Source organism: Helianthus annuus, chromosome 14, assembly GCF_002127325.2.
Source record: "Helianthus annuus cultivar XRQ/B chromosome 14, HanXRQr2.0-SUNRISE, whole genome shotgun sequence".
Lineage (NCBI taxonomy): Eukaryota > Viridiplantae > Streptophyta > Magnoliopsida > Asterales > Asteraceae > Helianthus > Helianthus annuus.
Window position 1 is genome coordinate 140,661,625 of NC_035446.2, and position 72,089 is coordinate 140,733,713.

The 72,089-nt window shown below is 34.4% G+C and overlaps 6 protein-coding genes and 1 long non-coding RNA gene across 7 annotated transcripts; 6 read left to right on the forward strand and 1 right to left on the reverse strand.

The window, feature by feature from the left end:
- Positions 1-16,412: 16,412 nt before the first annotated feature.
- LOC118486689 (ubiquitin-conjugating enzyme E2 2-like) lies at positions 16,413-20,578 on the forward strand. Its single transcript, XM_035983331.1, has 6 exons — positions 16,413-16,586; positions 16,825-16,967; positions 17,044-17,069; positions 19,801-19,890; positions 20,065-20,153; positions 20,255-20,578. Exons 2-6 carry the CDS (start codon positions 16,843-16,845, stop codon positions 20,381-20,383), a joined length of 459 nt encoding a protein of 152 aa, XP_035839224.1. The 5' UTR covers positions 16,413-16,586; positions 16,825-16,842; the 3' UTR covers positions 20,384-20,578.
- Positions 20,579-29,940: 9,362 nt separating this feature from the next.
- On the forward strand, positions 29,941-30,926 carry LOC118486566 (replication protein A 70 kDa DNA-binding subunit E-like). The gene is made up of 4 exons (XM_035983103.1): positions 29,941-30,093; positions 30,198-30,465; positions 30,579-30,678; positions 30,776-30,926. The coding sequence occupies exons 1-4, from the start codon at positions 29,941-29,943 to the stop codon at positions 30,924-30,926; spliced, it is 672 nt and encodes a 223-aa protein (XP_035838996.1).
- Positions 30,927-31,195: 269 nt separating this feature from the next.
- Positions 31,196-31,814, forward strand: LOC110933042. Its single transcript, XR_004879507.1, has 3 exons — positions 31,196-31,324; positions 31,392-31,600; positions 31,698-31,814. It is a non-coding gene; the product is annotated as an uncharacterized LOC110933042 (long non-coding RNA).
- Positions 31,815-32,049: 235 nt separating this feature from the next.
- Positions 32,050-35,523, forward strand: LOC110907484. Its single transcript, XM_035983104.1, has 4 exons — positions 32,050-32,109; positions 32,244-32,312; positions 32,406-32,611; positions 34,443-35,523. The coding sequence occupies exons 1-4, from the start codon at positions 32,050-32,052 to the stop codon at positions 35,521-35,523; spliced, it is 1,416 nt and encodes a 471-aa protein (XP_035838997.1).
- A 2,472-nt stretch (positions 35,524-37,995) lies between these two features.
- On the forward strand, positions 37,996-48,324 carry LOC110907483. Its single transcript, XM_022152462.2, has 12 exons — positions 37,996-38,046; positions 38,160-38,471; positions 38,568-38,975; positions 39,097-39,310; positions 43,081-43,320; positions 43,425-43,676; positions 43,775-43,867; positions 44,094-44,190; positions 44,297-45,237; positions 45,355-46,575; positions 46,661-46,839; positions 46,906-48,324. Exons 1-12 carry the CDS (start codon positions 37,996-37,998, stop codon positions 48,322-48,324), a joined length of 5,427 nt encoding a protein of 1,808 aa, XP_022008154.2.
- A 3,630-nt stretch (positions 48,325-51,954) lies between these two features.
- LOC110904023 (protein IQ-DOMAIN 31) lies at positions 51,955-56,099 on the forward strand. Its single transcript, XM_022149832.2, has 8 exons — positions 51,955-52,095; positions 52,183-52,224; positions 52,824-52,943; positions 53,174-53,446; positions 54,217-54,414; positions 54,502-54,576; positions 54,700-55,720; positions 55,795-56,099. The coding sequence occupies exons 3-8, from the start codon at positions 52,869-52,871 to the stop codon at positions 55,824-55,826; spliced, it is 1,674 nt and encodes a 557-aa protein (XP_022005524.1). The 5' UTR covers positions 51,955-52,095; positions 52,183-52,224; positions 52,824-52,868; the 3' UTR covers positions 55,827-56,099.
- A 3,057-nt stretch (positions 56,100-59,156) lies between these two features.
- LOC110904022 (vacuolar protein sorting-associated protein 29) lies at positions 59,157-62,253 on the reverse strand. Its single transcript, XM_022149831.2, has 4 exons — positions 62,051-62,253; positions 61,777-61,943; positions 60,408-60,545; positions 59,157-59,696 (listed from the first exon to the last, which is right to left on the reverse strand). Exons 2-4 carry the CDS (start codon positions 61,906-61,908, stop codon positions 59,400-59,402), a joined length of 567 nt encoding a protein of 188 aa, XP_022005523.1. The 5' UTR covers positions 61,909-61,943; positions 62,051-62,253; the 3' UTR covers positions 59,157-59,399.
- Between the last annotated feature and the right edge of the window lie 9,836 nt (positions 62,254-72,089).

Sequence of the window (72,089 nt, forward strand, 5' to 3'; positions counted from 1 at the left end):
GAACATGGCCAACTTGAATGCTCCTAAGATGATGAAGGTGGAGAACTATCTTACTTGGAAAAACAGATTCAAATCCTTCATTAAATCTCAGGATGCAAGGATGTGGACTTGTATGATAGATGGATATGTTGCTCCTACACGTCATGTTGAAGGAAGAGTGAAAGTGATCTTTTATGACAAGATGGATGAATCTGAGAAACTTATGGTTAATGCTGAGAAGAAAGCTTTAGCAGTGATCAAGATGTCCTTGCCTGAGGGAATTAAACATACCATCAAGCACTGTGGGACTTCTTATGAGTTGTGGAAAGCTTTAGAAAAACGTTATCAGAGTTCATCAAGACAGCGTGTAGAAGGTCATGCTATAGATGAAGAAGCAGATGCTGTGAAAGAAGAAGGCTCAAATGATAGTAGTGTTCATCTGGAAGATAATAAGAAGGCTACTCAGGCATTCATGGCAGAGATAGTGCATGAGGCTGAAACTACTGTGAGTGATGCTGAATCTCAAGTGGAGAATACTGAAGCAAAAGTGGATGCTGAAGTCGAGAAAGAGAGTGAAGCTGAACAGGTTGTTGCTGATGAAACTACACAAGTTAATGAGGAAGAGGTAAAATCTAATGCTGTATGTTTAAGATGTCATGAACTACAGGGTGAGGTTGACAGGTTGTCAACTCAAAATCAAAGTCTGGTGAGCGAGATGTCTAGCATAAAAGAGTCAAATTTTTTTGCTAAAAGAAATGAATCTCTATACTTGAAGAAGATAAAAGGTTATGAAAGTGAAATCGAAGCTTTAACATGCAAATTAAACGAAAAACTTCAAGTTATAGACTTAGCTCACGAAATGATGGTTGAGAAAACAAAAGAGATCTCTGAAAAATGCAAAGAGTTGTCAGATGCACAACTCAAAATTATTGAACTTGAACAGAAAGTAAGTCAATTCGGAGATTCGTCTTTTGTAATGAAACACATGATGGGTGGGTTAAAGAAAAGTAATGACAAGACCACTGTGGGCTTCCAGGGCTTTAATGAAGTCTCACCTCCTCTTAGTCACGACTATTCTTTCCTCCCTGATGAAGATGAGCTAGCAGCCTATATGTCAACTGCACCAAGTAGTTTCGGATCGATATCAAGTCAAGGTGAAGGGTCTGAGAGTGGTGATGCTAAGAAGAACAATAACAGGGAATCTTTGAAAACGAAAAATTCACCTCCTAAGAGCAAAAATCAAACTTTTGTTAAAAAGATTAATTTTGTTCAAGGTAGTGATATGAAAAATGAAACTGCTGTTATTGAAAAAGAATCAAATGTAGAGTTTGCTAAGAATAAAAACAAAGAAAAATCTGAATCAAAGCAAACTGAACAAAATTCTTCCAAGGCGTCATCACCATCTGATAAGGTATCTACCTCAGAGACTCCTGCTAAGAAGTCTTTGAAAAGGAGATCGTGCTTCAGGTGTCACACCAAGGGACATGTAGCTAGCTGCTGTCCTAACAAAAATAGTGAAGCACAAATGAGTGACAAACAGAGAGGGAAATCACCAGAGAAGAGTGGTGATAAGCAGGAGAGAGAGTCCAACTCTCCAAAGAAATCTGCTCCTAAGCAACCAGAGACAGTTGCTGTTGGTGTGGATAAGGCTGAAAAAGGAACTCCACAAGTTCCTCGTTTTCAAAGAAATCAACCTAGATTTCAGCCTAGATCTCCACCAGGCAGATTTGAGAGACCTAGAAGCAGTTCACCAAGAATGAACAATCAAAATTCAAATAATTTCAGAAGTCAAGGTCAATATCAAAATCGATACCAAAATAATGGTAGTCGGAATTTTTATAACAATGGCTTTAGAAATTACAACAATAATGCTTCTTGGAATCAAAATCAAAAATTTCAAAGGTCAAATAGTCCAAACACACATAGGAACCCTCAGGACCAAAGACTTAGTGGAAATCAAAATCAAATTCCAACAGGTCTAAGATCCAAGACTCCAGTTAGGAGTAATGGATATTGGATGGATGTTCCGGTGGTTGGTGAATTTGGACGACCCAAGACCATTAAGGCTTGGGTCCCCCAATCTAACTAATTTTGTGGTTGGTGTGTGCAGGAGCTACTAAGGAGGATTATCAACTTGTGGTATGTTGATAGTGGATGCTCCAGGCACATGACGGGGGATGCGAGGTTGTTGACTAAATTTTAAGATTATGATGGTGGACATGTGAATTTTGCGGGTGCGAAAGGTGGTAGAATTACAGGACGAGGAAAAGTGACCAATGGGAAGATCACACTGGACAAAGTGAACTATGTTGAGCAGCTTAAACACAATCTTATGAGCGTGTCACAACTCTGCGACAAGGGTCACTCGGTCCATTTTACCAAGAATGAGGCATTAGTGTTGAAACCAGGTTTGGAGATACCGGACGATTGGATAGTCATGCGAGCGCCAAGGAGAAATGACACTTATGTCATGGACATGGGTGCTAAGGATCCAACTGCTGTGGTGGCGTGTTTACTATCAAAAGCATCTGAAACTGAATCGATGTTGTGGCACAGACGCATGGCCCATATTCACTATCGCAAAATGAACTATCTTGTTAAAAATGAGCTAGTGAAAGGGGTTCCATTGCGGAGGTTTCAAGTGGAAGACAAATGTCTTCCATGTCAAAAGGGAAAACAACACAGGAAACCTCATAAATCAAAAACAGTAAATTCCATAGATGCCCCTTACGAATTACTACACATGGATTTATTCGGTCCAGTGAACGTGAGGAGCATAGGTGGAAAGTACTATTGTTTAGTTGTCACTGATGATTACTCACGTTATTCATGGGTTTTCTTTTTAGGTACAAAAGATGAGACAGCAGAGATGTTGATAGATCTTTTTACAAAATTGGAAAACGTCCATGATGCAAAGATCAAGAGGATAATGAGTGATAATGGCACGGAGTTCAAGAATCGTATTCTGGATCTCTATTGTCTTCGCAAGGGAATTGAACATCAATATTCTGCTCCTTATACGCCTCAACAGAATGGAGTCGCTGAAAGGAAAAACAGGACGTTGATTGAAGCCGCTAGGACGATGCTTTCAGATTCTAAGCTACCAGTTCTCTTCTGGGGAGAAGCTGTGAATACAACTTGCTACGTCCTAAACAAAGTTTTGAATGTTAAACGTTTTAACAAAACTTGTCATGAATTAATGTTTAACAAGAAACCAAACTTAGAAGGCTTTGAACCATTTGGATTACCCTGCACCATTGTGCGAAATAAAGATAAACAAAAATTCGGTGAGGTGGCTGACGAGGGCTACTTTCTAGGTTACGTACCTGGCGCACCGAATAAAAGGGTTTTTAATCTAAAAACTGGTAAAATTGAGGTTGTGTTTAATGTGGAAATTACTTCATACAAACCTCAACAATCAACGAGTGGACCTTCTATTTTATATGATTATGAAAGTGTTTTTAAATCATTTAATATTCCTGAGTTTTCCAATGCAGATGAGTCTCAGCTGATTCAAACAGTGATTGGTGATGATGAAGGCGAGTTCATGCCTAGATCGAATGTTGATATGACAGATGCTCCGGAAACTTCCCAAGATGCTGCTGATACTGATTCAAGTGACAGTGAACCCGAACCCAATCCTGGGGAGGATTTCATTAATCCTAATGCAGATCAGAACATTCAGGGGGAGGTTGGATCAAACCTGGGTGATAATTTAGAAGTCGATGTTGTTGCTACTACACGAGCAAATAGAGATCATCCAGTTGACATGATACTGGGAGATCCTACTGCAGATGTTCAGACGAGAAGAAGCATAGCAGCGAATACAGGGTAATTTTTTCGATTGAGAAGACTGGGATTGTGAACGAGTGCTTGTATAGTTGCTTTATTTCCCAAGAGGAGCCGAAGAACATTCATATGGCTCTTAAAGACAATTCATGGGTTGAAGCTATGCAAGAGGAATTGGCCCAGTTTGCTAAGTTGAAGGTTTGGGAGTTGGTTGATCTTCCTAAAGGTGAAAGAGAGATTGGCACTAAATGGGTATTTAGGTGCAAGAAGGATGAAAGAGGCATAGTCACGCGAAACAAAGCTCGATTGGTGGTCAAAGGTTTCAATCAGCAAGAAGGGATAGATTACAATGAAGTGTTTGCACCAGTGGCAAGGTTGGAGGCAATTCGTTTGTTTCTGGCTTTTGCTTCATTCAAGGACTTCAAAGTTTACCAACTAGACGTGAAGAGTGCGTTTCTTTACGGGAAAGTCCAAGAAGTGGTGTATGTCTTACAACCAGATGGGTTCGTTGATCCAGATTATCCAGATCGAGTGTACAAACTTGATAAGGCATTATATGGGTTACATCAAGCTCCCAGGGCGTGGTACGAGACACTGTCTACACATCTGATAAAGAATGGTTTTGAAAGAGGTCATATTGACAGTACACTATTCATCAAGAGGAAGAAGGAAGATTTTCTGCTGGTACAGGTGTACGTGGATGACATCATCTTTGGGTCATCAGATGAAAGCATGTGTAAAGAGTTTGAGCAGGTGATGAAGAGCAAGTTCGAAATGAGTGCTATGGGTGAGCTATCTTACTTTCTGGGATTACAAGTTGAACAGAAGGCTGATGGGATGTTTATTCATCAAACAAAGTATGTGTATGACATTTTGTGTCGGTTCAAAATGAATGATTGCACTACTTCCAACACACCCATATGTGAAAATCACAATCTTGGCCCAGATCATGAAAGTACTGAAGACGTTGATCTAACTCAATACAGGGCAATGATTGGTTCTCTAATGTATTTGACTGCTTCAAGACCCGACATCATGTTTGCCGTATGCTTGTGTGCCAGATATCAGGCGAATCCTAAAGAGTCACACATGAAAGCAGTGAATCGAATTCTTCGTTACTTGAAGGGGAAACCTAAACTTGGGTTGTGGTATCCAACTGATAGTGATTTGACATTTGTTGCTTACACTGACTCAGACTTTGGAGGATGCAAATCGAACAGAAAGTCTACAACAGGTGGTTGTCAGTTCTTAGGAGGCAGGATCGTGTCTTGGCAATGCAAGAAGCAATCCTGTGTGTCTACATCTACGTGTGAAGCTGAATATATTGCTGCTGGAAGCTGCTGCTCTCAGGTTCTCTGGATTCAACAGCAGATGCGCGATTACGGTTTGGATTTCACTCGTAATCCTATTATGATAGACAATAATGCCACTATTTCAATAACTAATAATCCCGTGAACCACAGTCGCACAAAACATATTGACATACGTCATCATTTTATACAGGATTGTGCTGAAAAGCGACTGATTGAATTACATCGAGTCGACACAGAAGATAACCTGGCAGATCTTTATACTAAAGCATTTGACAAAGCTCGCTTTGAACACTTAGTCGAACTCAATGGGATGAGGAATCCTGAATAACTGGTTTTTCATAAGAATTTTTGTAAATAGTTTACTGTTTTTCTTAAAAATATAAAAAAATATAGAAAAATCAAAACAAAACATAAAAAATGGAAAAATTAAAAATGAGGTATCACTGTGTGAAAAAGAAGAGATGATAGTACATCGGCAAGTTAGACTGTCACACTGAAGTTGAACCAAAATTGCTTAAGTGTGATAGCAGCTTCATCATATGATGTACCAGTAGGCAAAAGCATGAAATAATCAACTTACCAATGTGATATAAACTTAAATGAACTGAATATGAGTGGGGAACACATTAGTGGTGTATGGTTTAATGACCTTAATTCTTGCGTTGATAGATTGCCAAAATCTGGAGTTTTGGGTCTTTATACTGTTATTTCATCTAGGGATATCTTGGTTGTCTGTCTGTTAGAACTAAAATTTTACATGACCTCAGGAAAGAACGTCACTTGGAATTAGCTCATTTCTATTTGAATGTCTGTATGTTTTCCCGATACACACAATTTTGATCTGATTCTGAAATCTTCTCTGAAAAAAGTCGTGTACCTCCTCTGCTGCATCCAGATATATGCTGACCTGGAGGTGCTAGGCAACGACAGCTTCTGCTGCATCCAGATACATGCTGACCTAGCTGTACGTTGTCGCGCTATAGATCTATTACACCCGAAAGAGGCCCTTAAGTGCCCAAAAGAAACCCAAGAAACCTATATCCAACTGAGAAAATCTCATTTGATCTGTATATTATACCATCTCTGTTAAAGATCTATTCTGTTCTCTTCTCAACCTATTCCCAGTTAAGATTTCAGAACTCTGGATTGGACTTGTGAAATATGTGGTAGGGAAGATACTTGCATGATAGAGTGTGCTGTTTATATTTCCAGGATTTGATTAGTATTTATTTGGGTGTTCATTGTTAAGAAATCAAAACATGATAACACAGATTATATGCAGACCTAGACACCGTCGGGATATCTTAAAGTATGACTTCAGTATACTCACCTACTACGATGATTCTTTGTGCATACCTTGATCGTGGGGGTATATCTTGTTGTGGGACACACTAGTATATCAATATTAAAATTACCTTAACGTATCATATGGTAATGGTACTTGAAATGTTCATGCATTTTGTTTAAGTGGACAAACATACTGGTAATCGTCTTGAACTGCTTTTCACTAAAACATTAACTAAAGAATAATCTAATTGTGTGAAACAGTTTGATTGTGCTGATATGATCTCCTTACCAGTGATTCTCACAAAAATAGAGTGTTTATTGCTTTAGTATTTACTTGCTTTCAGAAAAATATAAAAATCCAAAAATATTGTCTTTTTCTGTTTAAAATTCTTAATGTACGGAAACCTGTTATTCTTGGAGGAATTGTTACTGATAGGGGGAGACGGTGTTAGAAAGTGAGTTCCAAAATTTTCAATCAGGCAGGTTCTTGTGTGTTGAATGAAAAGTTTTGCTTGTTGGTGATGAAATTGAAAAAGCTTAATCTGTTATACAGTTTAACTAATCTCTTGAAAAATAATAATTTATTTAACTTATGTTGAAAAATTCTTATGGTCTCTCGAGATGTTTGTTTTATAGTATACAGATTGAAGCAGTTTGTTGCTGAGAAGTTGTTGTGAAGTGTGAAGATGAGAGTTTGATTGGATGCATGGTAGAACCTCCTTTCTATATTGCAGACAAGATTGAAGAGTTTGAAGATTGCTGTGCAAATGCTAAACTGGAGTTTACTCAAGTGCTAACGTGTTGAAGATTTGGTGATTGGATGCATCAGCTTAGGGGGAGTCTGTTGCTGACAGTTTGTTGCTGACAGAAGCTATTGAAGCTGAAGCTATCCAAAGACCAAAGATAGTGCGAGACTACATGAAGATTGCAAGAAGACCGAAGACAAAGTTTTGACTCAAGACAAAGTTTTTATGAAGCTATTGTCAAGGGGAGTTTGTTGGTGCATATTTGTGACAACAGCTTAGATTTGGTCTTTGGATATCTTGTAATTAGTTAAACGATAAACAGTTAGCGGGTTTAGCTTTGTAATAGTTAGTTGTAATGTTTGGGCTAACTAAACCCAAAGGATTGGGTGATGGGGGGCGAATTGGGCCTGTCCAATTCGCAGCCCATAAGGTTTTGACCTAGCCCAGTTGTAAACCTTGTGTTATATAAACAAGGTTAGACATTAGGGTTTAGGTTAATCAGTGAATCAGCCAAAAACAGAGTTTGTGAGAATTTCGTGAGAGCATTACTAGCTTGGATGAAATTAGGGTTAGGGATCTTGATTGATTGTAATTCTTGTTTGATAGATAATCAATAAACATCCGGTTTGAAAGTGATTGCTGATTTCTGTTTCTACACGTTTTCTGCTAATTCTGATCAAGAGGATTCCGCACTCTTGATTGGAAAGACGATTCTATGAAGATCCATACACATCAAAGGGACTTACATACCCTATAAATCCCAGCCGTACACGCTACTGTTCACTGATGTGACAGTTCCATTTGACCAACTCGCTCCCAAGTCATTCTCAAGCACTTTTCTCTCGATTCAAGGCTATTTCGTAAGTATATCTCCCTAAATCTTGTACTTCCATCATCACTACACACTTCTCCATCATCTTCTCCATCAAAATCACTGGTTTTCTTCCCGAAATCACCTGATTTGGACTCCTTGAAGGTGATATCATCTTGGTTGCATATGCAAACTGTGGTGTGACGTCATCTCGTCAAGATTGGTTCAGATCTAAAGGATTTCTACACATTTTAACACAAATCTCAACAAGACTTCAACATTTTCAACTATTTTCTACTTTTCTTCAACTTTTCTTCACTCCTTACTCAAAACCGATGGAATCTAGACTCATTCAGGCTCTCTACTCATACTCTAGTTAAGAACCAGTCTGAGAATGGATTTCCACTGGCGAGACAGCCGATTTACGGGTTGAACATGAAACTCCATCAAGAACAGTTAGTCTGATCGAATGAGGTGATTCCCATCCGATCGACTGAGCTAGACCATGGTGTGTTTCCGCTCGAATGGCCATCCGTTCGAATGGTCATCCGCTCCGATGACCGTCCGATCGGATGGTTTACCCTCACTCGACCGGATCATCATTCGACTCCCAGCACATCCGACACTCTGTTACGCACTGCTCAACGCTTACGCTATTGTTCTATGCTCAGGCTAACTCCAACGTGCTCCCTTCAATCCAATTCAAGGCTGTGTTTATTTGTTAAACACATACAGTGAGTATACTCGAACCCATTTTCTTTTAAAGCATTTTGGGTGTTACATACGTTTTCTATATCAAAACACAACAACACACAACACAAACACTTTTAACGCTAACCGCTCTCACATGTTATACGTGACTTGATGAATGCTTGTATGTTATGTTTATACAGTGACTGTTTTGCCTGACACATTTGCAACGATAGTACTATAGTTTGGACTCAACATCTGTTTATTCAGGGGTTGTTAAGGGCCTTACTTCACATGTTCATAGTGGTGAAAATGTGTTGCGCATTCTACAACTCGCAGTCATGTCGGTTGCATGCGTTATTGTCGATAGCTTACTTGATTCACATTTCTACGTGTTACATGTTGGTTATGCGTAAACGTTTTCGCTATACTATATGCTACTCAAACTTGTGTACTCACCTTTACATTTTTATGTATTGACCCTATTTTAACGTATGTGACATGTTGTTAGGATGCTATGTTTGCTGTGACGAATCAAGTAGGAGGTCTAGAAACCCACCAAATAGGAAATCTGAGTTGTCGGAATAGTTTATTTATTTTTGAGACACGCTATCTATAACGATTGTTTTTACTTTATATGTTATTGGTATGGGACTTTAACATTAAATATATTGTCATCAATAGTTGTTATGGATTCTCTTGGACAATCTATTTCGCTCAGTGCCACGCCTTGATATTTCCACCATCGGTTGGGGTGTGACATGAATCCCAAGGTCAATGTATCATATTTGTTGATGAAATTGATGCGGTTAGGAGTCAAAGAGGGTGATGTGTGCCTTGCTGATGTGTCCTCACGATGTCCATTAACATCCACACAAACCCACGTTTACCATGCTATCCTAAATGTTTGCTTAATAATTTCATGTTTTCCTTTCTGTTTGTTTGTAAGTCCTATGTAAATGGTTTGTGTTTTAGTCTAGAGGATATGAACGAATGATATGAATTATGGGGTGGTTTTTTTGTGAAAAGTACTTTTGAACCTCTTATGTCTGCCCCACGCAGACCACACGCAAACGTATAAGTCCGCAGAGTGTTTGTTTTTTGGAAGTGATTTCATTAAAAAAGCTCTTCTACACCTCTTCTCCAAGAAGATGTGGACTTCCCTTTTCTCACCTCTTCTCGTCTCCCTTTTTCTTCTCTTTCAAAACCCTAGCCAGCACACCTTTCTCATCTCCGTCATTTCTCTTATAACCCTCTAATTTCTATCAAAACCCTAGCCACCGCACCTTTCTCTACCCTCACACCCACAAATATATTTGAAAAATCAGCAACAAATGAAACTGAACAGAAACAGTTTCTACCATTCATATCTCCACCATCAGATACCGTTGCAGTGAAAGAAATCGTTCCATCTCCCTGACTGAAAACGGACGATTGAAGATGGTGAAACAAGTTCAAGAACGCGGTCCGGTTTCAAGGACTAAACCCGGGGTGAAAGATGATTTGCAGGATGTATTGGCGGCTGCACAGGCGACTGCCGAAAGTGCTGAACGGGCAGCGACAGCTGCTCGGGTAGCTGCAAGCCTTGCCCAGATGAGAATTGGTGAACTTGATGTTAATAATAACCAAAGATGTTTGTACAACCTAATTATGTTGTGTATGGACAAAAACAATTATGTAAGTGGATAGAAAAACTTACCGGCACTTCAATTAAGATTGGTTGAATTTTTCGATTAGGTTCTTGTTTTTTGAGAGTTTTCTTATGACTGATTGAAAAATTGATCAGGTTAAACTGTGGGAATTGTTCAGAATTTTCAGCAGATCTTTGCTTTGTTAAGTTAAAAAACAAACAGTCTTCTTCTTGCAGACTGCAGAGGTTTGGTCCACCTCTTCAACTGCAGATGTCTACAGATGTGGTCTGCAGACTATAGATGTTTTACCTCTGAAAAAACAAACAACACCTTAGTCTCTTCCAAAAATCCCAAATTCTCTCTAGCTTCTATATTTTTTTATTGGACCTCTTGGACCATTTGAGAAACGATTAAGCTCCTATCAGAGGGACGAGTATTGGAGGAGGGAATCATGAAAGAGAACAAACGCTTAACCAGCTTTTGACTGAAATGGATGGGTTTGAAGGAAACACAGGTATTATTGTAGTTGTGGCGACCAACCGTGCAAACATTCGACTCTGCCTTATTGAGACCATGAAGATTTGATAGACAGGTACTGATAAACTGTATTTTTGTTACTAAACTTGAAAAAAGAATCTGGTATCAGGTATCGGTTGATATTCCAGATGTTAAGGGAAGAACAGAGATCTTAAAGGTACATGCTGGCAATAAGAAGTTTGACAAGGATGTGTCTCTGGAGGTGATTGCCATGAGAACACCTGGATTTAGTGGTGGTGCTGATCTGACGAATCTTTTAAACGAAGCAACTATAAAATGGTTTTTTTAATTACAATGGTAATTTGGTCATTTAACAAAAGTTAACAGAATAATTTTAACAGTGTTAAAAATTTGGACTCAAATGGTTAAGAAAAGTGGCTATAGGGACTCAGAGCGTTAAACATTTTGGTTTTAGACTCAAGTGGTTAAAACTCTAAAAGCACATGGACTCAAAAAATAACTTACCCTAAAATTTATTTCTCAACTGTGAAATCGGGGATAACACTACTTTAAACCATTAGCTCTACTCTAGGAAAACCCCCCAACATCATTTCTGGAACAAAAACAAACCTACTAAAAACCGATGATATGCCCTAATCATAAATATCTGCTAACAACCAATGTTAATAAAAACGAATGCCGCTTGTATTTGTTTCTTTCACAGCCTACAATTCAAGGCTTTGTCATATAAATGAGTTTCGTTCTTTGTCTTATTCATCTTTTAGTTTCTTTCACCAAGACTTGTTTTGGTTTCTATTGATTCCATAATAAATTCCATTTTGTGAGAAAAAATAACTAATCTAAAGAACTAAAAAGTTTTTTCGAGATCAGAAACTCTAGTTATATTGCCAAGACGCCAAATCTATCTGCAATATGCTCTTTCTCCGTTTGTTCCCTCCAAATTGAAGTTATTGGGCCATTGGGCTCTTTCTCCGTTTGTTTCCTACAAATTGAAGTTATTGGGCCATTGTGCTATTAAAGTTTTCTATATGGGCTACAATAACCCAATAATTTTATTCTGTTAGGTTTTAGACTAACCTGACCATGTTTCTTTTTCCTATCCAGTTAAGCATCTGTGTTTAGTTAAAAAAAAAATATGTATCTACTCTAGTATGTAGTATAGTAATTTTTTAAACGGCAAATTTAAATCAATAACGTACCACTGGAGTATCATCATGCAATTACTCTAAAGTGATTGTATAATCTATCTACTATAATAAAAGAAACCAAGTTTTGAACATGTGTCATTCATTGAATTCATCTATTTTTATAGATAACTAGTAATAAGACCCGCGCGCGTTGCGGCGCGGCAAGCATTATGTGATGTGTTAACCATATGAAAACGCGTATTTTGACGTATTCGATTGAACTCAATGTATCTTATAGTTTCACTGTGATTGAATCAAAACGTAACGTAAATCGAATTTATATCGTACTATCATAACGTATTATACGCTACCCGACTAACTCGAATTTATATCGTCAAGCCAAAAACTCTCGAGGGGGTCAAAGTGGCATTTGCAAAGTTCATAAAAAGTTAAGTGGTTAAAAATTGCATTTCCTAAACTTAAGGGCTAAGAAAGGGCAATGATAAAATTTGATAAAGTTTTGGGGTAAGAAGGAAACTATAACAAAGTTGGGGCTGAAAAGGAAACTACCATAAAGTTAGGGAGTTAAAAGCAAACTATTTGTAAAATAGAGTAGTAGTTTAGGAACTAAATTTGTCATTTTATGAAACTTTACAGGTACCAAAGTCAAAGTGTTAAAATTGTAACATGGTGAAAGTATGGGGGGGGGAGGCAAAGCCGGTGAGGTTTCCACCGACTTTTACTTTTAACAGTATTAGTAAAGTAATAGTAACAAGCGGGTTATGACGAACCTGTCAAACGGGAAGGAAAAAAACGCGTTGCGACGGACCTGTAAAACAGGAAAAAAATATACGAAAAAAACGTGGAATCCCACACGCACATTGCGGCATGTTAACTCACAAAATGTAGAACGAAACCTAAAACGAAAAAAATTGTGAAGATTAAAAGTTTGGGGACCAAAGTTGAAAAAAAAATTGATGGGTTAATTTTGAAAAGATGATAAAGTTTGGATTAAAAGTAAAAAAAAAAACTAAGGGGCTAACATGAAAAGGAAGAAAACCTTTGGGTTACATATGAAAAATTAACTTTTTTTTTTTTTTGAAAAACTCCCCATGCTGTCAAACGGAAGAAAAAAAACGCGTTGCGACGGACCTGTAAAACAGGAAAAAATATACGAAAAAACGTGAAATCCCACACGCACATTGCGGCATGTTAACTCACAAAATTTAGAACGAAACGTAAAACGAAAAAATTGTGAAGATTAAAAGTTTGGGGACCAAAGTTGAAAACAAATTGATGGGTTAATTTTGAAAAGATGATAAAGTTTGGATTAAAAGTAAAAAAAGCTAAGGGGCTAACATGAATAAGGAAGAAAACCTTTGGGTTACATATGAAAAATTAACTTTTTTTTTTGAAAAACTCCCCATGCATGAGGTATAACACCATAATGCTAAAACATGATACTAATTTATAGTTGGTAAATTAATATCAATTAAAAGATAATTATGCAATTAAATTTAATATAAATTTAAACAATTCATATAGAAGATAATATATATAATATTTTAAAATAGAGTAAATTACAAAATCTTCCTTTATGTATGTCACTTATTGCAAACTGTGTCCTTTGTCTTCAATAATTACAGAAAACGTACTCGATGTTTGCAAACCCTTACAAATTATGTCCTTTAGCCCTAACTCAATTAATTTAAATGATTTATTTATTTTATTAAACTAAAATAGTTAAGGGTAGAACCTATTTCAAAAATGTTTAAAAGGTGTTCATTGGTTCTATACTTGTATTTTCGTGTTCAATTCTCAACTCAAATACGGTAATCACTATGTTTACATGACATTTATAAGAACAATCACCGCAATCGCCCCATCCATCGTATATCGAGCATATTTGTTATTTTTTTAAGATACAAATTTTTATTAGATTCATTCAACCCGTGGAATAAACGATGTTTTTTTAAAGATATAACATTTTTATTTTTACTATATAAAATTACATTTATACAACTCGTGTAATACTCAGGGTTTTAAAAATATAACTTTTTTATTATGTAGTATATAAAATTAGATTTATTCAACACATATAATATATAAGATTTATAAAGATATAACTTTTTATTGTTTGGTATATAAAATTACATGTGTTCAACCCGTAACACAGCCTCCCGCTTTAGTCTCCCTAACAGTTGAACTTAGTCTCGCTCCTCAGCTCGACGAGGTTCTTAAAAATGTAACTTTTTATTATTTAATATATAAAATTAAATTTACTCAACCCGTACAATACACGGGGTTCTTCAAAATATAACTTTTTTTATTATTTAATATATAAAATTACATTTATTCAACCAATGTAATAAATGAGACTTTTAAATATATATTATTTTATTATTTGGTATATAAAATTGCATTTATTCAACCCGTGTAATAAACGAGATTTTTAAAGATATATTTTTTTTTATTATTTGGTATATAAAATTGCATTTATTTAACCCGTGTAATACATAGGTTATAACCTAGTTACTCTATATATGTATATTTATTTTAGATTTTGAAACAAAAATACAATTTTGACTAGATGAAGGAAAAGAACAATTTTTTTCTTTATTTCTTACGTTGAGTATGTTAATACCATTGTTGAATAATCTTATCATAATTTTAATAATTAAATCGCATAGGAAAACCAATATCTAAGAAGTACTTGAAACATCATAATTTTTTATAGAGTAAACTGCCAAAATGGTGTCTGAGATTTGATCATTTTTGTTATTTTAGGTCAAAACTTAAACATTTTGAATATGGGTTTCTGTGGTTTCAATTTTTTTCCATTTTAATCCAACAGCAAAATCTAGTCAGATTTTTCTGTTAATATCCAATTTTTTTGTCCTTTTCTTCTCTTTTAAAAAAATCTTAAAAGACCATTTTGTCATTCATTAAAAGGGAGAAAAAAAGACAGAAAAGCTGAATGTTAACTGAAAAATCTGACCAGATTTTAATTTGAATGAAAATAACAACAAGGAAAAATTACACTTTTCGTCCTTTATGTTCGTATCGAATTGCAATGGATGACCTTTAACTTCAACAATTACAGTCACAGTCCTTTATTTGGAAAACCTGTTACACTCTAGGTCCTTTAGCACAAACTAGGTTAAAATTTTCAGTTAATTATGACATGTGCTATGCACATGAGGGTATATTAGTAATTTTACTATTATATAAAACATATTTTTATTTCTTTCATTTTTACAATCACACACAAGCCAAACCCTTATCCCCTTAAAATTAGCTGCAAATGGTTATGAATTAACACAAATTAATGGTTATTCTTGATCTTTAATTCTTCATCATCAAGGGTTCTTGTTTATTTTTGTATAAATTTGCTACAAAAAGATGAAATTGACTCAGTTTCTGCACTTTCTTAATATTCAAACTCTTAAATCTTTTGCAGATTTATATGGAGTCTCCTCAATCTGTTGTGTCACCATTCAAGACCTCATCTCTGTTTCAATAACCCAAACCACAAAATCTTGTTCTTTTTGCAACAAACCCGAATTTCATAACAAAGAAACTCGCACGCGGACCTGAATCATTTCTTGGTGTTCAAATTTACAGATCCTGAACCCACCATACATATATTCCATGTATACATAAACCAAAACCCTAACAGATTCTACTTCCGTCGCTCCGATGTGCCTACATTAAGGAGGGAGATTCCTGGGTTAGGGGTTTCAGCCGCAACAATCGCACTTCACAGATTCTACTTTCGTCGCTTCAATACATTTATTCGGTAATTCCTTTTAAAATTACTAAAGTAATGTTCTTTAACATAATGAAATGGTTACCAGACGGAGGTTCCGGTGAGATGACACGAACGACAACGAAGAAGATAGAAGATGATGATGTTGACTGCCGTCTGGTAAGCGGAGATGTTGGTTTCATGGTGGCGGAGATGAGCGGACAACGACGGTGGTTCTGCCGGAATTTATAGTTACAGATCTGGGTTAGGGGTTTCATATGGGCAGGAGGGAGACAAAGAGGTGACTGGTTGGGTGATGAATGTTGACGGTGATGATGATGATGAAAAATGAAAATATATACTTAATATATAATTTAATTAAATAGATTGGGTAAAAAGACATAAATGCCCTCATGTGCAATGGACATGTTATAGTTAAGTGAAAATTTTAACAAGGTTATGGTTAAAGGATGTAGCGTGTAATGAGGTTTACAAATAAAGGACTGTGACTGTAATTATTGAAGTTAAAGGCTATCTATTGCAATCTAATACAAACATAAAGGACGAAAAGTGTAATTTACCCTTTATACCCTAACAACAAAATTGAAATCAAATGGATCAAATTCAAAATGTTTGAGTTTTAACCTAATGTTTCAAAAGTGAACAAATCTCATTGAACATTTTGGCTGTTTACTCTTTTTTGTACTTATTATTGTTATTATTTTTTTTTCTCAACGGCGAAGGAAATTTATTAACTTTTTTTTACTTTAATATTTGAGATATTTTCCATGAACAGATGATGAACATAAGAGACAAAACAAAGAAAGATCCACCAGCTTACATATGACGCGTTGTTGAAACCCCTCTTCATCTTCCCTTTGTGATCGAGACCACTTTTTGGGGACGAACCACGGAGGCCACGTCATCACCGGTCGATCCTCATCTTCAACCGTCTCTGAACCAACAAGTAATCTTTCTCACTCTATCCATCAAATTACATATCATTACGTCGATTATCAAACAAAACCCTAGCATAGGACCGGTTAACACGTTTATTATACTCAATTGTTTCGTTCCTTGTGATTATTGTTAATAACCTCTTGATATGTTTTCATTTCATAGATCTAGGGTTTGTTATTTTGAAATTAGTTGTTTGGCTGGTAGAATTTGAAACTAAATTGGTTCTTTATTGTTTGTGGAATTAGGGTAAGAGTTGACAAAAAATGTCAACGCCTTCAAGAAAGAGGTTGATGAGGGATTTTAAGAGGTTGCAGCAAGATCCTCCAGCTGGAATCAGTGGTGCCCCGTATGATAATAATATTATGCTCTGGAATGCGGTTATATTTGGGTATGCACTACTGTTTGTTGATCATGTTTTCGTTGGTGAAGATGAATGTTTACTGATCGCTGTGTTTGCGCTGCAGGCCAGACGACACTCCTTGGGATGGCGGTGAGTGAGACGCTTTGTGTGTTTTAGTGTCTCTGTATAAAATCAGTAGAGAATTGCGAGGGCTGACTAAATACTTATACATTTTGCTTTAACTCTAATGCATAAGGTGTGTGCATGGGTAGGTCTTGGGTTAAAATAGGGGTGTGCATGGGTCGGTCTTGGGTTAAAATCAAATCAAACCGAAAATTTTGGTTTTTGAAAACCGTTAGGCATCGGTTTTCAGTTTGGGTTCGCTTTGATTTTGGTTTTGCCATTTGAGCATAAAGTTTTTGGGCCGAAAAAAATTGGCCCAAAATAATGAATTTGGACCCAAATCTTTTTGTTAGTTAATGACTAATTCATTATCCATTTGGACTAAAGTATTTGGGTTACAGTGTTCTCTAAATTCTTATAAATGACTTAAAATTAAATATAAAAAAAAATAAAAATCTAGAAATTTGGTTCGGTTCTGTTTTTCAGTTTTTATTACATGCAAAGCCAAAACCGAACCGAAAGATTGGTTTTTACGAAAACATAAAACCAAACCGTCGTTTTCGTTTCGGTTCGGTTGTTTCAGTTTCGGATCGGGTTTTTCAATTTCATGCTCACCCATTGGAAGATAACAGAAGAGAGGATTAGAGCTAGGTTACTGTTACGAACTAGAAAATCAAAGGCTGGCTTTATTGAAAAACTACTAAGATAGTTGGCCCTATTCAAGAGGGGCTAAACTTCAATACAAGAACACTGATAACTGAAATAAACAAGACATGAAAACTAGAACTGAAAATAGAATATTTAAATGAAAAATAAAAGAGTTACTTCCTAAACTCCAGTCCCTAATTTCAACCTTTTGACTTTCCTCTTGACTTTGACTACCCTAACATTCGGCCCCTACTAACGCAACCCTAAACTTTTGCTCTGTGTTGATTGGGTTAAGGTAATAGACCTTTGACCTGTTGGACTCGGATGGGTCGACCCGCTGATAAGATGGAGTCGTATCAAACTATCAATCATAGTTGTTAAAAATCAACGCCACTTGCGCCTATGCCCAATATCCAGGTGAGGCGAGGCAAATGCGTTTTAATTCTCTAGGTGATGGTTCAGACGCAGATTCCGACGAGATTCATAGATTCCAGAGAGTTTCTGGCCAAATTGTCTAAATTCCAGCCAGATATCTACTTTTATCCAAGGAAAACTACTTTTCTATACCAATACACTAATAATTTAGAACTTTTGGTACTAAATAGATGATATTAAATGTTATATAATAGTTTTTTTATTGTATCTGAAGAATAATGCCCCGCTTGCGGTATGCGCATATAATGTATATGTGTGTGGGCCCTAGGGGGGAGTGAAAGTGCACTAATTTTAACGTTATTTTACTAATTTCTTGAAAATAACGTTAAAAAACGGGGGACGGTTAATCATGCATCATGTGGTGGCGTTGATAGCCGAAGGACAAGGGGGTACATGCACTAATCGGCCTTTGCTGAATGTCATGTGCCTATGTCCAACGCTTGATGCAAAACTACTATCAAGCCGGGGGTCTCATTGGAAGCAGCTTCTCTATTCATACGGAGTAGAGTTAAGGCTGTCTACATCTTACCATCCTCAGACCCTACCCTAGGTTAGCTATTGGTGGGATTTACCGAGTATGATGATGAATATTGTATCTGAAGAATATTATTATTTTTCTAATATATACTATATTTTCATCTTTTTTTTATTGTGCGCTTTTTTTCCTCAAACCCTCGCTTTTTTTGCGCCCAGGCCCAGGCGAGGCCAATGCGCCTTGAGTGCGCCTAGCGCCTCTAATAACTTGTCCTCAACTCGAAAAGAGATTTTTTGTGTGAATTTGCGCCGACTCATATCATAATCCCAACATTGGGCCACATGCTTGAGAGTTGTGTGAACTAGAAAATCAAAGGCTGGTTTTATTGAAAAACTGCTAAGATAGTTGGCCTGATTCGAGAGGGTCTAATCTTCAATACAAGAACACTGATAATTAAAATAAATAAGACAAGGAAAGCTAGAACTGGAAATGGAATACTCAAATGAAATATAACAGAGTTACTTCCTAAACTTCAGCCCCTAAATTCAACCTTTGACTTTCCTCTTGACTTTGACTCCCCTAACATTCAGCCCCCCACTAACGCAGCCCTATACTTTTGGTTTTTATTGACTGGGTTAAGGTAACTGAACTGAGACCTGTTGAACCCAGATGGGTTGACCCCACTGATAAGGTGGAGTCACATCAGTTATAGAGTGTGAACGGGATGAGTGGAGTAAAGACGCGAATACATGGTTGTACTTTTAATAATATAATACGCAGACCTAAAAGCTCTTTGTAATATTTTTCTCATAAATGGAGGGGTTGTGAACTTGTGATCGGAATTGATATAAAGTTAACCACCATGCTTTCATCAAGCATTCAACATGTAGGCTTCAAGTGAAAAACAAGTTATAGTTTAGTACTTCATTGTTACTAGTTTTCATTTTTTACGTTAGGGAGCTCTCCATACATACTAACTTGTTATTATTTAACATGCATTTCTATCCTGAATGTGATTGACTTACTCTTAGTGTTAACTGTTAACAGTGCTTTTGATTACCTGTGAGATGTTTTCTGGAGTTCGTTGGCGTTTTTCTGTTATTTAGCTGACAATTTAGGCATTAAGAATTTCTGTGTAATTTTATTACATTGATATGCTGCATTATTGTATTTGTGACAATGAATACCTGTCAATCTTAGGTACGTTCAAGCTGACTCTTCAGTTTTCAGAAGATTATCCAAATAAGCCACCAACAGTGCGTTTCATTTCTCGAATGTTCCATCCAAACAGTAAGTGATCGTGATCATCATCATCATCAGCTTAAGTAAATTCTTCGGTATTCTTTTATTCGAGATGGAGACTGTGACAACTCAGAGGCTTGTGTTTGTCTTTGAGATTTTGATATATCATGATTCTATTGTTTTTAAGGTTTAATTTTTCATGCACTTTTTGCCGTATGCCAGTTTATGCAGATGGAAGCATATGCTTGGACATTCTTCAAAATCAATGGAGTCCAATTTATGATGTTGCTGCTATTCTGACCTCAATTCAGGTGTGATATTAGCTGCTAATTTGTTTTCTTGAAATAGTTAAAACTTGATCAACAGTGTTTGGCTTTGATTATATTCTAAACTTCTAATGATTTGGTTTCAGTCATTGCTCTGTGATCCAAACCCAAACTCGCCAGCGAACTCAGAAGCAGCACGGTTATTTAGTGAGAATAAGCGCGAGTATAACAGAAAAGTGAGAGAAGTTGTTGAGCAGAGCTGGACTGCCGACTAGACTAAGATAACGGTGCTCGGGTTTATGTCTACTCTACTTGTGCATTATATTCGTGATCTGAGAACCGCTTATAACAGTAATAACGCGTGTTGTGGAAACTCTGTTGGTTTGAAAGTCCTAAGCTTCTATTACCTAATGACAGTTAATCTATTTCTGAATGAATATTTGTGATGAATACTTGGGTTGTTAACTTCATATGCACTGTCCCTGACCCCCTCTCTCTCACACGCGGCACACACATATGTTAGCTATATCAACATTTTTAAAAGTTTTTTTTAACCTTTTGTAAATATATATTATGTAAGTTGTATTTTTACGTGGAAGTGTTTATTTTATTTGACTGGGAAAAGGTATATAATGTCTTATTAAGAACAAGAATGGACACTGATAGTGACAAGCTAACCGACCTCTCAATACTTTTAGCTGTCTTTGTTCCATTCTTTAAATAATCATGTACCCACCACTTATGTTATATCTAGAGGTGTAGAAATTGTGTTTTTTTTTTTTTGGAAAAACGGTCCGGTTTTCAACTGAACCGGTTTTTTCATCTAAAACCAGTTTTTTTTATAACCGGTTTAGGTTACTAACCGGTTTTTCAAACCCAAAACAGTAACTGCTGTAACCGGTTTGGATCGGTTTTTAACCGGTTTTTGCCAAAAAAATTGGTTTTTCAGATAAGAGTAGTAACCGGTCACAAACCGTCTGTTCGGTTCGGTTCTAAAACCAGTTTTGGTTTTTTCCGGTTACGGTTCTAAAACCGATTTTTTGTACACCTCTTGTTATATCCCCACCACTCATGTTATATCTTATAAAATCTATAAAAATCTAATATTAATATATTAATATTAATTAATAAAAGACTCTAATTAATCTCACATGATATTTTCTCTTTCAACTTAATAGTTTTACTTCTATTTTATTTAAAGAAAAATTATACTTATTCTTATTTTATTTACCATTTAATTTTGATTTATCATTTAACCTGATGTGATTTATATATATTTCTTTCAATTAGAGTTAACTAAAATCATATGTTAAATAAGCTAGCGTAACCATGATGTGATTCATATTTTTGTTTGCAATTTTAGTTAACTAAAATCATATGATTTCTTCTTCTCACTTTGATATCTTATACATATCAATTAATTAGTGCCTTAAAAATTCGTCAAATTTTCAAATATTATAAAATCAATATTACAACAAAGATGTTATATGATAATACAAATATTATAATTTTAATCTAAATTCTAATAAAGGATACCATATAATGCCAATTGACAATACCTCCTGCCATCTAGATTTAAATTTAAAAAGTTCAAATTATAAACTATATATATAAAGTGTAACATGCATATGGCTTATCGTATGATATTATGAAATCGCATGTTATATAAAAAAGCATGTTGGAAATCGCATGTTGGTATTTTTGATAAAATCACATGTTGGTTTTTATTTTTGTAGCAATTTCGCATTTGGTAAATATGATGAAATCGCATGTCGGTATATAAAGCACTATCGCATGTTGGTATATAAAGCACTTTCACATGTTGGATTTTTAGCACAAATCGCATGTTCAAGAGTGAATTCGCACCAGATCGTACGGCTGAGATGATCGCGTACATTTTGTACGATAAGAGCCATTGTACGTTAACCTGCCTCTATATATATATATGATAATTAGATTAATGAGATAATTACACAGATGGACCCTGTGGTTTATAGCTAGTTTCGCTTTTGGGTACTAACTTTTTTTAACAGGTTCAGGTTTCATGGTTTCAATTTTGTAACACTTTTAGGTACTAACACCAAACTTAGTTAATTTTATGTTAAATTTCAGTAAAATGACTAAAATACTCTTCCATTTTAAAAGGATCATTTATGTCATTACATTGTTTTAAATTTCAAGGACCATTTGTGTCATTGCTTTGGATAATGATTCACCTTAACCTAATATTACTAAATATTAGGTTATTCACCTACTTGATTGTGCTGATTTTCATTTTGGGTTTGTCAGTTAATGCTTTTATTCCTAAAGTTTTAGGTTTTTTAGTATCAAAAATAATTTAGATGTGTAGCTTAAGATTTAAAACTTTCACTGTCTGGATGCGTGTTTACACTTAATTATTGTTTCGAGTGTTCGGTAAAAATGAGTACGATTATTACTATTTATGGTCAAAATTGGTAACAACTAGATGTCTTTAGCTATCTTATTGCAATATATATGTTTTTTTTTGCCATGTATGCTTTGTGAATTGTGATATGTTGTCTTATTGCAATTTTAAGAGCAGTGAAGGGGTCAAGGGGTAATGAAGGAATATTAAGGGGGTGTTTGGGGTTGAGTTTTGAAAATAGATTATGCGTTTTGAATAATCATAATCAGATAATTAGCTGTAACAAAACGTGCTGCAGAAAGATAGTGTTTGGATTTGATTATGTTGTTTGATATCACAATAATCAGATACTCAACATTGTTTGGATTTGATTATGTTGTTTGATATCACAATAATCAGATAATCAACTATTTGAGTGTTTGGCAAGTATATATATTTCAAAAAAATAAATAAGTGAAAACGTAAAAAATCAGTTTTTGGATTATCACGTTTTCCTGCAGCAAGGGGTGACCTACTTATGGATTATCACGTTTTGAACTCTACAAAACGTAAAAAATCACTTTTTATTAATTTTTTACCAAACACTCAAAATAGATTTTTTGCGATTTCAAAACACAATAATCAAATAATCAGGTTGAAAACGCAATCCCAAACACCCCCTAAATATTCTTTGAATTGACTGTATGTTTAATCTTAAAATAATTGAGTCTGTAATTGGAGCTTTGATCAATGTGATAAAAGATTCGTTTAAATCGACAAACATCTCTGAGAACATGGTCGAGGATAGGGGTTCGTGAAGATACGAGATTAAGGTTAAGGACTTTTATTTTAGAAGGATGACACAGTTTTGTATTAGTTTCTCGTGTTAGAAGCTTAGCTTCTTTAGTCCATTTTGGTGACCTAGGAATATTACAACTGACATGTGTGTCTATTCGAAGTGTTATGGTTCCTATTATATGTTTCCATCTATTGTGGTAGCTTAGTAAGGATATGTTTAGTACTACTTTTGTAGTTTTATGTCTTTTTCCGTTTTTATTTTGACTTTTTTGCCTAGATATGATTTTATGTGATCATGTCTTTTTCTGTTTTTATTTGACTCTTTTGTCTAGATATGATTGTGGAGCTCAGGGTCTTATTGGAAGATGGAAGCAGTCTCTTATCCCCCATGATAGAGGTAAGGCTGGTCTATATATATCTCACATTCCCAAACTCTATTGATAACTAGGCTATGAGTAGAATTATAGTGGGTACGATTGATTGATTCTCATTTCTCAGAAATATGATAATATCATCTTTTCCAGGTTTTAAAATAAAGTTATTTTGTGGTCGAATAATAATTGATATAATTTGGTGGCAATCAGTTGGAATTTTGGATACCGACACCTTTACATACATTAAATATATAGTATTAATAAAATAATATTTAACATTATAAGTCGATTAAAATTTGAAAATAACACAATAAATATACTTTTGATGCCTCGGATACCGCCAGATGCCAATTAATATGTTGAATACGGGTGTACTGTTGGAGTCTTAAAAACATGCCTCTTAAACCTTGACGAAATTAATCTGTTGAATACGGGTGTACTGTTTGAAAATAACACAATAAATATACTTTTGATGCCTCGGATACCGCCAAATGCCAATTAATCTGTTGAATACGGGTGTACTGTTAGAGTCTTAAAAACATGCCTCTTAAACCTTGACGAAATTAATCTGTTGAATACGGGTGTACTGTTTGAAAATAACACAATAAATATACTTTTGATGCCTCGGATACCGCCAAATGCCATAATCTGTTGAATACGGGTGTACTGTTGGAGTCTTAAAAACATGCCTCTTAAACCTTGACGAAATTGATAATATAAAGTATTATAAACATTTTTTTTGAACAACGATTAATGTTAATAACAATAAACATTGCAATTACTGAAGTGACAAATTTAAAGTATTCGAATGAGTAAATAACATACCGTAATAGGCTAATAGCTAACTGATGATTTCTGAAACTCTCCTTGCATTCCTGAAGCTCTCACTGTTATTATTGTTATTTTTTTTAAACTAAAATGGGTATCGAGCTAATATCTAACGGACTTAAGTTATAAATCTTAAGATTCATAGTTTTAAATGAACCTAAGATATAAGTAAGTTTATGTTTTATATGAGTTTTCTATTTAGATACATATATTCATGACTTTTTTAGAAAAAATGTGCCCTGGTCGGGGGAGGGGGGGGGGGGCGTGAAGGGTCATTCACGCCCACCCCAGGGTCGGCTTTGATTATAATGCATTTAAGGACAATTTAAGATACAAAAAGAAGTTAATAACTTTTTTCATTTAATACATAAGGTACAACCCTAAAATGAAGATAAATTTGTCGCAGGATTAAAATGAACTGTCGCAATCACCATTCTTAGGGTTCCAGAAAAACCCTAAACTCGCTGCTGGAGTGCCTCCTGCCGTCGTCTTCTTCAGCCTCACGACACCACAGACACATGTCTCTCCGTGACATGATTCCGCCACCACGGTAGTCCGGCGGTTGATGCTTTTGTTGATGCTGGTTCTTGTTTTGATTACAGAGAAACAGAGGAGAGAATGGATCCATATGCAAAAACAGAGAAGATTTTGTGATACTAATAATAATAGAGGTGAGCCACATTTTATGCAGCAGGCAATTGAAAGACCCCTCCGTCAAATCATTGTACAATATCGATGCACATAATTATCAATCTCGATGCAATATAATTAATATATATAATATTATATCAATGCATGTATGTTTAGAGGAGAGTAGAGGAGAAGCACCGTAGAAGGCAACTGTAGATCTTCTTTTGTTTAATATTATATATAATGTACAACTCTTTTTATGTATTTAGATGTTTTAATATTGTTAGAGAAAAATTAAATTATGTATTGATAAAATCAAGGTTGGAGAACTCGCTAGTCGTTAGTCGGCCAGTGAGGTGGGGACTAGCGATTACTCGGGATTACTCGGGATTGACCGGGATTAATCGGATCAGAAATTATATATAAAAATATTTTTATTTTTATAAATATGTATATATATACTCACACATCCATATCAATATAATACTTAAAAAGGTAAAAGTAGTTCAAAATACAACCGAAACTTACATATAAGTCATAACATAACAAGTCTCAGTACTTAAAATTCAAACATTAACAAATAGCTCAAATGTAATCGTCATCCCTGTAGTATTCAATGATTTTGACACCATCCGACTCGTATTCAATCTCCTCGTCTACTTCATCCTCTTTCTCCGACTCAAATTCTTCGTCATATTAGGGTAAGGGATAAGGAAAATGGGTTAAAGTTGTAATCTTGGGCCTGTTTTGTAAGGATTTTAAATGGGCCGACTAGGCGACTTGGGCCGACTAGGGCGGCTTTGACCGACTAGCGACTAGTCGGCGATTAATCGCGATTTTTGCAACACTGGATAAAATAAAGAGTAAACTGCCATTTTGGTCCCTGTGATTTGGGCACTTTTGCAATTTTAGTCCAAATCTCAAACTTTTTAAATCTGGGTCCCTGTGGTTTCACTTTTATTGTCTTTTTAGTCCAAAATCCAAAAACCCCTTATTTTGACTATTGAAAGCTGATTGTTTTGTCCTTTTGTTCAGAGGCATTTTGGTCATTTGATTTTAATATAACATTTTAACTAAATTAAACAAAAGGAGACCATCATCTTCTTCACACATAGTTCACCCACCTCTAGCAGACCATCATCTACTTCAAACCCAAACCCTCCCAAACCCAAACCCGCCACCATTCCTACACCTGCCACCGCCCCACCAGAAAGACAGCCTCCACCTCTTCTCAACCCCCACTGCACCACCACCATCCCCACCGCACTACCACTACACCACCACCCCTGTCTCTCTCTCCCTAAAACCTAAAACCCAAGCTTTTACCCTCTCTTTCTCTCTCTAAACTCGTTCTAGGGTTTGGGCAAGGTAGGCGGTGGCGGTGATGGTGATCATTTGCAGATGAAAGAGAGATGAAAGAGAGAGAGAGAGGCAGTGGCATCCGGTGGAGGAACGGCGAGTGGTGGGTGAACTATGTGTTTAGGTTTGTTTTAGCCATCCTTGTTTGATTTGGGGAATTTGTGAAGAAACGTTAAAGTTAGTTAGGGTCAGGGTTTCGACGCGAAATTGGGGGATTTGGGGACGGAGAACGAGCCACATGACGAAGATGATGACGCCGGTGATGAGGATGATGCCGATGATGAAGATGATGACGTCGGTGGTTGGGTGGCCGGTGGTGGTGGTGGTGGTGGTGGTGGCGGGGTAGCCGGTGACTCGTCTAGATTGATCGGCCAATGAGTGAAATGGTTGTTGTTAATGATGAGGCGATGATTGGTGGTTGTTTGGGGAAGATCCGGTTTGTGAAAGGTAGGGTTTGTGGTTTGGGAGGGTTTGGGTTTGAACTTTGAAGAAGATGATGGTCTGCCATGTGTTTTAGGTATTAATATGTTATAATAGAATTAAAATGACCAAAATGCCCCTAAACAAAAGGACAAAACAATCAGCTTTCAACAGTCAAAATAAGGGGGTTTTGGATTTTGGACTAAAATGACAATAAAAGTGAAACCACAAGGAACCAGATTTAAAAAGTTTGAGATTTGGACTAAAATGACAAAAGTGCCCAAATCACAGGGACCAAAATGACAATTTACTCTAAAATAAAATATAAAATTGAATCAAATTAAATTCACCATCTTCAACAACTAGTTCAACTTTTTCATTCTCAATAATGAAAGTATTATTTGAGAAAACAAATACCCTGTTCACATATAAAAAAAAACTCTAGGTTGTGGCCATTGATAAAGACCAAATTTTTAAGAAAGAATAAGGAGAAAAAAGCTCTAGGTTTTTTTTGAATGTGTGAATTATTCGCGAATGTCGGGAGGTCTAACATACGGTGTCTTAATCGGGTCTCTGTTAGAGAGCCCTCACACAATAGATCTTTAATTTAAACCCTTTAATGAGAAACCACTATCACCCAGACTTAAACTTAAGACCTAGAGGGGAAACTCATCCAAACCCATCATTAATTAAACTTAAATACCCATGACCACCACTAGAGTAATAAGGAAAGATAGTTGTCGCCTGAAATCTTTTCAAGTATGCCTATTTGACATATATATACGACTTTTTATATGTATCAATAATGATTGTTATCCTTTTTAGGTGTAAGCTCATTGGTAACCAACCTTTTTCGTCATAAAATGGGAGGTGACAAAAAATGTAAAAGAATTATTACGATCGGTCACTAGTCGTTGTTGGTCACTTATTTTGGATAAACATGCGACCAATATAAAAAAAATATAGACTTGTTAATTCGAGAATAACAAATATATTTATATATCAAATAGAAAGAGAAATATTTATTTGATTCAGGATGTAATGTGTTTCTTAGAGCATTCATATCCATTCCATTATATTTTCAGGACCTGTACAAGGGTAAGCCAAATAAAGCATAGGCTTTGGGCCACTAAAATTATAGGGCCTTCACAATTTGATGAAACCACAGTCCATTTATAAAAGATTTAGAGTGTGGGTTATCAACAGATTGATGGTTGGTAGTGTAGTGGTTTTGTGTATGTATGGATGTTGGTGAGACCCGGGTTTGAATCCCTGGTTCACCATTTTTTCCCTTGTTTTTAAATTTTAACACAATCTTTCAAATAATTACACTTGGGCCTTTCAAGTTTAACTTTCAATCACATACATTTTTTTGGGAAAAAGACCACAAGATTTTACTTCGCCTTAGGCCACCAAAATGGTTGAGCCGGCCCTGCATATTTACCTTCGTGTATCGATAACTGTACCAGGCTGGTGCCGATTTTTACCTTCATGTACCGATAACGAACCGGACAATACATGTATTTTCGATACAATTACCGGTTGACACAAAGCTTATTCAACTTAAAAAGCAAGGAAATTAATATCAAAATAATAAAAGTATTAAAAAACTATATATATTACTATAATATTAAAAACAAAATTACTTACTATTCAAAAGGTTGTAAAATTAATATAAGGATAATTACTTACTGTTCAAAAGGTTGTAAAATTAATATAAGGATAATATTAAAAACAAAATTACTTACTGTTCAAAAGGTTGTAAAATTAATATAAGGATAAAAGTATTAAAAAACTATACATATCTATATATATAATAAATGAATTAGATGTGGGACACGTGTCCCTACATCATGCAACTAAATAGATCATTTTGGCGGGAAACAATAGGGAACATTTAGATATCCGCATTCGGATCCCGTGTTGGGTATCCGTATGAAGTTTGGTGACCCGAGTATATAAAGAATTAAACAAAAAGCCTAACTCAATGAAACCTATCAATTCTCCCATCTAGATCGGCCGCCTCCGGTGGTTCTACTCCAGCTCACACAATCTTCAATCTTCTATTCATTGATTCATGATCATCCTATATGATTCAAGGTTTGTATTCTGTATATTTGGTTTCACTTATGATTTCTCCTAATTTCAGGTTTTACATCCGATGATTAATGTATCTAGGGTTTCATCCGTTGATTCTTGATCATCGTAACTGATTCAACCTTTGTATGTTTCGTATTTTAGTTCACTTATGATTTCTCTTATTCTTATTTCACATATCCTAGACCATATATTCACCACTAATTGTTCTTTTTAATGTATTTAGGTTTTACATCCGCTGATTCATGCTTATGTTTGAAGGATTTTGTTGTTTATCCTCCAGGTATAGATACGTATCAGTAAAACCTGTTATGTGACTTATTAGTATAGATTAGTATAGATTTGTGTATTACCTTGTGTTTACATTTGTTCGTTATTCCGTAGATAGTATCAGAGGTGCAATTCTACAATTTGTTCTTTTCAATTTTTGCAGTCTGCTGTTACTCTTTATGTGTACCCAATTTTTAAATTGAAATGTTATTTTCAATTTTTGCAGTCCGGTTACATGAATGGTAAGAACCTCGAAGTTCATGTGGTTCTTCTTGTGCATTTTTTTGCACGGTAAAAATCTATTCATGTATCAATTAAAATATATTAATCAAATATATTTTGTCAATACACATATTATACAGATTTAATAAATCTTCTATGTATGTTTTTTTGAACTTCTATGTATGTTTTTTTGAATTTTGTATATGATTATACAGAAAAAATTGGCCTTATAAATAGAATGTATATCTTATATTAATGGCATGATTTTTAAAAAAATTCAAAACTTAAAAAACTAGGAAATTGAATCTTCTAAATTTGAAATGTAACCGACAATCATTTCTTAAAATAAACTTGATTGATGGTCGTTTTGAAACTTCCAAAAATACTTAACAATCATTCCAAAAAATTAACATTGTGTAGTTTATAAATTAGTTTACGGATTTAGAGCTAATAATTTTATACCACTTCAATGGAGAACAATAAGATTACTATGTTCCGGTCACTCGATGCTCACCTAACTAACTACACCATCAAGGCCAAGATCATATCATTGTGGCATAAAAAAATGAATGGTGATGAAAAGCAAATATATCGAGTTGATATGGTCTTGATGGATGAGGAGGTTACTATTTTTATTTTATTTTATGAAACTTCCTAATAATTTATTTTAGATTATTTGTTATGCATTTTGATGAACTTAAATACATTATGTATTATTGATTTCAGGGTTCATTTATGCAATGTAGTTGTTTGAACAAGCTTTTCAAACGGTTCCTCAAGCATTTGGTTGTTGATGACTGTTTATTGATTTACAAACCATCTCTTGCAAAAGATACTACAAAGATAAAGGTTACGGGAAAAGATCAGAAGCTATCTTTGTATCCATTCAGTTCTGTTCTGAAAATAGAGAATTGGTCTGGGCCTCGCTACTATTTTCGTTTCACTGATTTTAAATCTGTGTTGACCAAAAAAGTTCCAGCTAATACTCCTATAGGTATGGATTATTCACCAGTTATATTTAAGTGTTCTATCTTTTTATAAAAAATATGTTAATACTTTTTAAATAGTGAAACGTATATTAAACTAACACATTGTTCTGTTTCGTAGATTTTCTTGGATACGTGGTTGTGTCTTATCCTATTGAGGATGTGGATAAAAAGGATGGCACTAAAACCAAACGAATGAACCTAACTCTCAAAGATCTCCAGTAGTCACTTTAAATACATTACATATATATATAGATATATATAGATTTCATATTGTATAAGTTTGTATTCTTAAAATGTAAACAATTTATTGTACAGTGATACCAAGATTAGTCTTACATTATGGGAAAACTATGCAATCGAGATGTCCGATTACATGAATGGTAAGGACCGCGAAGATCATGTGGTTCTTCTTGTGCATTTTGGCACGGTAAACATCTATCAAGGTACTCATTTCAAATATATTTAATGAAGAAACATAATAATATTCAGCTATTTTATTTTCTTATATATATGTATATTAATAAATATGCTATGTATGTTTGTTTTCCATTTGTATAACATTGTTCAGAAAAAGTTGGCCTTACCAATATGTTTGAAGCAAGTCGTCTATTCATGAATTCTGATATTGATGAGATAAGAGAGTTCAAAGAAAGGTATTTCTGTGTAATTTTGAAATTAAAGTTAAACTGTCTTTTTTTATTTTTTTTTTAAATACATTACTCCTCTTCTAGGTATGTGGAGAAGGAGTTTTCTCAGTCGTCTTCCAGTAAACACTCATGTTCTCAAGTGATATCCAATGTTGAAGAACAGTTTCTAAATGCTGGTGACTTTGTGTACAATGCTTTCATTTCTTCCATTGAAGTGGTACATTTCCTACATCATGTATTTTTTTGTTAAATGTGGCTTATATTCTAATACTTTATTATAATAGGAAAAGAAGGTTGTCATCGTTGGTACTGTTATTGCAATATCAAATAATAAGCCTTGGTACTATTTAGCATGCAATCATTGTAAGAAACAAATTGAAGAGAGATCTCAGCTGGTTGAAAAAGAGGACGGCAGCTTTGACGTTTTAGATCAGAATATCATTGAGTGTACAAACGGTGATTGCGAGGCTGTTGACATTACCCCTATTCATCGGTATAATATATATTTTTTGTTTACTGGTTATTGTATTCATCCATAACATATAACCTAATTGCATGTTTGGATTTTGTTGTTTATTGCTGCCTACTAGATACAAGATACCTCTAAGGGTTCAGGATTCGACAGGGACTGTGTCTTGTACGTTGTTTGATTATGAAGCTATTAAGCTTTTTAAGAAAACCGCCAAACAACTCCTGGATGTTTATACAAAGGTACACCTTTTACCTAATTATCCTCAATTTTATTAGGTTTGTGGTTAAAATGTTTTCAATTCATACATCTGAGGCAAAATTCATTGTTTTAAATAGGTTGACAGTTCGACAGAAGGAGGCTTTCAAACACTTCCAGCTGAGTTTGATACGCTGATCAACAGAAAGTTTGCTTTTCAAATCAAAGTTTCCAGTTATAACATTGCTAACCAGTCGGAAAACTATGGAATTTCTATGTTATCTTCTGACGATGACATACTCTCAGCGCTAGAGAAAAAATGGAAAATTAATGAGGTAAATTAGTAGTACCCAAAAAATATCTCTAATGTAAACATCTTATTATACCACCGATCACCCTCCCCGCGGGTGATCCAATCACCGTTATTCTTAATATACAACTTTGTGTATATATTTGGTTTTTTGTGTAGGTTGATCAGTCTGAGTCAAATGTTCAATCACTGTCTGATTCGGTCAGTAATGTGAAATTCATATCTAAGGTAACATTTAAATTTTGGACAGTGTCACTTTACTTAATACAACAATAACCATAAAAAATAAATTTGAATGTTATTATTTTATTTATTCTGCAGGAATCACAATCTGTAATTGGTGACAATGTTACACCAGAACATGTTGATGTTACCGATCATGGTCAGTCAAAGTTGGAAAACGTCAAACGTAACCTTCAAGAAGTTTATGATGTTGATGCTGTTGACAGTTCTTCTACTAAACGTCCGAACATTCCGGGTGATGTTGAAATAAAAGATGCTATCAACTTTGACCTCATCACTCCAAAGTTAGAGAAATGAAGGAATCTGCCCATGGTCTTGATTTGAATTTCCATTTTACATATTTTTAAGACTTATGTGTTGGAATAAGGCATTATATGCTATTGATGGTTTTATGGAATTTATTTTGACATTTTTTGGAAGTAATTAAGGTTTTTTATATTGGCATTTGGTAATATTATATGCTTTATCATTTAGTGATTTACGTTAAAAAATGTACTATCATAGGTGTTTTGAATATCACCTTATATTCATACTTTCGAGTTGATTAACGTTGATTAACCTCAATCAGTTAAAATTTTGTTGATTCAATGAGACTTTTTAAGAATCAATATTTGGATACCATTTCACATATTCATAAAAGTATAGAATTTGTTTAAACCAAATTTTTTATGTTTGTATTTGTTGTCTAAAATTATTTCAATAATACGTAATTATCATAAAGTAAGAAATAATGCATAACCAATTTCGTGTGAGTCACAACGAAGTTGCGCCATTATGAGAAGACTATTTTTAACACCTTATATAATTATGATAAACTAATTTTGTATTTCAACTCGATAACTCTCACCAGAAACTGACCCCGTATCCCAATTTAATAAAGTTATATATAATACACATGCTAAATAAGGTATGATGTGTCATGTTAAAGTGGCCTTGGATAATGAGATGGCATCACCATAAGGGTCTTGACATTGGTTATCCCTACAAAAAGGATGCCACTACAGCCAAACGAATGAACCTAACTCTTAAAGATCTCCCGTAGTCACTTTAAATACATTATATATATATTTAGATATATAAATTTTATATTGTATAAGTTTGTATTTTCAAAATTAATATATTTATTGTACAGTCATATTATTAGTCAATTTCAATACATTATATAGTTTTAAAATTGATCTTACAAACTTATAACATAATCCACGAGATATGCAAGAAACCCGACAAAAAATCCATGGGTATCAACACTATATATAGGAGATATTTTAGTAATATCTCTCACACAATATCTCAGTTATTTCTATTGCTTCATCACGAGTACCAAGGAAGCCTTTCATCTTCAACAAGTTCATCAAAAAACCTCTAAATCTTCATCGATAATATCATACATATTTCATACCTAAAATGTTGTTGGTGTATTGTTTTCATCTTATTTACTTTAAATGTAAAGCTTTCCATCTCCGATTATGTATCTATACATGCAATCGCATACCTGGATCTTTTGTTTGTCTTCATCTATTATTTCTGGTTAAATGTTTGATTCCATCTCCGATTGGTGTATTTTTTCATCTTTTTTACTCGCAATTATTTGTTCTTTAGGGTAATAATCTATGTCTTCAATCTTATACAAGTATTTTGTATAAGATTATCTTCAATCATATACTTGGATAGTATGTTTTTCTTGATGTTTTATCTCTGATTAAACCGGAAACCAAAACAATACTCGAGATTGTTTGGTCTGGAGCATACTAATAAATGTCTTCATTCTTGTGCAATGGAATTTTGTTTATATTGTTATGGTACAGTGATCGAAAGTATTTGGTTTGACATAAACTTATTTGAAGATTTCGTGTTTTTCTTAATGGATTGTGTTTTGATTAGGTTTACTGTTAATGGTTAGATTTGGTGATTTTATATAAATAGTTTCTATTCTCTTAATGTCTTTTTTTTTATATTTTTTTAACATCCTCTTTGAAGTGTTAAAATTGTTCTACTATGGTTATTGTATGAAATTTTACTATTATAAAATATTTGATATTCAATTGATAGTTCTCAAGTGTTTATACATTAAGTTTTTATACAATCGTTTTTTGTTTATTTTTTTTTTGTTTTCAGAGTATTAAGGATCATGGATCGTATTGGTGATGACATGATGTTTGAAGAGATCTTATCGAGACTACCTCCAAAGGTAGTTTGTCAATTCAAGTGTGTTTGCAAACAATGGTGTTATGAGTTATCTACACCAAAGTTTGTTTTAATACATACTCGACGACTTTCAAACTTACTACAAAAGAAGCTGCTCTCTTTGAATGAACATACCATTGTCGTTGACGACATAGTATCTGGCAACTTGGAAGTCGATACCAGAAAAATCGTCACTTTTCCATACGATGTCCAGCCATCAAGATTAATCATTATAGGTTCGTTTAACGGACTGATTTTACTTTGCATTAGGAGGACTGATGCGAATGAGCTCGTCCTTTGGAATCCAACGACTAGGCGTTTTAAGTTGATATCGGACGACTATTTTAGTCGTTATTTTGGTCGACATGACGATACGGGTGGGATGTACTTTGACGAGCACAACGATCTGAAAGTGCTTCATATTAACTGTTTCGCTGGTGCAGTTACTGCTCGTGTATATTCACGACATAATGACTCATGGAGAAATTTGAGTTTCTTGCAAGGATGTCGGTTAGGTTCAAACTTTTATTCATGGTCGGCTGGAATTTATTCCGGCAAAACAATTTATTTCACTGCTTCCAATTACTGGATTCCACCTGGTGAAAGTAACATTGTTGCTTTTGATGTTGTATCTGAATCGTTCAGTATTCTTCGTTTTCCCGAACGTATTCAAGTCAATCCTTGCCAAGTGCATTTTCTAACAATTTCGAACAAGCTCCATGGCATTGTTGTTCGATATTCTGATGAACTAACTGCAGAATTGGTCAAATATGAACATGATGATTGGATAACGGTATTTTCTTTCAGCAATGCTCGCATAGTTCAACAATTGGAGCCGCAGCAAAGGACGAATATAATTCAAAACAATAAGTGGTTGATAACAAGTATTTGGGGAGATACTGTTGAAGTTCTACTGTGCAACGATTCTTTTAACTACATTCAACATGTTGACAGCTTTAACGGACCTAAAGACGCATTATTTTTGGAGATAATCGTTTCGCCTTTCCGTTAGAAAAATTTAATTAAATTGACACTATTTCATATTTTGTTTATCGAACTATGTAATTTGTTTCAAGTGTCTTGTGTTTTATCTTTTGCTTAGTTTAATATTAAAAGAATTAAGTGTATTACGTTTCATGTTTATTTATGTCAAAAAAGTTGGTTTCATAAATTACATATTTTAACATACATTGTGGTAATATGCCTTCTTTATTACCAAATACCGTAATTGAAATTAAATCAATCCAAAAAAAATACAAAAGTTGTATAGTATAATCTATATATATTTTATGTTTATAAATATAGATATTATTTTCTAACACCACAATTATCGTTAACAATTATCTCCAAACATTATTATAATTATATTTCACTCATAACCTAAAAGTTAATAATTCCACATGAAACTATAAACACTCATGGAGGCCAAATTGGAATTTGAGTAAAACCGAATAAAAGATTTTGTTAGGAAGGGAAAGAACACACTAATTAGTTTACTAATTTTCTCTATGTATTTGTAATTCAAATATAATTTTCCCTATCCCGGATGTTCCAACTTATATTCATGTTTTCGAGTTGATTAACGTTGATTAACCTCAATCAGTTAAAAATTTGTTGATTCAATGAGACTTTTTAAGAATCACTACTTGGATACCATTTGACATATTCATAAAAGTATACAATTTGTTTAAACCAATTTTTTTATGTTTGTAATTGTTGTCTAAAGTTATTTGACTAATACATAATTATCATAAACTAATAAATAATGCATAACCAATTTCGAAATGGTCACAAAGATGTTGCGCCATTATGAGAAGACTATTTTTAACACCTTATACAATTATCATAAACTAATTTTGTATTTCAACTTGATAACTCTCACCGGAAACTTACCCCGTCTCCCAACTTAATAAAGTTATATATAAGACCATCCGTAGTGGGGCGTGATTTTTAAAAAACATTGCAAAATAACGCCTTAAAACGCCGCCAACCCCATTACATGGGGCGTTAAAGTTAAAAAATTTTGAAAAAATTTCCTAATAGCGTTTTAAAGATAACGCACAAAACACAAATGGGTCCAGAAGTTTCTTTTTGACTAACCAATGGGGAGGGACTTTAGTGGTCCAAGTGGGTCCAAAAGTCTCTTTTTTCTTTTTTTTATTCATTTTAATAATTGGATGGGGGCATTATGGGGCATTATACCCACTACACCACTTTTGCTATACTGCCCCATCGCTGACTAGGACGCCACGTGTCGGATAATGCCCCATGATGGGGGCATTATAACCCACTACCACTACACATGGTCTAATAGACATGCTAAATAAGGTATGATGTGTCATGTTTAAGTGGCCTTGGATAATGAGATCGCATCACCATAAGGGTCTTGATATTGGTTATCCCTACAAAAAGGATGGCACTACAGCCAAACGAATGAACCTAACTCTCAAAAATCTCCCGTAGTCACTTTAAATACATTACATATATATAGATATAAATATAAATTTCATATTGTATAAGTTTGCATTTTCAAATTTAAAATATTTATTGTACATGGATACCAATATTATTTACTTTCAATACATTATAAATTTTTTAAATCAAACTTACAAACCTATAAGATATATCCGCGAGAGTTAGGAAACATACCCGACCCGCCGAACCATGTGTATCCGGACCCTGTATAAAGAGATATTTTAGTAATGATTTTTACAATATCTCACTTATTTCAAAATCTTCAACACAAGAACCAAGGCATACTTTCATCTTCAACAAGTTCATCAAAAAACCCTCAAAATCTTCATCGGTAATATCATACATTTTCATAGCTAAAATGTTTTTGGTGTATTGTTTTCATATTATTTACTTTAAATGTAAAGCTTTCCATCGCCGATTATGTATCTATACATGCAATCGCATACCTGGATCTTTTGTTTGTCTTCATCTATTATTTCTGGTTAAATGTTTGATTCCATCTCCGCTTGGTGTAATTTTTTCATCTTTTTTACTCGAAAATATTTGTTCTTTAGGGTAATAATCTATGTCTTCAATCTTATACGAGTATTTTGTATAAGATTATCAGAATATATAATCTTGGATAGTATGTGTTTCTTGATGTTTTATCTCTGATTAAACCTGAAACCAAAACAATAATCGAGATTGTTTGGTCTGGAGTGTAGTAATCTATGTTTGCAATCTTGTACTTTGCAATTTTGTTTATATTGTTATGGTACAATGATCGAAAGTATTGGGTTAGACATAAACTTATTTGAAGATTTCGTGTTTTTATTAATGGATTTTGTTTTGATTAGGTTTACTGTTAATGGTTAGATTTGGTGATTTTATATAAATATTTTCTATTTTTTAATTTTTTTTTATATTTTTTGAACATCCTGTTTGAAGTATTACAATTTTACTATTATGTTTTGATTGTATAAATATTAAACTAATGGTGTCATGTTGAAGGCATACGTAGGAAGCTTAAATGGTTTATGGATTTGCTGCTCGTGTCCATAACAAGGACAGAAAATCGTTGGTTAGTTTTAATCTTATAAAATTTTGGACCAACATAATTCAATTTTTAATTAATTGTCGTTGATTATTCATGTTATAATTAACATTAACATTACATACTGTCTTTCTTTATAGAAACTTCCGGCATTATATGGCGACTGGATTAAAACATTCAACTACCCGGATAAGAATGCTGTCATCCGCACTGTCGATGGGATGATTTTTAAAGTAAAAATTATTAAGATTGCATGCGACTACTTTCTGTATAACGGGTGGCTTGATATGGTCACTTCTTTGAAGTTACCGTCATCTGCCTGGGTGGTTTTCCAATACGAAGAAGCTTTATCTTCATTTCGTGTCATCTACTTTTATCAAGACATAAATCTTGCGCCGTCTGAGTATTTCTACTACCAACCTGGAAATCCTTGGGACCGTGATAACTGCATGGTACTTATCCCATTTTAAATTCTATGTGTTTAAAATTTTGAAGTGAATATTTGTTTTCAACGTCTGAACTTATATATGTTTGCATATCACGTGTAGTATGTGAGTAGGTTGTTTGTTGATCACAAGATGCTTTCAACTTGTCCATATTATCCTGTTGTGGTACGTTCCTCTTGTAATCGTAAATGGTTCGTTCGTATGGATATTTTTGACAATGATATCTATATTACAACTGGTTGGAATCGAATCAAGAAGGAGATGTCTATTACTGATCATCATTTGGTCGTTTTTGAAATGCTTGATTTGCATACATTTGAGATGAGTGTTTTCTGTTGCAAACCCACCCTATTAACTCTACCACCAGAACTTTGTGTTGTCAAAGAAGAACCTACAAATGAGGTGATTGATATTTCTGATGATGATTTGCCTAATCCCATTCCGGTAGTTGGTGTTGAAGAGAGTACGGACGATGAAGTACCGGTTGTATTTCGCGTGGACAATCATTATGTAAGTTTTTGAAATTTACATATTCATACTGCTAATGCATGTGTTGTTTTGTATTCATTATAAATCAATGACCCGTATAATAACCAATTAAAATATTTAATTATTTTATTGGTATTCGTAGCGACTAAAAAAGAAGTGGGCACAATTGCACGGTTTGGATCGTAAGAGGGATTTGATTATTAAGGACTCTGCTGGTTTGACTTGGGACGTGTCCATTGGTGTCGAGCACTCTGAAGGATATCCGCGCTATAACGTGACTGGTATGAAGAATTTTGTTCGAGACAAACAGTTAGTCAAAGGTTCCGAATTTCATATGGTTTATGTCAAAAGTAAAGGTATGTTGATTTACCGTTGACGTGGTGGTGCTAGATCGGATGTGTTGGTGGTTAAAAACAGTATTCTTATCCTTTTGTGTTTACTTATTAGTACAATAGCCGTTTTTGTTGGTCTGCTACTTTAGATTCACTAACGACATGTTCAGTCATTTAGTTTTGCATGTTATGTACATGTTTTAGTATCTTCGCTTACCAACTTCCTCAATCATGTTTTGTAAATCTTTTAACGTTACGGATTTGGAATGTTTGAGTCATGATGTTATGAATGATAACTGTTCGGACGTTTGCTAGGTTGTCAAACTTACTATCATATTGTAACTATTGTAAGATTCTAATTAATTATCTATCAATCAACAACCAATGTTTTAAACTTATAAGACATCCAAAATTTTCTAAAGTCTACAGTGATTCCCGGTTAAATTTAGGTTGCTTTATTTTTTATGGCCTTTTTTTTAAAATCTATATATACACTTAATTAAATGACGAATTCTTGGTGTTCATTTAAAATTAATGTTAATACACATAATTAATATATATTTATAAAGTTTAATGATATAATATACCTTTCCATTATTTTCCTAAATTAAATTTATGCGAATACATCTGCCAAGTTTAATTATAATTCTAAAATTATTGTTCTCATTTTTGGAATGTTTTAAAATTCGGTAAATTAATTTAGTGATTGATGAAAATAATTATGATCAAACTAATATTTTTCTCAACAATTATGACAAATTCGAAACCAACTTTTCAATACTTTCCAAACATATTATTAACATATTAAAGATTTATAATAAACATAATAATTAATGTCTCATCTCACATATGCCTATCATATATCTATCCCAATTATATCATCTCACATATGACAAAATCGTGTAATGAATGATATATATATAGATTCCTTTTATAATTCTTTTTTCATATAAATTAACAAGAATGTTTTCATTCAATACATATCAACTTCTATACTTTTTTTGTGTTTCTTCTATAAGGTACTATCGAAATATCTTTTGTAATACCTACTCTCTTTTGATTTATGATAACGAAGTAATTTAGTTTGGTTATTATATGTGTATTTTTTTTTTCCTAGGTTTGCTTGTATCATGGAGAATATGCCATTTGATTTGGTGCTCATGGAAATTTTTTTTAGGCTCCCTCTCAAATCAGTTGTTCGGTTCAGAAGTGTATGTAAAGATTGGTATGAAGCACTAATAAGTTTTGAATTTCTGATGAAGCATTGCACCCGCGTTAATAATAGATTGGTAATATATTTTTTTTCCATATAATAAATCGAATGAAATTAAATTTGCTATATTTATATTTAACACTCCTTGTAGTGATTGTCACATTATTTTCGATATTTGTAACAGGAAAAGCTTCTTGAAGAAGGCATCCATCCTGATCCGTTTCTCATCTGATAATATGAGGGGGCCGTATTTTGTGTCGAATTGTGTTCTGGGTTTTTCAATAAATATCTGTTTTTAATATATATGGATAATATCGTATTGGATTTCTTTCGTTTAGGTTTGCAAAATGTTCGGTGTTTTATGTTTTCATTATCTTAATTCAATGTGACGGATTTCTTATATCGGATTTATATTTCAGATATGTTCTAATTTTTTATCGAAAAGTAACAAATAATGCATAAAAAAATGGTGTAGTTCAAAAGTTAGTTTGGCCATTATGAAAACACTATTTTTGCCTATATAACATTTATACATAATCAACCATAGCCCAACTTATGTAAATAGATCCATTTGTTCCATTAGAACAAAAAAACAAACAAACTCACGAGTCAAATTAATTTACATATTATGTGAACTTAAGTTTGTAAACTTGATGAACTATAAATTTTACATATATTTTTGCATAATTTTATTAATATTAAAAATATATAAAATCACTTCACAACTGGATTTGCAATCGACTTTTTTGTTTCTACAATATTTAGTCAACCTACCCTATGAGTTATATTTAGATAAAGGACCATTATATGGAAAGAATGCAAAACCTTATTTAATTTAAAAATTGACATCTATTATTTTATACTAATTGTAAATACAAGTATTTAATAATTCTTTTCAATACAATATTCTAATTAAAGAGCACCTATATTTTTTTGAACGTAACTTATATTTTAATATTAATTATTTTAATTTACTTCCTTATATATTATCGAATTGTAATTATTAGTTATCCTACATACTTTATATAAATAAGTTCATTGTGTGAATAAAAGTAGTTATCATTTTTTATATTCATCAACCAGTTACTTGAATTCCTTGTCAAAGCATCTAACACTATCTTTCTTACGTCTTTAGCTATCCTTTCTCTTTTATTCGTTGTCATACCAACGATTCTACATAACCTCATTTCTCAGGTATCTGCAAAACTCTTATTATGTTATATGTTCATGTTTTAAACATTGTTAAATTATAATATCCGATGTGCGTAATATTGTTCTTTTAAGTTGAATGCAATACAGATTCCTGATCATCACCTTACATCATCCAATCATTCCATATTAGCAAAACACACGGTTACGTAAGTACTAATAACATGTTCATATGCAGATTTATTCATATCACAGATTAACCATAACCTTATTGCATGACACTAAACCAATTGACTCACCTATTACCTTCTTATTGTCAATTTTATTAGGTTGCATCCACATTTCTTATATCAGCAACTGTTTTCAAGTTACAAACGTGAAGTAAAAAATCTAATCATACTTCATACGATTTCGTTATGCATCATTTTAGGGCTTTTAACAATTGCGTAACCGACCTATTTAACACTTTTTTATATTTTGATTTTGTTAACCATCATTTTCCCATCCAAATTATTCGTCTTCCATCAATGAAGGTTTTTTGCGTAACAAGTACAAATCGTACAACCTGCATTAACATCATTATAGACGTTAATTATATACTAAATATACAGTAATGATTATTGATATTCTTTTAGGTGCACATATTTTGGTGATTCTTAAACAACTACTATATTATCATTACCATATGTTTAATAGTATTATAATGTAAAAGGCGGTGCTTCTATGAAAATAATGTTTAACATACGCTATTCCTTTATATCATTTTATTATGAATTTAACGTATGTTGTCTGTTTTGACTTATGAATACAGCAAATGGCAAGTAAGAGAAGATTTAAAAATACACCGTTGATTGATAATACTTTAGTTGGGGAATCATCTAACAGTAAGTTATTTTAGTACAATTGATTTTGTTAACAATTAGAATTACATGTATTCCATTTGATATTAGTAATCTCTATATATACTCACACGTTACAAACTATGTGTGTAGGTACGCTTCCAAGAACACCGTTGTCCAATATTTCCAATGGTAAATTTGACATATTACAAGTATTTATTTATTATTGGATCAATTTAAATTTAGTTATTGTACAATATAAATATATTTCTATTTTGTGGGCAACTTTTAACCACTAATCTAGGTATATCATTCGCTCATACACCTCAAACAGTTATTGGTATGTTATATATTTCATTATTTTCAGTTATTTAACGATTTCATATCGTATGTTGTGCTTATTGATTTTTTATATACATAATTTATTAGGTACAAATGAATCAGTTTCGTTAACTTATAACTCAAATGGTATGTCATATCTTAATGTAACTTAATATGTGTTATCTCATTGACTACACTTCTTACGTTGTTATATTAGTTTGTTACACGAATAGGATCTAATATATATAGTATTATCAAATTGAATAATTCAGGATTACTTGCTAAAGAAAGAAGAAAAATGCGCAAGCTCTATCTTGATAGCAAACGATCGAATTCAAAGAAACAAAGTACTGGTCCTTTTAGTAGAGGATGCTCAAAAGTCGATAATCGGTCTCAGGTCATCGACAAAGAGAATTATAATCCAAATATTTCTTCATCATCTAATAATTTTCACACAGTGCGGAACTTGAAATATGTAACCACATCAGCATCATCAAGTACCATCACGACCAGTATGTTATCTCATCAACTTTTATTTCTCATTATAGTCTATAAATTTTTATAGTTTATGTATTGTTAAATATATCTCACTAGCTACTATTTTTTTATTCAATAGGTGGTCTTCCTTTGAATAACGAATTTACCACTTCTACAAGTACTCGGTTTTCTATTGTTTCAAACATTGTTACACAAACCAGTAACTCCATTGGTCAATCGTCCTCAACGTTAACAAAGCTGAATTCCGGTAAACAAAAGCTTTTACCTAAGAAACGCCGTATTGATCCTATTCCAATGTTAGATCTTACGTCTGATGATGAGAATGTAGACTTTGCTCCCATTCAAGACCCTTGTAAGGGTGTATCGACAGGTTATAATAATTCTGAGTATTTGTTGTTTATTTATTAGTTAAATAAACTGTATTCGTTAATTTATTCATTACTCAGTGATCAATTTGTTTTATGTTAGATTATTTGGATCACGGTAATCAAAGCCTTAAATGTGAGATGTGTGATTCATTGTTATGGACTGACGAAGGTGGTAAAGGGAGAATTACATTGGGTAAGTTATGGAAAAGTGGAGCTTCCGGATTTGAAAGAGCCTTCTTCAATATACAAGGATCTATTTGCAAATTCTAATGAAAACAGCAAGTATTTTCTAAAGAATATCCGTCGATATAATTCTATGTTCGCATTCACATCCATGGGTGGAAAAGTAGATTCAAGCATCAATAGTGGCAGGGCACCTTATGTATTTCGTATAAGTGGACAGAATTTTCATTCATTAGGTGGTTTGGTACCTGCACCTGGAAAACAACCAAAGTTCTCCCAGCTTTATATTTATGACACTGAGAATGAAGTTTCAAATCGAAATAAGTTGTTCAGGTATTTCATACCAACTATTGTTCTTTTTAGTTTTTTTTTTATTTACCAATACACAGATGTTATGTTATGTGCTAAATTTAGTTAACACGTTTTTCTTAATTCACAGTGACTCCACAAATAAGTCCGACTTGCATTTAAAGCAAATAGATCTTCATCTCATAAAGTTTTTAAAAGACTTCCTGGATAATAATAATCAGTTGGTTAAAAGTTACAGAATAGCAAGAAACCACTTCAATGATAATCCTAATGAGAACTTCAAACTTCGTATCATTTACAAAAGAGATCTTGATGGTCGTACTTACAACTTGCCTTCATCTTCTGAAGTTGCTGCATTGATTGTTGGTGGTATCCAACAAATAGTTGACCATCGTGATATTGTTGTTGAGTCTCACACGGAAGGTCTTCAACGAATAAGTGAACTTCATCCATCATATCTTGCACTTCAGTATCCAATTCTTTTTCCCAATGGTGATGACGGATATAGAATAGACATTCCTCATAGGGATGGTATAAGTACTTTAAAGAAAATTAGTCCCAAGTGTACAATGAGAGAATTCTTTGCTTATAGAATCCAAGATCGATCAACTTCATTTTCGCTAATATTAAATGCCCGCAGATTGTTCCAGCAATTTTTGGTTGATGCATATACCATGATCGAGAGTGAAAGACTTAATTATATCCGTTTTCAACAAAAACATCTTAGGTCTGAATCATACACAAATCTTCAGAAATTTAAGAATGAAGGAAAAGAGGATCTATCTAATACTGGGGTACGGTTAGTACTACCATCATCTTTTACTGGTGGGTCTCGGTATATGCAGCAAAATTATCTAGATGCTATGGCTATTTGCAAATGGTTCGGGTATCCTGATTTTTTCATTACGGTGACATGTAATCCTAAGTGGCCAGAGATTATCCGATACCTTCGAAATACTTCTATTAAGCAAGAGGACAGACCAGATATTATGTGTCGTTTGTTTAAGATGAAACTGGATTCAATTATAAAGGATTTGAAGGACAAGAAAGTGTTTGGAGCACTAAGTGCAGGTATAAATACAATGTAAATATTCTTATTCTTATTATTATTATTATTATTATTATTATATTATTATTTTTAGTATGAAATTTTTACAGTTACTCTAATATTATTAATTTTTTTTGTAGCGGTTTATACTGTTGAATTTCAAAAGCGTGGATTGCCACATGCTCACATTTGTATTTTTTTGAAACCTGAATCCAAGCTTCTCTCCGTTGATCACGTAGACAAATTCATATCTGCTGAGATACCAGATAAGATTCAAGATCCCGCTCTTTATGCTCTTGTATCCGAGTTTATGATTCATGGTCCATGTGGAAATGCAAATCCCAATTGTCCTTGTATGGTTGATAATAGATGTTCAAAAAAATTTCCAAAAAAATTCATTAATGAAACAATTACCGATGCTGAAGGTTTCCCTGTATACAGAAGAAGAGATAATGGAAACACCATTATCAAGTCCAAAGTTCAATTGGACAACAGAAGTGTCGTTCCATATAATCCGCTTCTTTTGAAAAGATACCAAGCTCACATTAATGTAGAATGGTGCAATCAAGCGGGTTCTATCAAATATTTGTTTAAGTACATTAATAAAGGTCCAGACAAAGCATCGCTTGTGGTGTCAAATGGAGACGGTACAGATAACGAACAAACAGCAAAGGATGAGATCAAAGCTTATTATGATTGTAGGTACGTTTCCGCTTGTGAAGCTTCTTGGAGAATATTTGCAAATGAAGTTCACTATAGGTTTCCTCCAGTTATGAGGCTTCCTTTTCATATGGAAGGTCAACAAAATGTTGTTTTTGGTGCCGAAGACGATATTGAAGAAGTGTTGGACAAGCCATCAGTCTCTTCATCCATTTTTTTAAAGTGGATGGAGATGAACATAAATAATGAGGAAGCACGGAAGCTTACGTATGTTGAGTTTCCTACAAAATTCTGTTGGAAACTAAAAGATAGAAATTGGGCAGAACGTAAAAGAAAATTATTACAGATTGGACGCATTCATTCTGTTTCCCCTGCTTTGGGTGAACCATATTTTCTTAGAATTCTTTTAAACAAAGTCAAAGGACCAAGATCCTTTGAAGAAATTAGAACTGTTGATGGCCAGTTGTTTCCAACCTTCAGGGATGCATGTTATGCTATGGGTTTGTTAGACGATGACATGGAATACATCGAAGCTATTAAAGAAGCGAGTTTTACGGGAGATGGTCGTTATATTCGTGCATTGTTTGTTACTTTGCTGTTGTCAAACACATTATCAAGACCTGAATTTGTTTTCGAACAAACATGGAAATACTTGGGGGATGACATTTTATACAAAACGAGAAAAGAAACAAAGAACAAAGGTTTGTTTTTGATTTATTACGCATAATAGTATTCATATTTAATTTTTCCCACATTTTTTAAATGGCTTTACTTTTTGCTGTACAGATCTTGTAATGTCAGATGAGAGATTGAAGAACAAGACATTGGTGGAGATTGAGAAGTACCTCATTCGAAATGGGTCCTCTTTGACACGATGGCCAACAATTCCTTATCCTGATTACGATTCGTTTGCTGTTGGAAACAATCATCTGGTTGATGAAGAACTGTCTTTTAATGTTCCTCAGGTACAGAGCGAGTTAGATAGTCTAAAATCTTCATTGACTGACGAACAACTATATGTTTATAATCAGATAATGACAGCCGTTGAAGGCGACAAAGGAGGTGTATTTTTTGTTTACGGATATGGAGGAACGGGGAAGACGTTTTTGTGGAAGACGTTAGCCTTAACCGTTAGGTCGAGAGAGCAGATTGTTTTAAATGTGGCTTCAAGTGGTATTGCTTCACTTCTAATGTCAAGAGGTAGAACGGCTCATTCTAGATTTCACATCCCCATAAATTTAGATGAGAGTTCTATGTGTCACATAAGGCCCGATGGTGATGTAGCTTATCTGCTTAAACAAACTAGGTTGATTATATGGGACGAAGCACCCATGGTACATAGACATGCGTTTGAAGCTTTAGATAGAACATTAAAAGATATTTTTGTCGATAAAAGCAATTGTCAGTCGGATGTTTTGTTTGGAGGTAAGGTTATCGTTTTTGGTGGTGATTTTAGACAAATTCTTCCTGTTATTCCAAACGGAAGTAGGCAAGAAATTGTTAACGCTTCGTTGAGTTCATCCTATATATGGCCCCATTGCAAGTTACTTACTTTGACCAAAAACATGAGATTGACTGTTGGTGTTTTACCATCTACAGTCGAGTCGACAAAGAGATTTGCCGAATGGCTTCTTGATATTGGCGAGGGTAAAGTTGGAGGGGACAATGATGGTGTAGCAACTGTAGAAATACCATCTGATTTGTTAATCACAGATTCTTTGGATCCCATCGAAAGTTTAATTCAATTTGTATATCCATCTGTTCTTGAAAGATATAAGGATCGAGATTATTTTTCTGAAAGGGCGATTCTGACACCAAAAAACGAGGTGGTACATGAAATAAATGATCGACTACTAGAATTGTTTCCTGGTGAACCAACAGAGTACCTGAGTTCTGATAGTATATGTGCGACGGAGAAAGGTATCGATTCATTCCAACAAGAGTTGTATTCTCCTGATGTCCTTAATGGTTTAAAGATATCTGGTTTACCTAATCATCGTTTGGTTTTAAAACCTGGAGTTCCAATTATGCTTCTTAGGAACATTGATCAGCAAAATGGTTTGTGTAATGGTACAAGGTTACAGGTTACATTTCTTGGAAAGAGGGTTATAGAAGCTGAAATTATATCAGGTGCTAATGTCGGAACCAGAACATTCATACCAAGAATTAGCATGATTCCCTCCGACAAAAAAATTCCTTTTGCTTTTCAAAGACGACAGTTTCCTGTTGCTGTGTGCTTTGCTATGACGATCAACAAGAGTCAAGGCCAATCTTTATCTAAGGTTGGATTGTTTTTAAAAGAGCCCGTTTTTACACATGGCCAGCTATATGTAGCATTATCAAGAGTTAAATTAAGGGAAGGTGTGAAGATGTTAATTCTTGATAAGGATGGCAAACCTACCAACACAACAACTAATGTGGTTTACAAAGAAGTGTTCACACACTTATGATATGTGTCTGAATTGAATTTTCATTCTAATAATTGTAATAAAAATTACTTGAATTGTTGATATTACTAGAATGGTTGTTATTAGTTGTTTTTTATCATATCACCTTACATATGTTGGTGTTTATTAACAGTAACTAACCTCAGTGACTTATAATTTTGTTGGAACACTACTTGAATACCATTTCACATATTCATAAGAGTATAGTATTTTTTTAAACGATTTCTTATTGTTTGTATTTATTGTGTTAAGTTATTTCACTAATACATAACTATCACAAAGCAACATAAAATGCATAACATTTTTTGTGTGAGTCAAAGGGAAGTTGGGCCATTATGAAAACACTTTTTTATTTTGCCTGTAGAACGTTTCAAAATAATCAATTGGAGCCCAAGATATGATTGCCCCAATTGATTCAATAGAAACAAAAAAAAAAAATACATTCACCAAACAATTTAAATGACCCATTATTTTTAACTTATTTTTGTAAACTTCCTGCACTAAAGGCATTTCAAAATAATAACAAATCGAACAAACTTTCCTCATGCCGTTACCCCATGTAAAAAGTTAATGATTCTACGTGAAACCTTTAAACACACATGGACGCCAATTTGGAATATTATTCAAACCGAATAAAAAATATTTGTTAGTAAGGGAAACAATCCACTCATTAGTTTATAAATATTACTTATGTATTATTTTTTAATTCAAACATAAATTTTTCTACCCGCGATGTTCGCGGGTGATAGCCTAGTTACTATAATATTAAAAACAAAATTACTTACTGTTCAAAAGGTATTAAAAACAAAATTACTTACTGTTCAAAAGGTTGTAAAATTAATATAAGGATAATATTAAAAACAAAATTACTTACCGTTCAAAAGGTTGTAAAATTAATATAAGGATAATAGTCTCAAGATATTTAATATTTGCACAATAGTCCCTGTAACGATGAAAAGACAAATATACTCTCATGTGCAAATCACATGACCAAATTTAACAGAAAAATCTAACTAGGTTATGGCTAAAGGACATAACGTGCAAGATTTTAAAACATTAAGTACAAAACTCATCAATTTTAAAGATAAAGTACACCGCTTAAAATTGGGTATAAAGATAAAGGACAAGATTTGCAATTCACTCTAAAATGCATCCTATGAGACTATATATATACAAATAAGTATATAATTTAATAAAGAGTAAACTTTCATTTTGGTTCCTGTGGTTTGGGCACCTATGCCATTTTAGTCCAAATCTCAAACTTTTTACATCTGGGTCTCTGTGGTTTGCATTTTGTTGCCATTTTAGTCCAAAATCCAAAAACCCTTTATTTTGACTGTTGAAAACTGATTATTTTGTCCTTTAGTGCAGGGGCATTTTGGTCATTTTTATGAGTTATTATAAATCAATTTTGACCCTATAAAAGCACACTATCTTCATCTTCCCCAAATTCATAATGACCAAATACCCAAACCCTAATATCTTCAACAATCCGATCAGTAATAACAAGCTTGTTGAAATGTGCAGAGATAATGATGAACATTCATCATCCATGAGAAGGTCAACCAACAATGAAATGTTATTACATTCAACTCACCACCCAATTCCTCAAATTTCTCTTCGTTTCATCCAATAACCCTCACCAAACCCATTTGTTCTCGAACCAATCTGGAGTTGAACAGTACCGAGCTCACAAAACCCATTTGTTCTCGAACCATTTGTTCACAAAACCCATTTGTTCTCGAACCAATCTGGACGGAAAAATCGTCGGCAACAAGGTTATCTTCGTCCTCAATCTACATGAACTAAAAGGAAAATGGTGGGTGGTTATACCAGAAACTTACCGGAGAAGAATTCAGGGCCGCCGCCGCTGCCGTTTTCCGATATCGGTTCTCATCGCCGGCGAAACAGGGAGAGAGCGAGGGGTTGTTGGGTGAGTGGACGGTGAATCCGGTGCCGGCTCCTCCTCGGAGAGATAAAGAGCAGATATGTCGTGTGTTGTAGGTAAGAGATGAGGATTAGGGTTTTAATTCTTGAAGGTGAAGAAGACAATAATGTTTGGTGTGTGCGGATTTCCTCAAAAAAGGAATTAGGGTTTTCAGCTGTAGAAGATGAAAAGGTTTCAGTGGGTGTGCGTGATGTTTTGATCAGTGATTTTAAAATAAAAAGGAGAGGTTAAGGGTATTACTAAGTTTTATACCAAACGTTTTAGGTGGGGATGATGCGGTGGTGGGGATGGTGGTGTGGTGGTGGTAGTTCAGAGAAGAGGGAGAGAGAAGAGAGAGGCAGAGGGGGTGTTAGAGAGAGAGAGAAAGAGAGTGCAGAGGGGTTTTAAAGAGAGAGGCAGATTTTTTGGTTTAATTATTTTGAGTAAACTGTCATTTTGTATTTAAAAATGACCAAAATGCCCCTGCACTAAAGGACAAAATAATCAGCTTTCAACAGTCAAAATAGAGGGTTTTTGGATTTTGAACTAAAATGGCAACAAAATGCAAACCATAGGGACCCAAATGTAAAAAGTTTGAGATTTGGACTAAAATGGCAAATATGCCCAAACCACAGGGACCAAAATGACAGTTTTTTACTCTTTAATAAAAGTTTGGAAAAGGAAAAAAAAAACATGTCGAATCCCGATTATTAACAGGGTTTAAAGAATAAAAGAAGGATTGACATGGATCCCTACAAGGAAAGTTTACGAAAAATCAATATTTGAAGGTGAAAAGACAAACCTCTTCTATGTGGAAGTGCTTAGTGAGTTTTCTCTCGAAGGCTTTTATTTGATACAAATTGTTTTTAACAAAATTTATATTATATATTTATTATTAACAATTTCTTTTCAATTGACAAAAAGATCTAATAATGTAACCATCATGTGTTATTGACTTATTGTGGATCTCACTTCTCACATAATTTCTTAGCAAACTTGCATTGTTTCTTACAATATTGTATGTTTTTAATCATTCATCATGTAAACTGAATAGCTACAAAGTTCGACTTACTTACGTTATTAGAAAGCACTCGTACATGACAGAAAACCCCACATATTGCATGTTTGAGAATCATCCTTAAGAGATATCATCCACATTTCAAAAAAAAAAAAAAAAAAAAAAAAAAAAAAAACAAGATTATATTACATAATACATATAACATTATTTGTTATCACAAGACAGACTAAGATAACAAAAAATATTACTTAAATTTCATAATCTTTTTTATATGTTTTGTTTTCCATGACAGACTAAGATAACAAAAAATATTACTTAAATTTCATAATTTTTTTATACATTTTGTTTTTCATATTAAAAAGCCATAGGATAAAAGACTATACCCTTTGTGCACGGGAACCGGATGGAATCCGTAAACCCTCGTCTCTCGTCAGGTTCGAACCTGAGATTAAATCCTCGATTCGTCTCTTTATCCAATGTCCTTCGAAAATAGCCCAAATGAAAAACAAACTTGTGTCTCCACTATAGAAAACAGAACTTTTGACCACTCAGGACAAGTCTTAACCGATTTAAATCGAATAATATTGACAATCATGCATCTCACTCAATAATATTGAAAGCAAAATAAAAGAAAAAAATGGATCCGCTTTGTTCCGGTGACTTTAGTCCTTTAGTAGTAAAAGAGTAAACTAAAGAAACACTGTGAGAGTGTGAGTGAAGCTGAATACAGACAGATAGATACATACATACATATGATATATAGTGAGAGTGAGAAAGTAGGAAAAGCATCGGGGTCCATGTTCCTCAACCGCATGACATCCAATTCAAGGTACCATCTCCATCTCTATCTTCATCATCTTCAATGTTATTCAATTTCCACTATTATTACGTCATCTCTTTTCTCCTTTCATTTCAGCTTTCTTCCTCCACTCGCAACCTAGGGTTCCGAAATCTTCAGGTACACTTCCAGATCTGATTCACCTTTCTCTCTAACCCTAGCTCAAATCACACTTCGATTTCATGAAATTGCGTTTGGATTTCAATCATTTGATACAGATCTCGTGTTGTTTACGAGGCATTTGTTGAATTACTTGTTAATCGATAACTGTTATGATGTGTGTGATCTTCGCTGTTGGTTATTAGTTACTGCTCTATGTAATTTTGTTATTTGTTATCTGCATTTTGACTGAAGCTGGATTATAGTTGAATGCGTTTGGTGTGTTTGCATTTTCACTGCTTAGACTTGTTGAATCTGTTTTTTGAAGATCTGATTGTGGTTGTAAATGTGTAGATTCCCTTTTTAATTTGTCGGCAGTGTGATCAGTTATGGTTTATCTGATATGCTGTGTTATTTTAACATTGTGTAATGGAAATGGTTTTGGATTTGAAACAGTGGAACTTAGCATCAGTGATTGATCATGTCGGTTATGTATAGTGATGTGAAATTAAGTTAAATTTTAAGTCAGTGTATGAAGGAGTTATATTATGTTCATCTGTACTTGCGTCTGGTTTCATTGCGTGTACATTCGTGGAAATTTCAAATTTGAGATCATGCAGAGAATTTGAAGGTGCACCGTTTATAGCAGCGGCTATCAGTTGACAATGGGGAAGTCTCCTGGAAAATGGATCAAGACTGTGCTTTTCGGGAAGAAGTCATCAAAATCCAATCTCTCAAAAGTAAGAAGAACTGTTTATGCACATCAGTTGTTTCAACACATATGGTATCTTTACATCAAACAGTTAATATGAACTGGAGCAGGGTGGGAAGCCTTGTGCATCAACTTTTTCTTATTTGAATTTTCTTAACACAGAAGAACGCACAGTATTATTATTTTTTTTTATTTTTAGTTTTTGTGATTGACGACGTAAGCAATGATTTCACCATGACGTCATGTTATTTCTTGAAGGATGTTACCTCAGAAATCAGGACATCAGATACTGGTAAGGCAACATCAGAGGATTGTGGTGCTGATTCTATGGTTATCTCTAGCCCAGTGCGCCCAGTCATTGTTTCAAGTGGAGAGCGTACAGAATTGGAAAAGAGCTCCAGTGCCAGCTTAATGCCTGATACAGCTGAAGATCTGAGAAATCCCATGGACTTAACTGCTGTTAACGGTGATGAGTTGATCAGGCTAGAGCAGGCTGCCAGAAAAGTGCAGGCTACTTTCAGGGGATACTTGGTAATATTATTGAGCTTGATTAATTTTGTTTGTCAATGGAATATGCTGAATTTTAGGGGTTATAATGGTTAACTTTATGTTATTTTCTTAGAACTCCATTTGATTGGCAATTCATAATACCTGAGTGACTGCATAACGCATTAGGTTCTTTTAGTACACGTGGGAACATAATTTAGATATTTTATGTGAATTTTGGCTTGTAATTCTCAGTTTCAGTTTTTAAGAAACGGGTCAAGTTTATTTCGAATTTTCTCTGGTTATTATTCTTATTAAAGATGTGGCTGGTGACCTCTTTTTAACTTACCATACTCATGTTTCCCTTTGTTAATTGTTATTCACTTAGCTGTAATGTTATTCTTAGTGTCGATGTGAACACTTTTTATTATTTTCAAACTTAAAGATCTATATAGTGGAACAAAGTTTGTTTCCTAAAAATGTCTGTAGTTCACAGTAGTTCCTGAGTGTTCGGGCGTATTGAGCATCTAGTATTCTTCTTTTGTTACCAAGGAACATGGTTCTATATTTATGTTCCCTTTTTCTCTTATTATTATTTTCTTGTTTTCTGTGAAAAAGATGAACACATTTGAAACATCAGTGAGGTTCTGGTGAAATACCTTTGCAAAAAGAAGATGTTCTATTGTGTGTTGCATGTTGTTAGGCATGCATCCAATGGGGCTCCTCTTTTATATCTCACATCCCATAATTTATTTATTTTATTTATGCGATATCAATCAATGTCTTATAATTGTGTTTTGGCGTTATATATGAAGGCCCGAAGAGCATTTTGGGCCCTCAGGGGTATCATAAGGCTTCAAGCTCTAGTTCGTGGCCACTTAGTTCGGAGACAGGCTATAGCTACTTTGAGCTGCATGCGTGCAATTATTGAGTTCCAGGCTTTAGCACGTGGCCGAATGGTCAGACTTTCTAATGGTCAAATGCTTATAAAACACACTCCAAGAGAATCTGTGGTAATATCTTTTTCTCTAATTTTTTCATCTGCTCTCAACAACTTAAAAGTTCACGAAACTTTGACCTTTTCTGATGCTTGTCACTAGGTTAAGAAACCGGCAGACTTGCTTAAAACATCCCTTCGAGTAGAGAAGCTATCAACAAATGTATTCGCCACTAAGGTATGCACAAGTATTTATGTTGCCAATATACACACACATACGTATATATTGCTATCATTAATCAGGTGTCTTTAACTCTTAACGTTTCTAGAAGGTGACTGATGTTTTTTTTCTTAAATTAAGCTTGTTGCTTCTTCTCGCAATACCACACCATTAACTATCCAGTACGAACCGACGGAACCAAATTCCGTGAGAAGCTGGCTCACCCGATGGTCGTCTTCACACTTCTGGGACCCACTACCGCAACCAAAACAACCGCTTGATGCAAAACCGAAAAGAAAGCAGACTAAATTACAAACTGAAGATACTGAAACCGGAACCGGGAGGCCAAAAAGAAGCGTTCGCAGAGTTCCCGCACCAAATAATGATAATAACGGCCTCTCGAATTCCTCTGAAAATGAAAAATCAAGGCGCACGGTGAGAAAATTCAACCACCAACCAGACTCTGGTCATGGTCTAAGTCAAAGTCAAGATCAATCTCTAACTGAACTTGAAAAGGTCAAACGTAATTTGAGAAAAATATCTGTATCCACCTCCAAACCTCCCGAGAAATCAGAATTGGACATTGAAAAAACGTCACCCACTTTCAATAAAGTTTCGGTCTCCCCTACTCCAGACGTTTCAGAGAAAAACAACGATTCGATAAATGGTTCATGTGTTGAGAACGTTAAACAGCCTGAGCCCAAGCCCGAGCCTGAGCCTGAGCCAGAAGAACCCCCGGTTCAAGCTCAAGCTCCAGATGATAAACCACTTGATCAACCTCCCATTGAGCCACCGTCCCTAGAAACCAATGGGAAGCATGAAACCGAACCACCTTCGAATGTGGAGTCAAATGGGAAGGAAAGTCAGAAAGCTAGGAGAAGAAAGTCAATGCCGGCAAAACAAGAACACCATGAGAGCGTGTCACAGAACACACCAACCTTACCAAGCTACATGGCGGCGACTGAGTCAGCAAAGGCCAAACTTAGAGCACAAGCAGCGGCAAGGGCGGCAGAAGAAGGCGGTGAAGATGGTTTGACCAGGCGGCAATCTCTACCATCTGCTGGTAAAGTGATGTTGCATTCGCCACGTGTTCAGAGGCCTTTACATGCCAATGGCAAAGGGGGAATTAAACCTAACAAATCTCAAATATCACCTAGAGATGGTGAGCAGCTATACTTTTTTTAATTAATATTTTTAATTGGGTAATTAATATGAATTATATGTGTTTTCTTTTAGAAAAAGTGATCCAGGCGGGGTGGAGGAGGTGATTGCAAGGAGCAATTGGAGAGACCTATCGGTTGCAGCAAATTGGGTATGGTTGTTATTGTATTGTGCTACATTGTTAGGCATTGAAAAATAACTGATGTTTGTTTGTTGTGATCAGTTTCTTTTTGTTTTAAGGAGGGAGGGTGTTATAGCCAGTCAGTCCGTGTCTTAATGTATAGTTATGAACCTAAAGTTTGTATTGTTTTGATGTGTTTTTGTGTGATTGAGATACATAACTTCCTTTTACATGATCAGCCAATTGGTTGTCCTTTAAACATATATTGGGATAGCCCTGTCTTTGTTGTAGGGTCTAGAAGGGTGGGAGTAGGCAGATCATATCCCTATCCAAAGGATAGAGAGACTGATTCCAGGGGTACCTTCTTGAACTCCAAAAGCTCTATCATGAGTCATGACATGCACAATGTATAGGAACTATAGTTGAAACAACAAACATGAACAATATATAAGAACTGTAGTTGAAACAACGAACAAAAACTTCAAGTGATTTAATCATTTGGTAATATAGTGCTAGTAAGCTACCAATAGTAGTAATGGTGAAACGGTGAAAATAGTACATATAACATCATCATCATACTCAGTAAATCCCATCAGTAGCAAAGCTAAGATAGGGTCTGAGGAGGGTAAAATGTAGATAGTCTTACCTCTACCCATAGGAATAGAGAGGCTGCTTCCAGTGAGACTCTCGGCTAGACCAAGAATGTAACATGCATAGACCACCACAAGTCTGTATCAATTATACCCCTAAGATAATGCTTATACAAATCTCTACTTTTAATAGCAGATGGTACCAAAATATAATGTGTATGTTTTACATGTTAAACCAATATTTGTGGTCTTGGAGCCTGTAGACTACCATTCCACCGATGACGCCAATCTTGCTGCAAAAACCCATCGAAGAGGTTATATGGATCATTGCAACGGTGAAGGAAATGAATCAAGTCACACTTCGTCTTCTCGTACATACAATGAGGTTCATGAAAAATCACTATAAGAGACCTGAGGCCGAAGCCTTGGAGAACGCCCTTCGACGTTCAAGTCAGACCAGATCTCATCAAACAAAACATGTATTATCAATATGTAAATGCCAAGTGGGCTAGAACTTAGAAGCCTAGAATCCTTATGGAGTTATGGGTCAATACATGGGTCTAAACTTGTTGGGTTGGTCCCTATATTTTGAGTTGAGTTGTTGGAGACTGATGTGGGTTGTCCACTCATGGGTGGCCTTGAGCTGAATACGTTGTTTCTTTCTGTGACCGGTTGAACTTGAACCAATATAAGCAACACTAGACTCACTAGTGGATGAAACACGTGTTATCACGGGGGTGTTAAAATGTGTAAGGCTCGATTTCGATGATTAGTACATTAGTATTAACCTCTCGAAAAAATATTGTTTTTGATGACTTGTACATTAGAATTTACCCAGGAAAAAAATCAAGTCGAAACATTGATAAAAACAAACATGTCGCAGCGGCAAATTCGCGTTGCGGCGGGGGCGTTAAAATTTGTAAGACGCAATATTGGTTTTGACGTTCTCTAAATTAGTATTCACCTGCGAGAATAATTCAAGTCGAAACAGTCGGACCAATGATGGTATTGGTTCGGTTTGTCATGATACCGGTATGGTACTAACACTCGCTATAACTTACGATACCAAAACAAATAATCTACTATCAACAAAATTTACACCGAAACGTCTGCATAAACACAAGTTATTATTGGAAAAATCAAATTGAATAAAATTTGAGGTATATTATTTGGAGTAAACTAAAAATTAAAAAAATGCCACATATCATGAATGAGCTATAACTATCATTCATAATATATCCAAATTAATATTTAGGCAACGAAGTACAACGTGAAGGTGGCAGCAAAAGTTTCATCGGTTTAATCAATGATGACGACCAAGTTTATTAACATTAATTAATACCTTCGATTTATCTATCTATGATAAGTAAATGCCATAACACCTAATAAAAGATGCAGAGGGTATCCAATGCTCCAAAGGTCCAAGGTAAAGAAATATTAGACTCATTTGCCTAAAGAAAAAGTCAATTTAGATTTATTATATATTAAACATGTTGAATTGGTAAGTGGTAACACATGATATACGAACTACTTGCAAAAGACTGGAAGATGAAAAAAAGTAGTGTGAGGTCACCCTTTCGTGAAAAGAACATAATTTGAAACATTAAAGAATCCATCTAAGATGGACTTTCTTTTCTCATCTCTGGCTTTAGGTGTGATACATTGGCGCTCGAGGGGCAAAAGTGAAATGGTACCAATTTAACGTTATTTTACTAATTTCGTGAAAATAACGTTAAAAGCGGCAGATGGTTAATCATGCATCATGTGGTGATGTTGATAGCTGAAAGACACGGGGGTACATACACCCCGATTGTTTGAGTGTCATGTGTCTTAGGTCCAAGGCTTGATACAAAACTACAATCGAGTTGGGGTCACTGGAAGCAGCCTCTCTATTCCTACAGGGTAGAGGTAAGGTTGTCTACATCTACCCTCCTCAGTCCCTACCTTAGCTTTTCTATTGGTGGGATTTACTGAGTATGATGATGAAGACATCTAGCCTGTTGTCTATGGATGTCAAGAAAACTAGATTTTAAATTATTAATTTGTTCACTTCATTTGCTTTCTGTAAGAAAATCGGAACTGTAAGCCTGCTGCCAAATAATGATAAATAAAAGGAGTCAAACTTGAAAGTGAGTAGGGATGTTAAATACAGCTCGAAATCCATTTAGGGACGGGTATTTGGATATAAGATTGAGTATGATATTAGTTAAAAAAACGTGGGTTTTGTCTATTTGGGACAGATATGGTATTATGTGATACCTACCCTGCTACCCAAACTCTTTTTACCTACATCAAAACAGAATATGTCAGCTTATAATATAAGCTTAAAATATAGGATGTTGAATTTGTTGGAGCTGGAAATTATCAAGCTTATAAGATTGTTAGAAATGCAAATTAACATGCTATATTTCAAGCCGCATTTTGAGGGGAGTTTAAAATCGTGCCTAAGGTAATAGGCATCCTAACTGGTAACTTTTAACTGCATAAGATCATAAACGGGTATGCTGATACCACGAACCCAGCTGGTGATGTGTAACGAATACCACACAAGTATCCAACATGGTTTTGTAAACATATATGAGATAGGATTAGTGAACTTGTCCCATACCCATTGTGACCTCTATTGGAGAGTCAGGTGATCCCGAGCAAAGGTCACAAAAGCATCGTAACTTTACCCTAAACGTAAAACATACATAAAAGTTTCAACAAGTGACCCAACTTCTAAATACGCATAAACTGCAACGGGTCACAGTTCCAACTACACAACCAACCATCCAAATTCGATGAACATTCATTTATAACTTTAACTACCTTACAAAAAAAAAAGTGACGAAAGAAGAGTTCACATACACATAATGAAACAAGGTTCAGAAAAAGCTTAAGGAAAGAAAACCAAACGAGAGCCTAAAAAAGTTAGCAGCAGCAACAGCAACGACAACAAAAGGATATCCAATCAGCAAATGGAATTATTATATAGTGGCTGTGGGTGTTTTCTTGAAGTCAATCTTGTCCACTTTTACTTCTCCGTCAATGAGTTCATAAACATAGACAACAACGCGTAAGCCATCAATGTCCATCAGAACAAAACTCGGGTTCACATCATACGTGATGCTGCTGTATGCACCAGTGGCTGAACCAGGGTTTATGACCACACCAGCCTCGTGTTTGTAAGCCTTGAACTGATGAGTATGACCAGTAACCAAGATGTCAACATCTAGTTGTCTTTGAAGCATGGCTAACGAATCCAAATCCCCCCATGGAACAACCTAAACAGAGTATCAACACATTAATTACCCTCTTAATTAAGATAAAATGACCTCATCCCTACATATGTTTTGAAATGTCATTTTCGTCCCTGAGGTTTGACCAGTTTTGCGACTTTCGTCCAAAGGTTTTTTTTTTCGCATCTGGATCCAAAAGGTTTAAAATCTTGCCATTTTCATCCGGTTCACTAACTCTATCTATTCTTCTCCATTAAGTCAGGGGTATTTTCGTCTTTTTGTTAACTTAAAGGGCAATTCGATCTTTTGAATATATGTACATTATGCTAAATGCTTGTACATAAAGTGAAAAAGACCGAATTGCCCTTTAAGTAAACAAAAAAGACAAAAATATCCATGACTTAATGGAGAAAAAATGGATGGAGTTCACGAGCCGGATGAAAATGGCAAGATTTCAAACCTTTTGGATCCAGATGCGGAAAAACAAACCTTTGGACAAAAGTCGCAAAACTTGACAAACCTCAGGGACGAAAATGGCATTTTACTCTATTTTTTACGCAAAAAAAAAAACTTGGAATAAAAAGAATATGCATTTGTTGGTTATGTTACAAAATAGAAAGTTGATTGACGAGGAAAAGATTACATGCTTGTAAAACTAGGATGATGTCATCAGGTTTACACATATTTTCAAGATACTAATTAAGGTCATAATAATATCATTAATTGGTAATGGCCAAGTTAGGTGACATGGCTAACCTGATGACCATGACACAATCCGATCTTAAATTGGCCTATAGTAATTGTTTTGGTCTCTGGGTAACGAGAATCTTCATCATATTCGCCTCGAGTTATATGCAAACTAGGACACAGGCTCTTCAGATAATCATGAATTTCCTGCTCATGGAGACATATGAACCATAGAATATGTTATGAGAAGTCAGACCAATATTCAAAGCGTATTAAGGTTTGGTATAAACACGCAGCTGCTCACGCACAAAGGTACAAATGTACATTACGTAAGCGACTGTTTTGATGATCTTTTATAAGGCAGATGAGTTATACAGAGAAAAAACGACAAATATGCAAATTCGACAATTTAATATTAACTTGCAATGTATGCACAACTGATAATTGTAGCATTAAGCAAATCAAAGGAAAGGATTATGATAACATATGCATAATAAAAAGTTGGTGATCATGATAACTGAAGTGCTAAATTCAGAAGTAAAAACAAATAAAAAAAATTCACATTACCAATGTACAAGGTATAAACAGCAACTAGTTCAGTGTTAAAAAAGTCGAATTATCAAACATTCACTGGACAAAAAATATGAAACAAGACGGCCACCCGACAACCAGAATCAATTTATTGTTCCAAAGAATGGTTTAATTTTCAACCAACTCTAACTGCCATTTTGTTTTTAAACATTAAACATACTTGCAAAGACAGCAAAAAAAATAAAAAGGCTCGGCTGACATCGGCGAAGCCTTTAAGGGGCGGGAGGGGGCGGCCGACCCCCCGAACTTTTTGCTCAGTAGTGGAGAGTATGTAGTTTTCCTATAGAAATTTTTGGGTATATACGTTTTCGACCCCCCAGTTTTATAAAAATTTTAGATTCGGTGACTTCCGCCCCCTGGTCGGAAATCTCAAGCTTCGCCACTGTCGGCTGATATGATATAGAGACTCAAGTTTGAAACTCAAATGTTGTGTTCATTATCTTTAGCCATATATCTTCTGTAACTATTTACCATGTATATTGGATGTTTAGAAGCAAAGTTCTGAGCAAATGGTTTTGAAATGCTTAAAGACTAATCCTCTTGTTGAAATAAGAGTCGATCATTAGGGTTTAAATACAATGTTTCAAGCAAATGGTTTCAACATACTAAAATGCTAATCGCAGTATATCCCAAACAAGAATGAAATTAACACAGACCAATCACATTTGGATGATTCCTTAACTAGGGTTCAAAAACAAACTTTAAAGCAAATAGTTCAAAACACTAATCACAATCATTCCCAAACAAGAGTCAAAGATCACCACCACAAGATACTCAAAACAACCAATCAAATTCTGATGATCCCTTAATCGAAACCTAAGCAGTGCAAGATAAAGTGATAACTTACTTTGATACAGAGATTACCAGTGCAAATAATGTGCTGAATCTTGCCAGGAACAAGCATAGATTTGAACTTAGCAGGTAGATCAGGTGCCCTATGCGGAATATGTAAATCCCCAATTGCCAATACCAACACCATCTTTGATCTTACCAACTTCTATATTTCAGTAATCCCTATAACACAATTAAGATTAATTTCCAGAAATTAGGTTTAAGTAAACCCTAATTCATACACAAACAAACTGTGATCTAGTAACTGAAAGTGATAAATTAATTCATACCTTAAGTGTTTAATGATTGAGCGAAAAGTTCGTCAGGATCGAGTCAACTCATGAACAAATTAGCAATTTTTTGGAAATAATTTCGAGAATCAAAATCGATCGTCGATGAATAATAGGAACGAAATGATGGTTTCAAATTTGAAGAGTACAAAAATGACTTCTATTTTATCTGTTTGATGTTTCACTCCCTTGTAAAATGACTTCTATTAAAAAAAGGGTATGTTCTTTTATTTGGCAGAGGAAAGTCCGTTAGGAGCACCTAAAACTACTCGGAAATCGGAATGGGACGGGCTCGAAGGGGAGTGGGGCGACATGTGGATGTCACGTCAGCAGAATGGGCTTTGCCCTCCAAGCCCCAAAAAACCACCGGGTGGTTGTGGGCGTGGAAGGGCCCCACCTTCTTTTTATTGTTAAAAAACTTTGTCCCCAACCAATCAACAACCTCCAACCATAGCCCGCCGATCAACTCGCGCCATCTCACTCTCACCATTGCCCCATGTCGGTGGAATCCTTCAAGCCCCATACACCACCTTCAAGCCCACCCATGGGGCCCAGGCCCGACCCCTGTGTAGTCTAAGGTTTGAGGTCACGTGTTCAAGTCCCACAAGTGATAAGATTCAAAAGAAATCATCGTTCCAAAAGATAAATTGTTAAGTAGTGTTCGTTTTACATAATGAAATGGATTCTGAATATAATATAGATTCCGTTTCTTATATTGTTTATTTCAACAAAAGATGGAACTCAAATATTTTTGGATATAAGGTAGTAATGTTATTTTATGTATTTTACATTCCAAGTCCATTGATAGCTATACCAATCAAATGTGATTTCAAAAGAATTCTTTAAAATCTAGTTTTTGATCATTTTTAATTTCAGTTCCAATTCTATTACATACCATGAAACGAATACTAGCTTAGTGTTTGTTTTATGAAATTTGTATGAAAAGACCTGTACACTTGGAGAATGTTCCTTTTTTTTTTAATGACATAATCGAGCAAATTGGACAAAAATGTTGCTAGTTACAATTTACATATAAGACAACTAAATGGGGATAATGTAATCAGTTTAAACTATGAATTTTGTTAATAAGGCCTTTGGGTATAATTTAACCTAACTTAACTCCACCTAAGTGACACATCAACTTTTTTTCCTCATTTCATTTTGTCTCACTCTAAGAAAATGGTTTAACATGTTAACACATAACTCATTTAATGCACTTTAACATTGGGTTTTGTCTAAAAAAGAAAATAATAATTAATTTAATCTTTTAATATTGGGTTAACATGTTAACATGCACTTTAACACATGGAGGGAGTGGTTTGCAATGTTAGTTAACATGTCATGTCATTGTTAACACTCTAGATGTTAGAGTACACCCCATGGCCTAAGTATTGAGACAAAACAAAGTAATTCTATCTCTAACCCAATTTGGCTGAATGGATTTTTTAACTTGTTTGTGTTCTTATTTCATGTATAAAGTTATTTTTGTGTATAAACAAGTCTACAACTTAATTAATCTGAACAATTCCAATTAAATGCCCAACTTGTTTTTGAAACCATTGAAGTTGATTACAGTGATATGAAAATCGGTACATGCCTTCAAGCATAAAGAAGCTCCTTGTTTGCATATTTTGTTGAGTGAGCTAAAGATGAATGAATATATTATAGAAACGTTTCAATTTCTTACTTAAAGAAGATAATGCAGAAGGAAAATGAATAGAACACTATAGGAGCAATTGATCTCTTGAGTGATATATATTCATGTAAAACACAATGTATGTATAATGATGAATTGATGATTACATTAAAATTGTAGGTTAGAATTTAAAACCCGTGAGCTTAATAGAGAATCAGAAGATTTTCAAATGCCAATTGCTACAATATTCGTAGTTCAAAATTGCTTTTAAATAGAGAATCAGAAGATGTGTACCATGTTACTTTTGGAACATGTGATATGTGATTAAAAAATCCTTGTTAGGGGAGATGGTAATACAAAACATCAATCTTGTGCTCCGTCTCCTTTTCCGGCACATCAGTATCAGGAAATTGTTTTACATTCCAATCATTAATGGGATCAAGGGGATCCTCGACAATGATTCATGAATTTTCTGCTCCTTAAAAAGGAAAAAAGAATGTTATTGTATGTTTAGAGGAATGCTATTTATACATCTATGATCTTACTTTGCACATTATATACTTTGTAGTGTGCTCTTATCGCTTGGTATTACTAGAATATATTTATAACGTGTTATTATTATAAAATCGCTTGGTATTACTAGAATATATTTATAACGTGTTATTATTTTGTTAACATAAAAATCACCTTGATTATTAAAATGTTTTCCATCTGATATAAAAGTATAGACATGTTAAAAATACCAAAGTGTACATATGTTAAAGTTAGTAAAGTCTTTTCCACATAAGAAACATGAATCAACAGAAAGAGTGTCTAAATCTTTTGATAGGAATGTAGGATATTCAATATATTTAATCTATATTAAAATGAAATAAGTCGGTTTTAGGTTTAAAGGGTTCTCTCATCATCGATTTTCTTAAGTCACGGATTCATTATCCCCATGTGTAGTCAACTTAGCGTATCCACAATTATCCTCCCAAGTGTTAGCTAATGAGGTCAAGCGACCTTATAGAGTTTTTTAGTGTTATTTGATTCTTGTTTTTACGTATAACATACGAAAAGCGACCTTGATTCATTACACATATTAAAATAATTACCCGAGCAAATTATTTTTGGGTTCGTTAGCGATGTATGTATGAAAAGGTAGTCATCAACAATAACAAGTGACGTCAGGCCTAACACTCATAAACGTATTAAACGGTATAGTTGTTTCTTATTCAAGTGTCATAAAAAAAACCTCCGAATAATATCAAATCTTCATTTTTTTTGGTGGGAATGGTTGTGAATGGTCGAAGTTTAGGCATATTTGAAGAGACCAATCATTGAATGTGGGTTTAATGTTATATCATAACTTCACCAAGTTGAGCTAAAAAAGTAAAAAGTATAATGATATTAGTTGGTAATAATTAAACATAGTTTGCTACAATCACAACTTGAAGGATCTAAAGCACGATTTTAATACAACTTTAAGGCAACTCTAACGCACGTGTTTTAGGCGTTGTTAGCTCACGTAGAGGAGACATGGTTGATGTGGAGGAGAGACAAAGAAGAGGCGTTTTTGCTGAAAAACTCAAAAAACAAGGTGCGCGAGAGGAGAAAAAGAGGAGTCAGTTTTTAGGCTAGAGAGTGTGGCTTAAAGCCCTATGGGCTTTGTTACGCCACATAAGCGCCACGTAGACGACACATAAGCAGGGGGCTTTATCGTTAACTTAAATGGTGTGGAATAATGCCCCTTATAAAGCCCATTTTAACTATATTAAAAAAAAGATAAATAAAAAAAACTGATCAGGTTGACTTTAGGTGGACCCCCTTGATTTCATCCTCTCGTGCACGCTAACCCTTTGGCGGAATCAATCGATAGCGCCCCCTTTAACGGAGGCGGGGTGGAGGTGGGACGCCAAATGACACTATTGAGCTATGTGGCGGGGTGACGCGAAGCCACACCCCTGGCCATAGAGTTGCTTTGTTTTTTACCCAAAGGGCAAAGTTTGAGCAAGAGTGTCATAAATGTGCTTTAAAAAAAGCCTTCATGGTTAGCTCGAAATAAAAGGCTAGCCTTGGGGTGGCTCACAGATGGTTAGCCAAAAATTAAAGAATATCGAGCTAAATTAGGGAGGAAGGGACACTCTAGGTAAGTACTCTAGCCTCGATCAACCACCACTCGCCAACTCAAAACTACACCAAGTACCTATTAACTAGTAAGTGATGACGACGTCTACCCATGCCACAAACTTAATATTTTATTTTAAATAAATGTGGTCAAATGAGTTTAAAGGTCAAAAGGGCATCAAAGAAGACAAATTTGAAGAGGATACCTGTGCTGGCCAACAGAACCCGCCCAGCCTACCCTTGGGGCTGGTGGCGGTGTGCTGGCAGTGGCGGAACTAGAATAAAAATTCAGGGGTATCCCTATTTTTTTTGCCGTACATTCATAAAACGGAGAAACCATTTTTTAACGTACATTGGGTGGTGGATCCAGGATTTTATTTGTATGGAGTCATTGTTTTTTGATGCTTCAATTTCATCAAGTGGATGTAAAAATTTTTGATTCGATTCACGTCGGGTCCTAGCATAAGTTTTTGTATTTCCAATATATACTAATAATTCATCACAAAATTTAATTAAGTAATTTTTGATTCGATTCACGTCGGGTCCTAGCATAAGTTTTTGTATTTCCAATATATACTAATAATTCATCACAAAATTTAATTAAGTAAATTTGTTAAAGTGTATGAGGTTTTTTATTACTAAATAATCTCATAAAAAGCACTTTTACAAGATGGAAAGTGTAGTCTAATATTTATATGTTTAAAAAATAAAATATAACTTATGATAAAAAGGATGTTATAAATAATAAGCTTCAAGTAAAATAAAAGAAATTAACAAATTGATAGATAATAAACTGATTAAATACTATACTATACAAGTAATAAAATAAAAATATGTAACTCAATTAAAGTTAAACTATAAACTGCAATACTTACTATACAAATAATAAAATAAAAATATGTAACTCAATTAAAGATAAATTATAAACTATAATACTTACTATAGAGGTAATAAAATAAAAATAATTCAATCAAAGTTAAATATAAACTGTAATATTATACAAGTAATAAAATAAAAATATGTAACAATCGTAAATTGTAATAATTAATAGAATAGAAAGTTGATAACTGATAAGCCACGTGGGTTGTTGTATATTTCCGAATTTCAATAAAAGAAAACAATTAAACCAATAAAAATTATCTTTTAACCTTTGGTTTAAAAATTTATAAGTCTTCTTCTTCCTCGGTTTCTTTCTGCAACTTTTGCTAAACTTTTAACTCTTCTTTTTTTCAAATTATTTCATTTTCTTCTTCATCTATCTCTAATTTTACATTTAGGGGTATCCTAATTTTTAATTAGTGGTATCCAAATACATAAAACTGAAAAGAAAATTAAAAAATTAACACTTAGCCAAGAAAGTTGAGGGGTATCCTAGGCTACCTCGAACCTACCTATAGATACTTACCCTCAATGCTCTACCCGCTTGGTCCCCGTCCTCTTTATATATAATTTGAAAATTGTAGCATGCAATAAATGGAACGTGCAAACTCACATCATTCACTCTACAAAATATGCTTAGGCCATGGGGTATGGGGTGGAAGTTTGGGCGTGGGCTGGGGGAAAACGCCTAAGGCACCATCCCGGGTGGGCTTGGGTTGGGGCGTGGCCCCTTGGGGCTTGGCTTTTAAGCCGGGCGTGGGGCGAGGGAGCAACTGACATGGCGGGCTGTGAATGGTTATAAATATATATATATATACTAGGTTATAACCCCGTGTATTACACGGGTCGAATAAATGAATTTTATATAGCTCATTATTCATTTATTTAATTAATATAAGAAAAGTTTGGAAGTGTGGCGAGAAAATCATAAAATAATTTTTTTTTCAAACCCTTTTGGCCCCTAAAATTAAATGGATGGGGTTAGTGTTAGGGGGTAAAACGATTAGAAAAAAGGCGTTGAAGACTCATATGTTAAAAGATTTTTTGTTGGCTAAAAGGGTAAAAGTAATATAACCACAGAAGCTAAAATCGTAATTTACTCTTGATATTAATATTTATTATTTAGTGTATTCTCTTCTACTAAATATTATTGTGTAATACGTGTATTAATATATTAATATATAAACAAAGAAGCTTTGAAACAATAATATACAAGTTTGAAATTTCAGAAACACGATTTGACAAAATAGAAATCACGAACCGATCATATTAATTAACTAATAGATAAATATAATTAATAGATAAATATAAAAGTAATAATTAGATCAAATAATATTTAATAGAAGAATTATTTATAATTAATTAGAAGAGATTAAACTAAAATAAAAATTATCTATAAAACATGGCCTAATATGATGACAAGTGTCCCCATAATGGTTTCTTTTATTATATAGTATATATATATATATATTAAAAAAAAAAGCTGAACCCAAGCCCCAACCCAAGCCCCACCATACCCCCTTCAAAGTGGGTTGAAGACTTGAATTTTGAATTTCCACGTGTCAACCAATGCCCCAACCCAAGCCCCACCATACCTCATGGTGTTAATTCCCTATTATTTAGTTATTTTCCATGTCATTTGTCGATGATATTTATGGTCATTCATGATGCAAGTGGTCACTCAAACCATATTTATAGATCATTAAAGAGAACGTACATGGGAATAATTATACAACTCATTCTTTACGAGCCATGGTCCTCCATCATTCACATATTCTTTTTCTCGTTTTTTGTTCATCCTTCAAAAGCAGAAAGAGAAAAGGACAACATTATTTGTTAGGTCTGCTTCATGAATAATTTTAACACGGTGATAATTATCGTGAAGATATGTTGTATTTAACAGTGAATACAAGTGAATGCATTATATAAACACGGTGTTATTTTTCGGTAAGAGAAAAATGCTCGGATAGTCCCTGTGGTTTGCCCATTTTTCATCTTTAGTCCCTAACTTTCAAAAATTACACCTATAGCCCTAAGTTTTTGAATTTTGTTCTCGGATAATCCCTGACGTGGATGGGGGTTAGTTTTTGTTGTTAGGTGTTTGTGAAATAACAAAAATACCCTTACTATCAAATTAATAACTAAAAAGTTAAAAAAAATATAATTAATATATTACAATTTATGTGGGACCCACTATCCACCCTACCCACTTCATCTTCCCCACACCACCACCATCTACCCCCCCCCCACCCCCCACCCCACACACACACTTCACCGTAACCACCACTGGCACAACCATCCCCGCCACAACCACCACCGCCAATTGATTCCTTATATAGAGCAAAAACAAAGACAAAACTCTCTAATTTTGAACGAGACATAAACACAACTCAAAAGTAAAACCTGATCAAGTTCTATCTCTTTAAGCGTTTCTTAATCGTTAAAATGGTAAGCAAAGCATAAAATTATAAGAGAGAAACATATAAAGTACAACTGATCACATGAAGTTCCTAAAGTCTAGAGAATAAGAAAACTATATGATTCACCTTTTGGCATTAAATGGATTAAAACATCAGGTTGCCAACAACACCACCAATCCTTGGAAACATGTAAGGAGAAAAACAGTATCTACCAACATACAGACACAGACACTCACTTTCGGAGCTCCAAGAACACCCGGGAGGGTCGAATCCGGCAATACAGCAAACTGATGGGATAGTACAATTACTAATGACTGAACACTCTGGAAAGACTCACCTTATAGAAACTTCCCCTTCCCCTGTAAGAGGAGAAACGTATGTATTGATCAGTACTCCACCTTCTACTATAATATCTTCATCAGATGAAACAGTTTATCCTGATTGATGGAATCATAAGCTGATTTCATGGAAACTACCAAATTGGTTCCATTTTTAGACAAGATAACCAAATCTGTTTTCGTGGTTGAAGCAGCGGTGATGATGGCAGTGGTGGTGGTTGTGGCGGGGATGGATGCGGCAGTGGTGGTTACGGTGAGGGGGGGAGGGTAGAGGGTGGTGGTGGTTGAAGGTGGAGATGGTGGTGTGGAGTGGGGAAGATGAAGTGGGTAGAATGGGTGGTGGGTCCCACATAAATTGTAAAATATTAATTATATTTCTTTTAACTTTTTAGTTATTAATTTGACAGTAATGATATTTTTGTCATTTCACACGCACCTAACAACAAAAACTAACCCCCATCCACGCCAGGGACTTTCCGGGAACGAAATTCAAAAACTAAGGGACTATAGGTGTAATTTTAGAAAGTTAGGGACTAAATATGAAAAATGGGCAAACCACAGGGACTATCCGAGCATTTTTCTCTTTCGGTAATTAACACAAAAAACACATATTCCTAGATATAGTGTATTCACCGGTAAATATAAGTGAATACCTTGTTAGGCCATGTGTAGTCATAAAGCCTCGTGTGGGGCGTTATGCGATAAGTGGCGGATTGTGTAAGAGATGAGCTTTATATAACTTAAGTGTGTATTGGGGTTATATATGTATGGGGCTTTATATATATGTATGTATGTATGTATATGTGTGTGAGTGGGGAAAGAATGGTCACGCCGTGATATACATCGCGGGAGGGAAAAACATTATCCCATAGCGACGACCGTAGTGATGTGCGGCGACGCTATGGGGCGCTATGCCCTCTTTTCCCGTGATATGCCGCCCCATTACACAAGACCTTAGAAACGTACAATGCAATGTATTTCATCATGAAAACACTATTAAAATCTATAATGTAATCATCCCGGAAACAGATTCTGACCTGACACGTTTTTAACTTAAACTAGTAAAATTACCCGCGCGTTGCGGCGGGAGTTTGGTCGACATCAGTTCGGTTCATTACAGTATCAATATGATACCGGTACCTGCTATAACAACCGAAAAAGAAAAACATAAAAATAAAGTCGAAAGGAAAGTTTATTAAAGTTTAGGGGTTGTTTGATAACATTAATAAAGTTTAGGGTGTAAAAATTCAAATGAGTAAATTACAGGGGTGAAAGTGAAAGATCATTAAGTGATAAAAAGGATCCAGTATAACAACCAACTGAAAGAGAGCTTAAAACACAAAGTCAAAAGAAAAGTTTAATAAAGTTTCAGGGCTATTTGATAACTTTATAAAAGTTTATGGTGTAAAAAGTAAACTAAGTAAATTAAAGAGGTAGAAAATAAGAAATCACTAAAAGACAAAAAAAAATACAATATTCATCACCCTACACCTCTATCTATACTTTCTATAAAAGGAGAAATCCCAATGACATAAGAAAAGCTGATGTGTCAGCCGGAGAGCATGTCCAACAAGGCTTTTCTTATGTCATTATTACATCATAAAGCCTAATATTAAAAGACTTTAAAATTCAAAGTTGGCCCACATTTAAGATGCAAAGGTCTGCTGAGGAAAGGTCTGCCCATGTTAAGCCTAGTATAAAATAACATTTAAACTTTTGTTTAAACATCTGCCCTCAACATTTTATAATCAAACATTAGTTCCCAATAAACATCTGTCGAGATTCAAAATTCCGGCTCCACATTCAAAATTCAAACCATATATTCTAAATCCTATAAATAAGGGTTAATAATCTAGCTCCACATTCAAATCTCTCCCACTCACATCTGTGAGCGTATCTCTCCCTCTCAAATGCATCTTTCTCGTGATTCAGCCGCCAATCTCCGATTACACTTCTTTATTCGAATGTTTGTGGATTATGTTTACATGTTATCGTTCCCGTATCATTGTTCCAACATCGTCGTTTCAATGAAGCTTCCCATCACACATCAACGTTTCAATATCGATGTTGCAGTATCATTGTTGCAACATCTTGAAAAGTTGCATGTGCTATCTTCTTTGATGGGAGAGTTGCATTGTTCGATTTTTGTTAAATAGAAAGTCAGGTTTTCTTGCGTTAGGAAGATTTTCTCCTTTTATAGAAAGTATAGATTCGTGCAATATCGTGAAAAGTCAGATGTACTAGAACAGTTGAGAAGAGACCTTTGCATGTTAGGTTTGTTTCTTATTTTGATTAACTGTTGATGATGTTGAGAGTTTTTATAGACACTGACATTTTAGAATATGTTAAGATGCATGTTTATATTATTAAAATGAACTATTACATAGAAAAATACAAATTTAAAGAAATATTTATAAAGTATTACACGCTAGAGTTAACACTTGCTAGGATTTCGTAGACTCTGGCCTTTCTCCATGTGATTTCATGTTCTCTTTTGATTTTCACGTCAGTTAGCATGTTGCAGATTTTCTGATCCTGTTTTAGAAGTTGTGTCAGAAACTCTTCTGCATTCTTCTGGAACTCTGATGGAGGAGAGTGGGGGACTTCATCGAGCAATGCTGTACTGTTCCAGGTTTTGTTGTAATTAGTGTCATTTA

Coding starts and splice junctions, on each gene's coding strand:
- LOC118486689 (XM_035983331.1), top strand. CDS start 16,843: ATGTCAACGCCTTCAAGAAAGAGGTTGATGAGGGATTTTAAGAGGTTG. Junction 16,968..17,043: donor TGGAATGCGGTTATATTTGG/GTATGCACTACT, acceptor TTTGCGCTGCAG/GCCAGACGACACTCCTTGGG. Junction 17,070..19,800: donor CGACACTCCTTGGGATGGCG/GTGAGTGAGACG, acceptor TGTCAATCTTAG/GTACGTTCAAGCTGACTCTT.
- LOC118486566 (XM_035983103.1), top strand. CDS start 29,941: ATGGAGAACAATAAGATTACTATGTTCCGGTCACTCGATGCTCACCTA. Junction 30,094..30,197: donor TGGTCTTGATGGATGAGGAG/GTTACTATTTTT, acceptor TATTGATTTCAG/GGTTCATTTATGCAATGTAG. Junction 30,679..30,775: donor CTAACTCTCAAAGATCTCCA/GTAGTCACTTTA, acceptor TTTATTGTACAG/TGATACCAAGATTAGTCTTA.
- LOC110907484 (XM_035983104.1), top strand. CDS start 32,050: ATGTTATCTTCTGACGATGACATACTCTCAGCGCTAGAGAAAAAATGG. Junction 32,110..32,243: donor AAAAATGGAAAATTAATGAG/GTAAATTAGTAG, acceptor TTTTTTGTGTAG/GTTGATCAGTCTGAGTCAAA. Junction 32,313..32,405: donor ATGTGAAATTCATATCTAAG/GTAACATTTAAA, acceptor TTTATTCTGCAG/GAATCACAATCTGTAATTGG.
- LOC110907483 (XM_022152462.2), top strand. CDS start 37,996: ATGGTTTATGGATTTGCTGCTCGTGTCCATAACAAGGACAGAAAATCG. Junction 38,472..38,567: donor GGGACCGTGATAACTGCATG/GTACTTATCCCA, acceptor TATCACGTGTAG/TATGTGAGTAGGTTGTTTGT. Junction 43,868..44,093: donor TAAAGGGAGAATTACATTGG/GTAAGTTATGGA, acceptor TTCATTCATTAG/GTGGTTTGGTACCTGCACCT.
- LOC110904023 (XM_022149832.2), top strand. CDS start 52,869: ATGGGGAAGTCTCCTGGAAAATGGATCAAGACTGTGCTTTTCGGGAAG. Junction 54,577..54,699: donor CAAATGTATTCGCCACTAAG/GTATGCACAAGT, acceptor TCTTAAATTAAG/CTTGTTGCTTCTTCTCGCAA. Junction 55,721..55,794: donor TCAAATATCACCTAGAGATG/GTGAGCAGCTAT, acceptor GTTTTCTTTTAG/AAAAAGTGATCCAGGCGGGG.
- LOC110904022 (XM_022149831.2), bottom strand. CDS start 61,908: ATGGTGTTGGTATTGGCAATTGGGGATTTACATATTCCGCATAGGGCA. Junction 60,546..61,776: donor CTGGTAATCTCTGTATCAAA/GTAAGTTATCAC, acceptor CTCCATGAGCAG/GAAATTCATGATTATCTGAA. Junction 59,697..60,407: donor GATTGTGTCATGGTCATCAG/GTTAGCCATGTC, acceptor TACTCTGTTTAG/GTTGTTCCATGGGGGGATTT.